This window comes from Papaver somniferum, chromosome 9 (genome assembly GCF_003573695.1).
Source record: "Papaver somniferum cultivar HN1 chromosome 9, ASM357369v1, whole genome shotgun sequence".
NCBI classification, from domain to species: Eukaryota; Viridiplantae; Streptophyta; class Magnoliopsida; order Ranunculales; family Papaveraceae; genus Papaver; species Papaver somniferum.
Window position 1 is genome coordinate 134,049,567 of NC_039366.1, and position 72,089 is coordinate 134,121,655.

A 72,089-nucleotide genomic window follows, 5' to 3' on the forward strand; every position below is an offset into this window, starting at 1 on the left:
AACCGGGCCCTAGATGGCCGGCAATGCCTCCCACGGCCCCACACGCCCTTGTTTTTATTATTTTAATATTTTTGCTTCCTTGAACTCATGAAACTCCTTCACTTCAGGGAAACTCCCTAAATTCATCAAAACTCTTTAAATCCATGATATTTTTCATAAAATCATCAAAATAATATAAAATTAAGGAAAAGGCATCGTGACACGAGCAAGCTATCTTGACCGACCAAGATTGGCTCTTTGGCTCACGGAAGCCAGTCCCATCAATTTTCACAGTTTTGACCTAATTTGCACAATTGCTCGTATTAGGTCCAAAACTCTTTGGCATATGGACACTACATGGTTGATCCACAGTCCCATATAGTCACTCCCTCCTTCGTCCCATGGTTAAAATTCTGACGAACCATGAATTGATCATCAATTGATCAAATTAGGGTTTCTGAATCCAAGGATCATCATTCCAGATTCCAACCTTAATAATTTTACGACGACCTCATGGTCATTAATTTTATTAATTATGCTCGGTTCAACGACCAATATTCTAATTAATATTTTTGGTACGCTGCCAATAATCCATCAGATGAGCAACACATGCTCAGACGATCAAATATTCAACAATTCATCACATGAGCAACACTTGTTCAGATGATAAATATTTGCTCAAACCAAGGAATATTGGTTCAACAATCAATATTCAACGATCCATCGAATGAGCAATACTTGTCACTTCATCATAAAAACTATACCTCTGTCTCATGACATGTTCAACTCATGAGTTTCAGAACATCATGTTCAACTCAGCAACTACATGGACAGATCGTCCCATCAAACCACGAAGTCATCAACTGACTAATATACCACGAGACGTAAATCGTGTCACTTTGGGGGATATCACTTAGGGTTTTGGTATGGAGGTCTACGGCACGTGTGTTCAAACACACGATGGAATGTGAGCAAGTCGTGCAATCAGTTGAAGGAATTCACGAGGTAGTGGGTAGAAAATCGACCAAGTATCCACACGTTGAGCAACTGGTTTCAAACACGATCTCCACTTCCCCACTCCTTGATTCCACCAACTGTCACACTTCATGGGGTCATGGTGTCTAAAATTCCAGCAATATAAATAAGTCTCTGAATCATGATTGAATCATCATCAACAGTATCATCAATCTCACGTCAAACTGACAACACGAGATCATCAACTCATCAATTGAGCAATTTCAATCATTCATAGCTTATGATATTCAGAATCACACACCCATAATCTTTGATTACCATTGATTCCACGCATTTATCAGCTTCCCTCCTACAGATCAACCCATCCTCTCTTGTGACCGAATTTACTCTGGAACGGTCATTGTCTTGATTTAGGCCGGAGTACTACAGATTGATCTCTCGAATCTAAAGCACCCCCTTTGCAGCAGTGCATCTGTGTGAGGTTTAACATTTCGCTCGGTTCGAGGAGTCTCCTCCGTACGGTCGTCTCCTCAATTCCTTAAAAACCCTCAAATAGTTTTTCCCCATCCACAGATTGGCGACCATAGTGGGAGATCATTCTCTCGTTTTCAATCTCACAATTCCACAAGATGGTTGGTCTTAGGGCTAATTCAACTAATTCAGATCAGAATATTTCAAACGGCAACATTCCTCATGTTACACCTGGCGGTATGGAAGGCAGAGGGATTCCGACTTTGGCAGAGTTGGCTCAAATCCTAGAGGTCCATACCAGGAACATGGACCCGATGAAGGAGACGATAAACCACATCCTCGACTTTCTCATCAGATTAACATCCGAGTTAGGCGGTATCTCCGCTCCAGAAGCCTCAACACCGGGGACTGAAGCGTCATCTGACCCTCAAATTAACAGCTTCACCACATACGAGAAGTCGGTGGAACAAGAGGTCACACATTTGATTGAAAATCTATGTGAACTCCTACACTTCTCCAGGGATCAGCGCACAGACACATTTTCAGCACTCAACCATATATCATCCAGCGTGCAAATAACGCCACCAACACCATCAGAAGTCTCACTAGTGCCTGGGCATTCGATCGACAACATCTCTTTTGGAGAAGAAGATCGCATGACGGATGAAGGACACAACCGAGCATTGTATGTCACTGGTTTCATCAAAGGCACCGAATTTAGAAGAGCTCTTGTCGACACCGGTGCTTCCACCAACATTGTCACTATGAAGACTCTTAGGATGGCCAGATTCCCACAAGGTAAAATCGTTCGTTGTCCCATCCTAATGACAGGATTTGAAGGAAGTCAAAGCCATACATATGGATATGCATACATAGATTTGAGGGTGGGGCCGATTCGATCGAAAGCAAATTTTCATGTGATCGAACAAGAACCTGACTACCACATAATACTGGGACGCCCATGGCTCCATGATACAAGGTGGTTCCTTCAACATACCATCAATGCATGAAGGCCCTGCTCGACAACAAGATCGTTCGCATTCCGACTTCATCATCTCCTTATGCTCCCGTCTATAATACTGAGTTCCTTGAATCTCAAAAAGGCGTGCCGTAACCTCCAAGCAGGATTCGCAGTACTCCACTTCCAAGGTGGAAGACTATCGAGAAGGCTGATAACGATCCGTCATCCTCAGCTGCTAAAATGATCAAGTCACCTACTACACCGACTAAACTCCATAATGATCAAGTCTCAACTCCAGGGTCAAACTTCACGACCGATCGAGACGTAGACGGGAGAGTCATTTATCGCCGACGGAAAGATTGACAATTAATAGGGGAAAACGATGAAAAGTATCCCCACCATGAAGAATCGTGTCAGAGTGAGCTATCACTTGAAGAAGAAGTCCAAGATGCCCCGCGACAACTACAGGACGGCACTGACTCTACCACTGACGATCTTGAAACAATCAACCTTGGGACTGAAGACGATCCAAGGCCAATCCTGATATATTCAGCACTATCACCAGAGGAGCGGACCGAGCTGATAAAATTGTTGAAAGAATATCAAGATGTCTTCGCCTGGACGTACGAAGAAATGCCGGTTCTGGATGACAAACTCGCCACCCATCACCTGCACATCGTCCCTGGTTCCAAAGCTGTCAAACAACCGCCCAGACAATTTAGACACGAAGTCGAGGAGCAAATCAAGGTCGAAATTCAGAAACTGTTGGCAGCAGGGTTCATCAAGCCTATTCTTCATCCAACGTGGCTATCAAATGTGGTACCTGTTAAGAAGAAACATGGTCAAATCAGATGTTGTGTCGACTTCAGGAACTTGAATAAATGTTGTCCAAAGGATGATTTTCCTCTACCCAACATTGACATGTTCGTCGATGCAACCAGTGGTCACGGTATGTTCTCATTCATGGACGGCTATAGTGGGTACAACCAGATCAAGATGTATGAACATGACGCCAACAAGACTGCGTTCCGTACTCCCATTGGGAATTTTCACTACACTGTGATGCCCTTTGGATTAAAGAATGCTGGTGCCACCTATCAACGAGCCATGATTTCCATATTCCACGACATGATGCACAAGCAAGTTGAAGACTATGTTGATGATGTGGTGGTAAAATCGAAGACTCGAGCATCTCATCTCGAAGTTCTAAGGCAGGTGTTTGAAAGATGCAGAGAATACAAATTAAAAATGAATCCTTTAAAGTGCGCATTCAGAGTTTTTTTCGGAAAATTCTTAGGATTCCTGGTCTCGGCTGAAGGGATCAAAGTCGACCCAGACAAGGCAAAAGTTATTACCACCATGCCTCCTCCATGTACTGTTAAGGAACTACAGAGCTTTATGGGCAAGGTAAATTATATTCGACGCTTCATTCCTGGATTAGCTCAACTCATTGCTTCGTTCACACCTCTGCTGAAAAAAGGAGCAAGCTTCACCTGGACAACTGTTCAACAAGAAGCTTTCCATAAAATACAACAGATATTATTGTCACCGTCCTTCATGAGGTCTCCAGTGCAGGGAAGACCTCTAATTCTTTACACATCCTCCAGTGACGTCGCCATCGGCGCACTCCTCGCTCAGGAAGACGACGAAGGCGTCGAACGACCGATTTACTACTTCGGCCGCACAATGAGAGATGCTCAACTCCGATATCCAAAGACCAAAAGGGCATGCCTGGCATTGGTACATGTAATCCAGAAGTTCAGACATTACTTACTATCTAACAGGGTCGTACTCATCTCCAAAGATGATCCCATAAAGTTCTTGCTATCAAAGCCAGCCTTGATAGGGAGACCAGTGAAGTGGATACTCCAGATGTCAGAATTTGACATAGCTTGCACGCCACCTAAAGCCATCAAAGGTCAAGCGGTCGCAGACTTGCTCGCTGCTTTTCCAGGGGAAGACACAACAACACTACATGAAGAAGTGCCCGGCGAATTCCCATACATCTTGGTCATCAAGGAAGAAACATGGCTTCTATACTTTGATGGATCTGCCACCCCTAGTAGTGACACCGGAGGAGCGGGCATAGTACTGGTGTCTCCATCTGGTGAAGTTTTCTCACATTCGTTCGAGTTAGATTTCCACTGCACCAACAACTCAGCAGATTATGAAGCCTTTCTATTAGGATTATCCTTGGCCAAGCAAGCAGGAGCAACACACCTTGAGATAAGGGGGGATTCAAAATTATTGGTCAACCAGATGAATGGAACGTATTCTCTCAAGGAAATCACACTTGCTCCATTCAGAACCGAAGCTCAGCGACTGTTGACCTATTTTGCTGACGCAACGATCGTCCATACTGGACGGACTAACAATAGGCATGCTGATTTCCTAGCAACTCTCGCCTCCAAGCTACAATTTGAAGGAGCAGAGAATACGATCACTGTACAGAGGTGTACCGTATCTTCAACTTGGCTCACTCAGATAGAAGACATTCCAGCAAACGATTGGCGAGCACCCCTCATTCATGAATTGAGCAGCTATGTTTCAGAAGGCCAAGTCAGCCTCAAAGAATTAAAGAACTACTTCTTGATCCATGGAGGACTATACTATCGAAACCCTGATGGATCTCTATCACGATGTCTTGGGAACAACGAAGCGGAAGAACAACTCAAGCGCATACATGAAGAAATCTGCGGGCAAACGTTAGTGGTAACACTTTACAGAAAGCTTCAAAGAATGGGATACTACTGGCCATCCATGGAAACTCAGTCAAGATCTTTACAAGGATCTTGTCCTGATTTCCAAACACCTCCTCATCACCTGGAGGTTTTGACAGTCCACCGCACTGGGGACTGGAAGGAGCCTTACATCAAATACCTCCAGGATAACGAACTACCACTGGAAAAGAAGCAAGTAGTCAAACTCATTCAGAAAGCTAAAAGATTCGTCTATCTCGATGGGATCTTATACCGCAAAAGCTTTGGTGGGAATTTACTGAGGTGCTTAGCCGAACATGAAATCCTTACAATCCTGAAGGAAGTACATGATGGAGAACATCAAGGAAAGAGGAAACTATTTTTCTTCAAATTCATGAGAAATATTATTGGCCAACCATGGAAGATGATGCATCCGCACATGTTCAGAGGTGTCACCAATGCCAAACCCATGGTAATCTCATCCACACTCCTTGTCTCCCGTTGAATTCTGTGAATAGTCCGTGGCCTTTCTACATCTGGGGATTAGATATCATTGGGAAGATCAATCCAGCATCTTCAAAACAACATGAATACATCATCACTGCGACAGAGTACTTCACCAAGTGGGTCGAAGCTATTCCTCTTCGAAGCACCACTAGAGTTACGATTGCCGCCTTCATTCAAGAGCACATAATATGCAGATTCGGAGTTCCTAAGCATATCATCACATTTTCCAATCAAGATGTTGAGAAGCTGCTCAATAAATATGGGGTCAAACAAATCTTCTCCACACCTTACTATCCACAAGGAAATGGTCAAGCAGAAAGTACCAACAAGACTTTGATCAGGATTATCAGTCGGACGATTCATGACAATCCTCGATCATGGCATGAGCAATTACCCATGGCTCTATGGGCTTACAGAACTGCACCAAGGAGCTCGATCGGTACTTCGCCATATTCCCTTGTCTATGGAGCCGACGCCATACTTCCAGCAGAAATCAAAGTTCCCTCATCCAGGATTGCAGCATCCAGTGGTGTACAACGGGATGAGGCTGAAATTTCCAGATCAAGGATCGCTGAGCTAGATATGCTTGAATCAAGGAGAACCAAGGTGGAAAAACATTTGGAAGCTTACAAACATAGGATCTCCAGAGCCTACAACAAAATGGTAAGACCCCGAACATTTCAAGTAGGAGATTTGGTATTAAAGACGGCAAAGCACATTCAACAAGACATGTACGCTCCTAAGTTCTCTCCTAAATGGGAAGGGCCGTATGTTGTTATCAAAGAAGTGTCTAGCGGATACTACAGAATTTTAGCAATCAATGGAGGAAAGGAAGGAAACATCATCAATGGAAAATGGCTCAAAGCTTATTATGCCTGATCCACGAAACAAACTACCTCTTCATCATTTCAAGCATTTTCAAAAATGTAATTTCATTCCTCCAAAGAGCACGCGAATGCTCCTTTGTTCATTAAACATTTCATAAATGAGCAAAATTCGTTCATACCATGATCAATTGTTTCACCTAACTAGAAACTCAGGTTTATTCAAAAAGCAACAACCACAAATGCTCACTCAGAGCAAACCATCCAGCAACGGATAATCCCTGTAAGAAGCCTCGTCAAGCTTCTTCTGAAAAATCTTAGTCTTTGCCTTCAAGTCTTCGACCGCTTTCTCAACCCTTGCTGACACCAGATCCAGTATCCTCTCCTCATCCAGTAAAGCGACATTCATGGAAATTGCATCGGCAGCCTCTGCCGCCTTATGAACCTTGATTATCTCAAGACGACGACGGATCCAGCTTACATTGAATCGCAATATCTCACAATTCGAGATCATTTCATCCCATTTGTGCAGTTCATGGTTTTTGACGTCTCACAAATGCATCTGATTCATTTCCTCGATGATCGGCAATAGCCCCGCTACCGTGGTTAAAAGAGTTGGAAGAAAACCTTTCCACACTCCTGTGGTAGCAATGTGACCATACCTCTTCCAAATCTTGGTGTACAGAGGCGCATGACATTTGGGAATCACGAATCCACCGACCACTTCATTGTCTGGGAAGATATTAATCAATGGAGCTTCGAATAAGAGTCCAGCGGTTGGGTATTCACGAACATGGACATTGTCTCCAGTCTCCACGGATCCTGCAGAATCTTCACATGCCTGGTTTCTGCTTTCCTCAACCTCAACCACGGTCACGGACTTTCCACTCTTTTTTCGTCTAGCATCGACGACGACACGGACATCCGCCTATGATGAAATGAAGGAGTGTTAATCACGGGACTCAGTACAATCTCAAGAGTCATAGGTTTACTTACAGACGATCCAGCTTCAGCACGAGCCGATCCATACCGGGCCGTAGCTCTAACAGTCCGCTTAGGCCTTGTATTATGAGGAGTAGCATTCTTCTTACAGTCCTACGACAAATCATTCTCTTGTGATCAACAATCTCGATCGAACATGGACAAGAAAGGAGAAGAAGAAGAAGCGTACAACTTACTGAGATAGACGTTGCTATTTCACGCTTCGACTGAAGATCATCTTGAGAAGAAATGCTATTGATCGACATGACGGCAAGGAGTTAGGATCAAAACTTCTCTGCACGATGAAACTGACTCAGGAATGGAAGAAATATTTGCGTGGATCATAGATTTGGAGTCTTGAAGATATATATATCAGGCGATAGTCATCACTCGCGAATAGTCAACTCAGTTACGAGTTTCACTGAAACCCTAGGCTTCAAATACTAAAGATGCAGAGGAAAATAACGCACTGGGGACTGAACATCACGGGTCAAAGGATAGGCCACGCGGCCTTGTACACGTCATGAATTCTCAGCCGTGTGTTATGTTACTTCTCATGAAAATCGACAAGTCATGATGAATTTGGATGTATGGACATTGGTCCATGTCATGGATTAGAATAAATCGACGTTAACAAAATGTTCATCATTCAGAAGAAAAGTCTAATTGAAGTAAAGTCATTTAAACATTCAAAAGAAAGATATCCACTATGAATACTAAAAGGGAATGCTCTAACGTCTAAAGAAGATGGAAGTAAAACTACTCGTCGGACTCATCCGAATTGTCAGATTCATCGGTACTATCCTTCTAGGAATCATCTTCTTCAGAGACACTGTCAGAATCATTGGTGAATTCCGGTGGACGGAAGATAACATCATCATCATCTGAATCCGAGTCATGTTCTGCTGCAGCTTCAGCTTCAATTTTCTTCATCATCCTCTGATGCTCTCTTTCATATCGATCAGGCTTGATGTAACGCTCGGATGGTTCCCATGTGATCTATTCTTCAGAAGCATCAACATCAGAATCAGAAGGCACTCCATCCAAGAATTGACGCTTCTCCTCAACCCTCTGTCTCTTACGCCGGGTGCGATCTTTCTCACGTTGACGGGCATCCTCCTTTTTGTCTTCAGCTCCTCTTTTCTTGAGTACAGCAAAAGAGACTCTTCGCTCACCCAAGGGAACATTAGGCTTCACCCCTTCATGGGTAACCCTATCCTTTGATTTCGCTACAGGAGCATCGGAATCCTCATCAGAAGAGCCAGAGGAAGAAGAGGAATACCAGTAATCGTAATTGCTATTATTGTTGGTCGACATTTTCTGGAACCGGAAGATAAAAGATTACTACTATGTAAACAAACCAACATCAACAAAAAAGGTAACTCTGAACTCTTACCTCTTTACAATTCTAGTAATGGTAGTAGTTATGCCGTAAGAGTTAACACCTCAAAATCATTCGTCTCTTCGAAAACTGCAAAAACGAACGAAACTTTATTTAATTTCCGAAACTGATTTTTCATGAAATCACGGACACAATTTTCATAATGTGATCATTCACACAACTCACCTATGAAGTTTATAGCAATAAAATATTTCATCATAAATATATCGTCTATCTTCGAAGGTTCCTCAAAACACACGCTTTGATTTTTCGAAAAAAAGCAGCAATTAATGCAACTTGTATACATGAACTCTCAAGGATTTTATTTAATGAAAACAAACTCATGAAAATAAAATATATCATCATATTTTGCACAATATATGTCACGGCTGCATATATATATATATATATATATATATATATATAAACTATTTTCCTTCGTATCGTCATTATTTGTCTTTAAAACGAAGGTTTATTTCAAAATACTGTGAAAGCTCACATCTCATACATATGATAAAGTTTTGTATTTACATGAAAGCTCATAAGAAAATTTTTATCACTGGACACAAGTTCATCATATGAATTTCCCTTCGAGTCGTCGTATTTTGCCTTTAAAACGAAGGATTATTTCGATTTCGTGAAAATTTACTCCTTTTATGATAAAACCGTGGTACACATGAAATATCATACACTAAGTTTTATCACTGGACCTAGGTTCATATACTAAAAAAAATCTCTCCTAAATCGGGGATTATAGTTAGTTTTCAAAACTAACGATCGAACGAACATACGTTTTCAAAAACGAGGGTTTTTTCATAAAACTCACACTAATATACACACATGTATATAACTTCATCATGATCAAAGCATGAAAAAACCATGATACTCATGGACATCATCAAAAAAAAAGGGCTTACCTGGTCGGTGGTCGGAATTGGCCGAACGGACGATCGGCGGCGGTCGGACGACGGCGAAGCTCCGACAATTTTTTTTCCTCCACTCGCTGCTGACGTGAAGGTGATGGAGAGGTGATGAAGGTGCTGGCCGTGTGTGTGAAGGAGAAATAAAAAAAAGAAAAGGATTAATTCCTTTTATACCAAATTTTATTTCCAAAACCTAATTTCACAAGGATTTCCTTATTGGGCCCGGCCCGCAAATCCTAAACGACCAAGGTTCCATCGTCCAAACCAGCGGTTCACACTAATTTATGCTCATCAAATGATGCTCTAATCATGGCACTGAAGCCTTTATCAAGTCATGGTTTTCTCATATTCTCGAAATTCGGTAATGTCCTAACTTACGACTAAGTTCAATTACTTGTATAATTTATGGCCGGAAAATCACCATTTAATGCTGACTGAGGAACATGGCTTTCCTCAGTAAGAAGGGGACTTAATGTAGATGGTGGATTTTCAACAAGAGTTAAATCTTAAACTCGTGATTATACGAGCCTCTGATCCAACAATCAGACGTGAGTATCGAGGAACGGGTCTCTCATGGATTCTCAACGGAGAGTACTTTCTCTCAGAGTACATGTAGATATGTAGTCTCACGACTGGACAACGGCATATATCATAAATACTGAACACTTTCAGTGATTATTTCTATATAGTATCACGAGATGGAAGGCTCCTAGACAGCTTTCTCTGCTAGTATAGAGCGATAACGTCTTCAGGAACAAACAACGAGTTTACCCTGACTATATAAAGGATATGACTTACCGAAAAGCTCATATCGGGATAATTAATGCTCCTAGACAGCTTGCTCTGCTAGTATAGAGCCACAAAGTTAACTTTTCCTAATTAAGATTAATTCTGTCATGACATTCACTATTGAATTCCCAGAATAATCTATTATTGCTCCTATTCCATGGTCGAATCCACGACTGGTCCCATGGAATGGCAATAACAATTGCTCCTATTCCGTGGTCGAATCCACGACTGGTCCCATGGAATGGCAATAAACAATTATTCTTATTCTATGATCGAATCCACGGCTTGATCTCATAGAATAGCAATAACTATATTATCTAATTACTCCGATTTCATGATCGAATCCACAACTGGTCTCATAAATGGTAATAGATAAAACTTAATTAATCCGATTTTATGGTCGAATCTACGATCCCATGGAATGGTAATGCTCACTTTATTATTTTGAATTCGTAGTCGAATCCTCAGCTGATCCTATGAATTAATAATAAACATCTTATTATTCAGTTTTGTGAATTATTCTCCACTGAATTCCACAATTAGTAATAAATAACCGGGCGTATGAGCTACCTCTAAGTAAGCCCCGTTTTATATGGTGAAAGTGTATTCAACGACAATGCACTAACAGTCACCGCACGAACGAGTATTTCAAAATACGACGAAACGATTAACCTATTGCAAAATAGAAAGAAAATAATAAATAATAAAAATATTGACCAAGGCGCCAAGGGATTGGACTCATTGACTGGCCGACCGTGCCATGACCAATCCCACGCCGGTTTTATATTTTATCATATTTTTATTATTTTCCTTCATCTGATGAAGTTCCTTTCATTTGAACAAATCTCCTTTGTCTCGAGGAAACTCCTCGACTTCATGGTGCTTTCATAAACCCATGAAAATAATATAAAGTTAAGGAAAAATAGTGTGGGGTGTGACCATTGGCCAACCGGCCATGCCTTGGTCCCAGCCGGCCCCACACCTCATGGTTCCTCATTATATTATTATTATTATTATTATTATTATTATTATTATTATTTCTCTGATTTCATGAAAAAACTCCTTGATTTCATGGTATTTTGCAAAAATTAGGAAATAAATAATATAAAATTATGAAAAACTTGTGGGACCGGGCCCTAGCCTGCCGGCCATGCCCTAACCGGTCCCACACGCCCTTTTATTTTATTATTATTTATTTTATCTTCCTTGAATTTATCGAATTCCTTGATTTCATGCTATTTCTCTCAAATTAGGAAACTTTCCCTCAAATCATGAAAAATACATTAAAAAATATATATAAAATTATGAAAACTTGTGGAACCGGGCCCTAGCCGGCCGGCAATGCCTCCCATAGCCCCAGACGCCCTTGTTTTTATTATTTTAATATTTTTGCTTCCTTGAACTCATGAAACTCCTTCACTTCAGGGAAACTCCCTAAATTCATCAAAACTCTTTAAATCCATGATATTTTTCATAAAATCATCAAAATATTATAAAATTAAGGAAAAGGCACCGCGGGACCGTGGCCACGAACGGCCGACCATGTCTTTACCACGGCGGTCCCACGCCTCCTCATTCCTTATTTTATAATTATTTTTCATCATCTCATGGTGTTTTCCTCAGTTTCGTCGAAACCCTAATTTTGGCATATTTTCTCGAATGGATGCTCAATTGCACGCCAGAAAATATCAAAATTCTCAAGACTGAGACACGGACGCCTTGGGGACACGAGCAAGCTATCTTGACCGACCAAGATTAGCTCTTTGGCTCACGGAAGCCAGTCACATCAATTTTCACAGTTTTGACCTAATTTGCACAATTGCTCGTATTAGGTCCAAAACTCTTCCGAACACTTTGGATTTTCATGAAGTGATCATCAGGCGGTCACGTGACTACCCAGGGCCGGTTTCATGACCCCATGGTCGGTCCCTCACTCCGTCATAATTAATTAGGTTTTATCACATAAGGCTCAGACGAGCATTTTCGAATAAATGATTAAACCAACATTTGATTATTCTTTCACCAACAAATCGTCAACTCTTCAGTAGTTCTTCGTATTTGCTCACGTTGGCATATGGACACTACATGGTTGATCCACGGTCCCATGTAGTCGCTCCCTCCTTCGTCCCATGGTTAAAATTCTGACGAACCATGAATTGATCATCAATTGATCAAATTAGGGTTTCTGAATCCAAGGATCATCATTCCAGATTCCAACCTTAATAATTTTACGACGACCTCATGGTCATTAATTTTATTAATTATGCTCGGTTCAACGACCAGTATTCTAATTAATATTTTTGGTACGCTGCCAATAATCCATCAGATGAGCAACACATGCTCAGACGATCAAATATTCAACAATTCATCACATGAGCAACACTTGCTCAGATGATAAATATTTGCTCAAACCAAGGAATATTGGTTAAACAATCAATATTCAACGATCCATCAAATGAGCAATACTTGTCACTTCATCATAAGAACTATACCTCTGTCTCATGACATGTTCAACTCATGAGTTTCAGAACATCATGTTCAACTCATCAACTACATGGACTCATCGTCCCATCAAACCACGAAGTCATCAACTGACTAATATACCACGAGACGCTAATCATGTCACTTTGGAGGATATCACTTATGGTTTTGGTCTGGTGGTCTACGGCACGTGTGTTCAAACACACGATGGAATGTGAGCAAGTCGTGCAATCAGTTGAAGGAATTCACGAGGTAGTGGGTGGAAAATCGACCAAGTCTCCACACGTTGAGCAACTGGTTTCAAACACGATCTCCACTTCCCCACTCCTTGATTCCATCAAATGTCACACTTCATGGGGTTATGGTGTCTAAAATTCCAACAATATAAATAAGTCTCTAAATCATGATTGAATCATCATCAACAGTATCATCAATCTCACGTCAAACTGACAACACGAGATCATCAACTCATCAATTGAGCAACTACTCTCAATTGAGCAATTTCAATCATTCAGAGCTTATCATATTCAGAATTCACACACCTACAATCTTTGATTACCATTGATTCCACGCATTTCTCAGCTTCCCTTCTACAGATCAACCCATCCTCTCATGTGACCGAATTTACTCTGGAACTGTTATTGTCTTGATTTAGGCCGAAGTACTACAGATTGATCTCTCGAATCTAAAGCACCCCCTTTGCAGCGGTGCATCTGTGTGAGGTTTAACATTTCGCTCGGTTCGAGTAGTCTCCTCCGTACGGTCGTCTCCTCAATTCCTTAAAAACCAACAAATCGTTTTTCCCCATCCACAACTCCATCTTAATCATTGAAACATTCTTGGAAGACGGGAAAAGCTGTCTCGCACAAACTATTAGCTTCAACGCGATTTTCAAGTGATCAATAGATCAATACGAAACATTCTGAGTCTATATCAAATGACTGTCTCACACAAATCATGTAAGATGTTACCAGGAGATTTCCACATGATCATCTTTTGACTTTCGTCAAGAATAAAGATGAACTTGGTTAAAGCAAAAGCTTACCAACACATATTTCGAGAAATATGTAAGCGAGTTAAACTCAGCTCGAAATGTCAAATGTGTATAACATAAAATCTATATAGCTATACGACTTTTGTCTCAATAGGAGATAGAAATAGAAATAGACTTATGAGTGATAGATGAGTTCAAGTCTCCACATACCTTTTGTTGATGAAGTTCCACAAACTCCCCTTAGTAGTTCTTCGTCTTCAATCGATGAACACCGTGAAATCTAATGCTCAACTACACATTCTATCCTAATCTGAGACATAGCTATAAGTAGACTAGAAATCAAGACTTATAGTGTTGGAAACTAAACTTGACAACTAGCTTGAGATAACAACGCTTGCGAGTTCGACCGAGAAGCGCTCTAACAGTTTCGACATATTTTTGCCAAATTTTTGACGTTGGTGTAAATTTCACCAGTAAAATGGTATGTCTTTGGTAGTGGTGTTGCTGGTTGATAGTTGTGTCAGTTGGTGGTGGTGTCTTTGATAGTGATAGCAGTGATGGTTGGTGGTAGTGTTTCTGGTCGGGGGTAGTGGGTTAGTGATGATATTGGTAGTTGCTATGGATTTTGTTGCTGGTGGTGCTGGTTGGTGGTGCTGATGGTGATGGTGGTGCTGGTTAGTGAAGGTGGGCTGGTAGAGATGATATTGGTGGTAGTGGTTGGCGATGGAGGTGTTAGTTGGCGATAATAATGGTGGTGGCGTCGATGATAGTTGTAGTGGTGGAGATTATGGTGTTGTTGGTGATGGTGGCGTTGGTTTCCAATGGTGTTGTTGGCTGGTGATTTTCCTAGTTGGTCGTGGTGGGTTGGTGTTGGCAATGTTGGCAGAGAATAGAATAGGAATTGAGAATGGGATCATATTTTTATGTTTCTTGGGTTGAATTAAGAAAAAAAGGTGGGGTGGGGGGGAGTTTTTGTGGTGGGGTTTTTATGTGCGAATATTATGTGTAATGTTTGATTGATATGATGGTTGAATATTTTTGTAAAGACGTACGAAAAGGATTGATAAGCGACCGATATGGATATGAACCTCCGTATTCAAAGAGCCAGAAGAAAATAAAATAGGCTTGCACCTGTTAAATTTAATTTAAAATAATAAATTTTACCTTGTATTATTGAATCAAACTATGTTCATATTTTATGCTTCGGTTTTAAACTTTCAAAGTTGTATAGTAATTAATTGCTAATCCAAATTAAAGTTGGTACTAAATATCTCAAGGTGTTACCGTAGAGGTATAAAATATGGATTTCCAGCACGTTTACGGTACAACGCATCATGCTTAAATTCGAGTACATCACAACATGTGATATGACATGGTTCAGGCACAACACATTAGCTTAGTACACTATGTTTTGCCAGATAATCATATGATTATGCAATCAACGCGGCACAACATGCAAAACAAATAAATTAAATGTGTTGCACAACACAGTACGACATGCGGAGAAAGTACGTCACAATTTACAGAAAATATTACACAATACGGTACAATACATCACATTTCATGTATATTTCAGAAGAAAAAAACCTCTATTTAATTCTATTATTGACATTTTTATTTTCGTAATGTTGATTTGTTTTTATAATAATACATACAATATAAAAAAGAAAAACCCTTCATATCCCCTGAAATCTCCATATTACATCCATCTAAGTTGTTTTACGTTATGATGTACCATATTACGATTATCAGTTCGATAAGTGCTCCCAGATGTTGTTGATTGAATACGATCATCAGTTCGATCAGTGCGCCACCTATCGGTTGGAGGATGATGTTGATATTCTTATCTCGAACTCCATCGTCCATATTCAGGGGATGTGACCGCATCAGACCCAGATGTTGTCTTGACTTCAGCAACCCCAGATGCGGCCCTGAACCTAGGTACATATCTTTCCAGTGTTGTATCAGTAGTCCCAGGTGCACCTGAAACGGAAGTCGGAGCAGCAGGAACAGGTGGTGCTCTATTCAACCGAGCCTCTCTCTCCTCCGCTTCGGCCTCTCTTTGCCTGTGCTTCTCGGCATTTAGTGTCCCTATAAATGGATGTAGACTTAGAAGGAAATAAACTTTTCTTCTTGCCATCCTTGTAGAAAGTATATGTGTTCTCAAAACAATTGTGAACAACACGCATATCATATTGCCATGGTCTTCCAAGAAGTAAATGTGTATCAGTCATGTTAATCATGTCACCCAAGACTGATTCTTCATACCCAGTGAAAGAAAATTCGACAAGACATTGGTGGGTAATTTTTTGAGAAAAAGACTTATTAACCCAACCAACTGAATAAGGATGAGGATGTGAGGTAATTGGTAATTCTAACTTCTAAACTGCATCAGCTGAAATATAATTATCCATGCTTCCACTATCCATTATGAAATCACAAGCCTTTCCGTTCATTAAACACCTTGTTCTGAAAATATTGTTCCTTTGTGAATAAGAAGGTTGAGAAAGGAACAAAGGTCGAGTCATTCCCAAATAATGTTCATTGTAAATCTCATGAACCTCTTGATAATCCTCATTATTCTCTGCATCGTCCTCAGATTTCTCGAAATCATATGAATCTCCATTAGTCAACCCATTATACTTATGCGCCTCTTCTTGACCATCATTAACTAACCCATGGAATTTTCGTCACTCAGAAGAGGTATGTCCATGTTGTTGACATTTTTTACACTTGTCTCCCTTAAATTTGACATAAGGGTTCTGGTCGGTTGTCAGTCGACGCAAAAATAATTTAATTTCTTTCACTGCACAATTAAATAATAGTATAGTTATAAGAACAGATTCGTTCCACAAGGATATACGGGTTGTTATTCGTAATTGAAAACTTAAATAACCTGGGGGGGATTTTTGATTTAGGTTTAAAATAATTAAACTAATAATAATACCAAAGAATGAATAAAGAGAATCAATAAGTTGAGAATACTGGTTAAGGGTTCATCATCAATCATAATACATGCATTTCGACTAATAACTGGTGTTGTCACTCAATCATTCATTATCAAGAGTCCTAAAGTACCCCGTCGAGAGCATACTCCGGTAAATTCCTTATATCATCATATACCATAACGATGAATATGTGAATACTAGTGAACAACCTAATGAAACGTACTATTAGGTTTAATCCTCCAAGAGCCTTAAGTTCTATGAATTAGACTAATCCATGCAATAGAAATACTACGAGTAAACTATTTAACATAGGTCAAGCTTATACTTGCAATCACACAAAGGTTTTGAATACAATTGGTAATCACAATATGCTACTTATGACAATGTTTATCAACAATTACGTTTCTCAAAACCTAATCTAGTTATAGAAATGCATTCAAGATCATTTAGTAGCAGCTCTTAAAAAAACAATCATGCAACCATACATCGTGATAATAAATGGTAGTACAAGATAATGATGATTTATTAAGATTTCAAGACCAATACATTAACTTAGTGACATGTTTATGATATCCGACAACATCCTTAACCAATATGAAGTGTTTAGCTACTCATGGATTTCTTAAAACCCATGAAAAATAATAAGAAGAAAAATAAAGCAAACCCTAGGTTCAATCGTGATGATCGAACGCCAAAATCGTCAAGCCCTAGCTCTTTTCTTCTCTTCCCAAAAGTATGATATAAGATCCTTCTCAAAGTCTCTCTTTAATAGGGTTCAAGTATAGAAACACCCGTGCATCCAATCCCGATCGAATTAGGTTCCAAACTCGCCAAACTTCCAAAATAGGCTCACGCCCAAAGTCGGTCTCGTGTAAATGCTGAACAGGTCCAGCCCATATAGTATTTGGCTTTTCAGTTCTCTGAAATCGACAGCCTTTTACTTCTATTACTTTCACGGACATTAACATATTATTATTTTCCCTGAGTTTGTCTACGGTAGAGTTTTCCAACCGTATCTTTGTCTGAGATTATGTACGGTTCATTTATTGATCGGAAAATTGACGTACCCTCTTAGGTAAAGAACAAAACGCTTGTAAACATAATTGAGGTTTACTTTATTTTTTTTTTCTCTCTTTTGTGTCTGTCTATCTTTCTTTCTTCTTGTTCTTCAATTTGGGAAGGAGGTAATCATTGTTTTCATTCAACTCGTATGATAGTAAGGTATGGGTTTGTTGTAATTTATGTCAATTCTACTTGAATAGTGTGAATTGACTTAGGGTTCTCAATATGGTTAAATTTGGGGTTTTGATACATATTTAATTAGGGGAAGTTATTGAGAATTATAGAGCTCTCATGATAATCAAAAAACCAAAGTTTGTAGAACAGAGAAGAAGATGATATTATTATACAAGATGATAAAACATGACAAGGAATATTCATACATATTTAATACTGTTTGTTTACAAGACAAAGTCAATGATTATTGACAGGACTAAGGTCAATAAATAAAGACTTGACTTATTATTCCTATTATACCCATCAAACTGATAATTGATACAAGAATCAGTTTAAAGAACCCAAAAAGAAAAACAAACTAAGAGATATAAAAGAAAAACATGTTCTGAAGAAGACATATAACATCTGAAACTAAGAAGTATTAGATACAAAATTCCCAGAGACAGCCAAAAAACACTATGTTGATGAAGTGCTGGCTGGACATAAAGCTAATGAAATAGTTGTTGTATCTTGACATAAAGCTGCAGAAGTTGTTGATGAAGTTGGAGAAAAAGAACCAAGTAACTGTTGTAGAAGAGAAGTAAATGTTGGAGCACACAATCCCTTAGTAAACAGATCTTCCAACTGATTTGAAGATGTTATATGTTGAACATTCAGAAATACACTAACCACCAGTTCTCTCACCACATGAAAATGGATTTTTATATGTTATGCCCTGGAGTGAGAAACTGGATTAGCGGTCAAGTAGATTGCACTTGTATTATCATAATAAAGTGTAATTGGTAGCTTTAAGCGAATATGAAGTTCAAATAATAATGAAGAGAACTATTCCAATTCAGCTGTAGCTACAGATAAACTTTTATATTTAGCTTCAGCAGTTGACCTTGACACAGTGGTTTGCTTTTTACTAGACCAAGAAACCAATGAATCCCCTAAAAAGATAGCATAACCACTAGTTGATCTAGCTGTTTCAGGGCAATTTCCCCAGTCAGAATCAGTATAAGCCCTTAACTCTTTAATATCACCTTTTTTAATAGTCAAACCATAACCAATAGTGCCCTTTAAATACCTAAGGATTCTTTTAACCAATAAGAGATGAACATCTGTTGGGACATGCATAAATTGACTCACATAATTGACAGTGAAACAAATATCAGGTCTAGTTAAGCACAAATATTGCGACTTCCCAACAATAGTTCTATAAGCTAACACATCTTATAATAAAGTTCCATCACTAATAGATACTCTATGTCCTTTAGCTACAGGTGTACTACAAGGACTACATTCTGTCATATGAGCTTGATGAAGTAATTATAGAGTGTACTTTTTCTGTGCCGGTAAAATTTTAGTTGATGTTCTATTTGCTTCAATACCCAAAAAATAATTGAGATCTCCTAACTGCTTCACTGCAAACTGAGAACTCAAAAACTGTACTAGACGATCAAGTAATATATTTGAAGTGAAAAAGCGGGGTCTAACAACACCATACAATATTTCGATTAGCAATCTGTATGGACTAACTCCGAAATACTTACTAGAGAATCAACTAGACAATCAGACTCAATCTAGACAAAAGTATCTCAATGAGTTAATATCTCTCTCTTGTTTTGATTTACTCAAGCTAATAGAAATCAGCGAGTTTATAATCAAACACAAGGAATAACTTGGACGGTATCAAAGACCAATGTTCAAGGATCAATCAATATCAATCAACAACCAAAGGTCGGATTTCCAATTGATTGATTCAAACGCACAACATGTATTATTTCAATTATATAAACAAATATAATGCGGAAATAGAAATAACACAGACACCAGAAATTTTGTTAAAGAGGAAACCCCAAATGCAGAAAAACCGCGGGACCTAGTCCAAATTGAATACACACTGTATTAAGCCGCTACATACACTAGCCTACTCCAAGCTATCTTCAGACTGTACTATAGTTAAACCCCAATCAGTATCCCACTGATCCAAGGTACAATTGTACTCCCTACGCCTCTGATCCCAGCAGGATACTGCGCACTTGATTCCCTTAGATGATCTCAACCGCAACTGAGAGTTGCTACGACCCAAAATCGTAGGCTTTAATAATAAAAAAATCTATCTCACACAGACAAGTCTATCAAAGGATCAATTTGTCTCCCACAGAAAAACCCTAAAAGTTTTTGTTCCGTCTTTTGACAATAATCAAGGTGAACAGAGGAACCAATTGATAATCCGGTCTTATATTCCCGAAGAATAGCCTAGATTAATCAATCACCTCACAACAATCTTAATCGTATGGTAGCGAAACAAGATGTTGCAAAATCACAAACAATGAGACGAAGGTGTTTGTGATTACTTTTTATATCTTGCCTATCGGAGAACTCTCACGATCTCTATCCAATCAATATGATTGTACTATTACGATACAAGATGCAAGATCAGATCACACAACTACGATAAAAGTAGTATGGGTCTGGCTTCACAATCCCAATGAAGTCTTTAAGTCGTTAACCTGATTTTAGAAGAAGAAAACCTAAGGTTAAAGGAGAAACGACTCTAGCACGCAAACTAGAATCACACGTAAGGTGTGGGGATTAGTTTTGCACAATACTAGATGTCTCCTTTATATAGCCTTTCAAATCAGGGTTTTCCCTTAGTTACAAAGCAATCAATATTCAGCGTTAGATGAAAACCTGATTTAGATTCAAGCTAATATTTCTCAACCGTTAGATCGAAAACTTAGCTTGTCATACACAAATGACTGTACGCTTCTAGGTTTATTAACCGCACCCAAACGTGTACATTGTTGGTTCAACAATAGTCTACCCAAAAAGGTTAACCATATGAGCGTTTCATACCAACCATGTTCTTCTTCACCATAACTAGTTCAATTGACTCAAATGAACTAGTTACGAGAGTTGTTCAATTGCAAGGAAATTTTATGTAACTACACAAGACACAATTGAAGCAAAGATGATTTTATTCACTCGAATCGGTTCATGAACTTTAATAGCCACGGTTTGCAAATGCATTCCTTAGTATTTTAAGATTAAGTTCAGAAATCATCTTTAGATATATAACCTTCTCAAGTTCGCAGACTAGGTTCGCGGACTTAAGACACCGGATAGAGTTTACAAACTCTAGCTGAAATTCTCGGGTTCGAGAACTATGCTGGTTCGCGGACTTGGCTCACGCAAGTATTTTGTCAACTCCAGCAGAAATTCTCGGATTTGAGAACTTCGGCAGTTCGCGGACTGAGTTCGCGGACTTGGCACTTGCCATTCTTCCAGTTATCTTGATCACCAAAGTTTGAAAACTTCGGTTCAAGGAATCCATTGGTTAGTAATCTAAACTCTCATTCCAATCATTGAAACATTCTTAGAGGACGTTATACAGTTTTTACACTATTTCTCGTCAAAGCAATTTTCAAAGTGATTGAAACATTCATGACTTTCATCACTAGGTAAAGATAAACTTGGTCGAAGCGAAAAGCTTACCAATACATATTTCGAGATATAGATAGGCGAGGTATACTCGGCTCGAAATACCAAATGTGTATGATCTAGTCTATATATATAGCATACAACTTTTGTCTCAAAGAGTAGGAGATAGAATAGATAGACTTTTGGGTGATAGATAAGTTCAAGTCTCCACATACCTTTTTGTCGAGAAGTTCCACTGGTTCCTTGAGTATATCTTCTACTTGTATGATGAATCGCCATGAAGTCCTTGAGCTCAACTACACTTACTATCCTAGTCCGATACTTAGCTATAAGAGACTAGAAATCAAGACTTATAGTTTTGATCACTAACATTGACAAACATTCTTGAGATAGCAACGCATGCGAGTTTGACCGAGCAGTGCTTTAACAATTTCCCCTTTGTCAATTTTTAGTGACAAAACTGTTAATACATATGGAATACAAAAAAGATAATGAAACTTTAGTAGATCCTATTCCACATGTCTAATCTTCAACATTCCTCGAAATCTTCGTCACTTCCAAGTACTCCAATGATCCCTAAAGGTTGTAAGTTTAGCACCATCGTTGTTGAAGATCCGTAGCTATAACAATGAGAAAGCATCGGTCTCGATCATTGTTATACAATGTCATAGTATTATTATACAGTGTCAAAGTCCAATTGTATCACAACTTCAACAATAATACTATGGTGATATGTATCATTCCCCCTTAGTCAATACTCCATCTCACATGAAAACCACTCCCCCTTACACAATGATCCGAAAATCATATGTATTTGTAGTGTGAACTATATATTAATTCTCCCCCTTTTTGTCAATAAAATTGGAAAAGGTACAAGAATGGGATCATAATGAAATTTTCGTAAGAGACATTTCATGACTGAGAGAAAGAAACACACATCATCTTATTTAGATGCAATCATATAGCCGAAGCTAACAGCATTCATCAAGGAGTTTAAAGATACAAGATAACCCCTCTAAAATTCCACAGTCGCACACCCCTTAAGATATGACCATTAAGCACAAGTTCAAAAGAACTCTCCCCCATTTGATGTCATTCCCGAAAGAACAACAACAAGCGACCTTAATTTCAAGAGAAACGAAGGATTTTTATTGGACACCAAAACCATGAGAATGATTTTTATATCCAAAACTCAATCAAATTATTCACAAGTAAACCCATGAATAATTTAATTGGAATATATAATGAGTGATCAATTTAATTGATTGTGCTCAACATAAGTAAACTTACGGAGCAACGACTAAGATAACCATACAAGAGAGTGATTGTCTTAATCGTTCATATACTCAACACAAGAGAACTTGTGGAGTAATAACTAAATAACCAAGAAGATGATTAATTTAGTTCTAAATGTTCAACATAACGTACCTCACGGAAAAACCAACAAATCTAATCAAGAATAATCAACTTGGTTGTATCGTGCTCAGCATAAGATACATTACGGAGCCTTACGGCAATACAAAAAGGATGGATCAATGAAGATCAATACCGTGGAATACATAAGGATTCATTCTTTTGTACAAGCATATATAATAGCAATAATCCTTGGATACAAAAGATTTTAACCTATCTTCCGTCAAAGATTGACAATATAGGCTTAACTTTTGTAAATGTCAAAAGTCTATTCATCCTTAAACCAATACATGAATACCGATCATGAACGACTTTACTTTTGACAAAATATGGGACAACATAGTTCACGGACGTAAACACCAAAATCCCATAACAAATTGCAATATAACAAATCATAAATATTGCAAAACATCATCTTCCAAATAGTTTTAGAATTTAAAACCAAAAAAACTAAAAACAAGAAGATAAAAACAATAGCTATGTGTAGTCACAATCATCGCTATTCAAAGCACTAGTTATTCTTCCAACTAAGCCAAAAAGAAGACATACTAGGCATAATCAAGATAAAATCCTATGATGCATTTCACTTACTTTGAAGATTCTTCTCGTATTCCATATATTCGCAAGCTCATCTTCGATTAGATCAATCCTAGATTCAAGATTATCCATCTTTGTTTCAAGTCTTTTGGAGGAAGCTTCGAGTTCGCTTTTCAGGCCACGTACTTGCTCCAACACGAGATTCATGGTTAAAGAGAGCTTATCAAATTGTGAGATAGAAAGAATTTCATCAGAGGATGAGATACTCTTGTCATAACACATTTCGTTATCAGAAGAATCAAACTGAATCTTCTTTGAAGGAAATAAAACAGTCCATACATTAATTTCTTTGCTAGAAAGGCTAGAGGAAGACATGATAGAGAAGATAAATGAAATGATCCTTCAGAGAAAGGAGAAACTTCATTTTAAAGGAATGAAGATGGAAAAATTCCAAAAACGACCTTTAACCAAACCCTAACAAAATTCGGTTATCTTCAGAAAAAGTATTTTAAAGAGTCAAAAGTCGTACATGAACAGTCAACGGTACTAGGGAAGAGTAAACTAGAAAATAACAAATACATTCCATTATAACCCTCTTCAAAATCATGATTCTTGCTTAAGAGGAACAGACGAGAGAATCATGAGAAACAAGATTACAGATTATTCCAATCCAATAGGACTGGGTTATTTCTCATGAAGAGGGGAATTGTTTGTTAAATCAAGTTTATGCTTACTCTTTAAAAAAGAGTTATGCACATCATTCTTTTCCCTTTTAATAACAGTTTTGAGGAACTTGAATGTAATTGCGCAAGTCCTGCACTGTTCTAGAAATCAATTTTTGAGAGAAAAAGGATTTCATAGAAGGTTTCTGCTTCCCTTTTTGCACATAACGTTTAGCAGAGAAGGACTGCATTTGACTATTTGTGCTAAGATGGTCCTGATTTTTACACAAAGAACCCAAAAATTTTGGTAGCATCTTGTGTCTTTCTGTATCACTCTTGTTTTCAAGATGACTAGGGAGTGATACAAAGTCAGGTGACATTTGCTGACACAGCTTATGAGATATGGACGGAATAATTCGGCATGTCGTATAAGGATCACGATTATGATTTTCAGCAAAGAGATTAAAATAACATTCATGGTTTTCATCCTCAGGATCATAATCAAGGGTATTCATCCATGCTTTAGTTATCTTATTCTCCTTAAAATCTGGACCATTGAGAGTATGAATACTTTTACAGCACAAGAGACTAGTTTCGCTAGTGCAGTTTTTCTGAACTCTCTTATCCCTCTTTTTGATTAATTGAACCTCTTTTTGAGACTTTCTTTTACTTCGTCTAAGAATTTTCTTAAGTTTTTGTATAAGCAGAAACAATGTAGAAATAAAGCAATTCTCATTTGTTTTATTAATCAGATGAGGGCGGTGAGATTTTCCATCAGTAGTAGTAATTTGATTACTACACATGTGATGTTTATCTTTAAGTTCGCGATCGAAAATTTTAAGCTTCCCAACAAGCGTGTTTCGCGAAAGAGTATTAAGGTTATTTCCCTCAACGATGGCATGTTTTTTAGATTCGTATTTAGATGGCAGTGATCGGAGAATCTTCATCACAATTTCCCTTTCAGGAATAGTCCTACCCAATGCACAAGATGCATTAATAATTGCAGACATTTTGTGATAAAATTCATCAAATGAATCTTCTTCTGCCATATGAAGGTTCTCCCATTCGGAATTAAGGTTTTGAAGCCTAGATTCCTTTTCGCTGGTGTTACCTTCAAATACAGTTTTTAAAGTATCCCAAGCATCTTTAGACGTGGAGCAATACGCCACATAGTGTCGAAGATCTGGGGTAATGGAAGGCATGATGGTATTCAAACCGTCGGAGTTTTACTTTGCAGCAAGAGACTCAGCAGCAGTATATGTACCAATGTTTTTAGGCATGATAACATCTCCAACTATAACGACGGGAACCTCATAGCCATTGACAGCATAAACCCATGATTGGAAATCACGCGATTGAAGAAAAGTACGCATAGCAATTTTCCACCATAGGTAGTTTGAGCCATCAAAGACTGGTGGTATGTTAACTGAGATAGCACAACTATCCATAGAGTCAGATCGCTACAAACACAGACTTGTAAGGTCTTGAACATGTTTGCTTGCTCTGATACCAATTGAAAAAGCGGGGGTCTAACAACACCACCCAATATTTCGATTAGCAATTTGTATGGACTAACTCCGAAACACTTACTAGAGAATCAACTAGACAGTCAGACTCAATCTAGACAAAAGTATATCAACGAGTGAATATCTCTCTCTTGTTTGGATTTACTCAAGCTAATAGAAATCAACGAGTCCTAATCAAACACAAGGAATAACTTGGACGGTACCAAAGACCATTGTCCAAGGATCAATCAATATCAATCAACAACCAAAGGTCGGATTTCCAATTGATTGATTCAAACGCACAACCTGTATTATTTCAATTATATAAACAAATGTAATGCGAAAATAAAAATAACACAGACACTAGAAATTTTGTTAACGAGGAAACCGCAAATGAAGAAAAACCACAGGACCTAGTCCAAATTGAATACACACTGTATTAAGCCGCTACAGAAACTAGCCTACTCCAAGCTAACTTCGGACTGGACTATAGTTGAACCCCAATCAGTCTCCCACTGATCCAAGGTACAGTTGTTCTCCCTATGCCTCTGATCCCAGCAGGATACTGCGCACTTGATTCTCTTAGCTGATCTCTGCCACAACTAAGAGTTGCTACGACCCAAAATCGCAGGCTTTAACAATAAACAAATTTGTTTCACACAGACAAGTCTATCAAAGGATCAATCTGTCTCCCACAGAAAAACGCTAAAAGTTTTTGTTCCGTCTTTTGATAATAATCAAGGTGAATAAGAACCAATTGATAATCCGGTCTTATATTCCCGAAGAACAGCCTAGATTAATCAATCACCTCACAACAATCTTAATCGTGTGGTAGCGAAAAAAGATGTTGCGGAATCACAAACAATGAGACGAAGGTGTTTGTGATTACTTTTTATATCTTGCCTATCGGAGAACTCTCACGATCTCTAGCCAATCAATATGATTGTACTATTACGATATAAGATGCAAGATCAGATCACACAACTATGATAAAAGTAGTACCGATCTGGCTTCACAATCCCAATGAAGTCTTTAAGTCGTTAACCTGGTTTTAGAAGAAGAAAACCTAAGGTTAAAGGATAAACGACTCTAGCACGCAAACTAGTATCACACGTAAGGTGTGGGGATTAGTTTTGCACAATACTAGATGTATCCTTTATATAACCTTTCAAATCAGGGTTTTGCCTTAGTTACAAAGCAATCAATATTCACCGTTAGATGAAAACTTGATTTAGATTCAAGTTAATATTTCTCAACCGTTAGATCGAAAACTTAGCTTGTCATACACAAATGATTGTACGCTTCTAGGTTTGTTAACCGCACCCAAACGTGTACATTGTTGGTTCAACAATAGTCTACCTAAAGAGGTTAACCATATGAGCGTTTCATACCAACCATGTTCTTCTTCACCATAACTAGTTCAATTGACTCAAATGAACTAGTTACGAGAGTTGTTCAATTGCAAGGAAATCTTATGTAACTACACAAGACACAATTGAAGCAAAGATGATTTGATTCACTCGAATCGGTTCATGAACTTTAATAGCCACGGTTTGCAAATGCATTCCTTAGTCTCTTAAGATTAAGTTCAGAAATCATCTTTAGATAATTAACCTTCTCAAGTTCGCAGACTAGGTTCACGGACTTAAGACACCGGATAGAGTTTACAAACTCCAGCAGAAATTCTCGGGTTCGAGAACTACGCTGGTTCGCGGACAGGGTCCGCGGACTGGGCTCACCCAAGTAGTTTGTCAACTCCAGCAGAAATTCTCGGGTTTGAGAACTTCAGCAGTTCGCGGACTTGGCACTTGCTATTCTTCCGGTTCTCTTGATCAACAAAGTTCGAAAACTTCGGTTCAAGGAATCCATTGGTTATGTAATCTAAACTCTCATTCCAATCATTGAAACATTCTTAGAGGACGTTATATAGTTGTTACACTATTTCTCGTCAAAGAAATTTTCAAAGTGATTGAAACATTCATGACTTTCATCACTGGGTAAAGATAAACTTGGTCGAAGCGAAAAGTTTACCAACACATATTTCGAGATATAGATAGGCGAGATATACTCGGATCGAAATACCAAATGCGTATGATCTAGTCTATATATATATCATACGACTTTTGTCTCAAAGAGTAGGAGATAGAATAGATAGACTTTTGAGTGATAAATAAGTTCAAGTCTCCACATACCTTTTTGTCGAGAAGTTCCACCGGTTCCTTGAGTAGATTTTCTACTTGTATGATGAATCTCCATGAAGTCCTTGAGCTCAACTACACTTACTATCCTAGTCCGAGACTTAGCTATAAGAGACTAGAAATCAAGACTTATAGTTTTGATCACTAACATTGATAAACATGCTTGAGATAGCAACGCATGCGAGTTTGACCGTGCAGTGCTCTAACATGAAGTACAAGTTAGCAGAATATCATCAACATATAGAAGTAATACCATCATTTGTGAACCAGCAACATAGACAAATAAAGAAAAATCTGAAACTGTTCTTACAAATCCATAAGAAAGCAATGCAGAACTAAATTTTTGAAACCATACTCTTGGTGCCTGCTTTAAACCATAGAGACTCTTTTTCAAATGACATACTTAATTTGGAAATTCTTTACTTACAAACCCTGGAGGTTGTTTCATATAAACATTCTCAGTCAAGTCCCCATGCAAGAATGCATTTGATACATCCAATTGCGTTATTGACCATCCTCTTGTAATAGCAATACATAACGCCACTCTAATTGTTGTTGATTTAACCATTGGACTAAAAATTTCACCATAATTAACTCCATCCTGTTGGTTATAACCCTGAGCTACTAATCTAGATTTACATCTATCAACAATACCATCAGATTTAAGTTTAACCCTATAAACCCATTTACAACCAAGTATATTCATATGAGACTCAGGATCCACCAAATCCCAAGTGTCATTACTCTTCAAAGCAACATTCTCTTCTTTCATAGAAACTTGCCATACTGGAATTTGAATTGCTTCCTTAAAGTTCTTTGGTTCAGTTAGAGTATTAAGTAAGGAAACAAAAGCCGAAGACAAAGGATATTTGACAGATGCATAGGAGATATGATCAGGAAAAGTTTTTGGTTTTAAAATGCCCTTATGAGATCTAGTAACAATTTTGGAGGCAGGAAATGGAACTGATGAAGTGGATGCTATAACAGGAAAGTCACATGACAAAGAAGGAGAAGAAGACTTTAATGTATTAATCAAAGGAGTAGAACCAGAATTTTCAGGAGAAAAATAGAACTCATTTTCAGAGAAAACAACATGTATGGATATATAAGTTCTTTTAGAAATAGGATTGTAACATTTGTAACCTTTATGTAAGATATTATACCCTATAAAAATATATTTAGCATATTTAGGTGACAATTTATCAACTCTTGAATGACCTAAGAAGGGATAGCACACACATCCAAAAACTCTTAACATAGAATAATATGGAATAGTATTGTATAAAACTTGAAAAGGAGATTTATTTTGAATTATAGGAGTGGGAGTTCTGTTTATAAGATATAAGTAGCTACCAAAAAAAAACATTATACAAGTATTGTTTAGGACAAGAAGCATTAAAAAGCAATGTATTGCTCATTTCAGTAATGTGTCTATGCTTTCTTTCAGCTAGACCATTTTATTCTGGAGTTTTTGGACATGAAATTCTTAATTGAATACCAGCATTATCTAGCAAACCCTTAAAACAACCTTTGACCAACTCACTTGCACCATCAGTTTGAAAAGCTATAATTTTTGTATGGAAGAAATTTTAAGTAAGATTCTTAAAGTGTTGAAAACATCGTAAAGCTTCACTTTTAAGTTGCATTGGATAAATCCAGTTGAATCTACTAAAATCATCAATAAAGAGAATGTAATATCTATGTCTTGTTAATGAGTCAACGGGAGAAGGACCCCATTCATCACAATGAATGAGTTCAAGAAGTGAAGAAGCATGAGAAGTTGATAATGCAAAAGAAAGTATCTTACTTTTTGCTAATTGACAAGAATTACAGATAGATGAAGAATCTGAAGACTTAACAATAGTATTTTATGAGTATGAAGCTGTTGAATTATCTTGGATGAAGGGTGACCTAATCTATCGTGTCACACTTTAGAAGGAGCAACAAGAGAAGAAAAAGCATATTGTAGCATAATTGAAGTAACAAGATAAATATTATTGACCATCTGTCCATGAGCTAAAAGAGCATGACTATGTAAATCTCTTATTTCATAACCTAGAGGATAAAATGTTATATAGCAAACATTATCCCTAGTAAACTTAGCAACTGAGAGCAAGTTATGTTTCATGGATGGCACATGTAGCACATTATCTAACTTGAAACTAATCTTTGGTGTATGAATAGTAGCATTACCAGTAACTGAAATAGGTAGAATCTTACCATTGCCTATCATAACATTGTCCTTGCCCTTGTAGGTAGAAGCATTCTGCAACAATGTTCTATCTCCTGTCATGCGAGTTGAAGCACCACTATTAGAAATACATATTGTATTTGAAGATGATGGATCATCATTAATTATTTCAGTAGTAGCATTTAGACTGGTATAAGCATGTTGAGATGGACCAGAAGAAAAAGCAGCATCATTTGAATATTGAGCTTGATTATCAGAAGTAGCAAAATTTGCTTGAGCTCTATATCCAAAATTATTTCCACTAGTTGAGTTTCCAGTTGGAGGTGGATGATATCTAAAAAAGCACCTTGTGCAGTATGACCATTCTTCTTACAAATTTGACAAAACATTTTTGAATAATCCACATATGGTCTTCTATCACCATTTGAAGTAGCCCCATTTGAAGAATTGGAGCTAGAACCATGCTGATATTGACTATTCTTATAACCACCACCATTGCCAGGCCTATTTGCACCACCATTCCTTTTATTTGCATTATAACCAGTAGAACCATTTCTTGCATATAATGCAGTAGAACTTTGCTCATCATAAATACTATGATGCTGATGTTACCTCTCAAGTAAAAACTGTTCATGAGAAAGCAATTTTTCCTTCAATTCTCCAAAAGTATAAGGTTGATCTATATTTTGTGAAGATTTCATTAAAACATCATAATCACTACTCAACCCATTCATGATAAACATCATTAAATATGCATCACTAACTCTTTCCCCAATTGTTGCCAGAGAATCAGCAATAGACTTAATCTTTTGAAGATAAACCACAATAGATTGATTAGCCTTATTAATTCCATGTAATTGAGTCCTAAGCATATTTTTCCTAGCAAGAAATTTTGTTCTAAAACTAGTATGAAGAAATCCCAAATTTTTTTAGCTGTTACAAGACCAAGAACAGGTAGATACAAATCGATCTAATTTTCTCCAAGATACCCATCTGGGTCAATAGTTTCAACACCATCCACGGTAATCTTATGTGGAGGTTCGGCTATATCACCATTCACATAACCATAAAGATCAGTAGAAACTAAAAGACCCTCAAATTGATCACGCCATAACAAATAATTGGAATCATCTAATTTCATGGAGATAAAATTTGTGATATTATTGAAAGGAAGAGAACTTGAATTACTAGTACCAACGGAAGCAGACATATCTTGAATTGGATCTGAAATACCAGTATTATTGTTGTTGTTATTGTTGATTATAGTACTTGTAGTATTGCTGACTAATCTTCCAGATCGAGTTGTTACCATAAACAAAAAACACAGATGAACCCTAAATTTTATTTATTGATAATTTGTTTAAATTGAGAAACCCAAATTGTTTCGTATGAATGAAGCTTGAAAAATTATTGAAAAAGATTATTAAAGCTTTGAAAGACAGGATCGTTACTAATCTGATACAATGAGAATTATAGAGCTCTCATGATAATCAAGAAATCAAAGTTTGTAGAACGAAGAAGAAGATGATATTATTATTCAAGATGATAAAACAAGACAAGGAATATTCAGACATATTTAATATTATCTGTTTACAGACAAAGTCAATGATTATTGACAGGACTAAGGTCAACAAATAAAGACTTGACTTACTATTCCTATTAGTTATAAATTGGGATTTGATGATACTTGGTTGACAAATTGAAATAGTGGTGATTGATGATTCAAATGGTGATTTTATTATGTTCTTATTTCTGATGGTGTTTTTGCTCATAAACTATTTGATGGAATTGCTCAAAGAGATCTCTATGTTGCATATTGTTTGAGTGGTGCCTAAAATTGTTGGTGGTGCAGGTTGGTGATTAAGACAAAAAATTTAAGAAATTGAAACGAAATTCACCTTTTTTTTATCGGCTGATATCTCGAATTAGCATTCATTTAGAGATAAAAATTCATCCATTTGATGTTGATTAGTAAAAGTCATCCCATGCTTCTATTCAATTTCTATCTTTTATATCCATAAATATATGCACAGTCGTCTCCTCCATATCCACATAACACTTTCATTGTGTTTTCCCCGACAAATATCATCCACGGAATCATATATATTAAGAAGAACCTTACGATTTGATTGAATGTTACCGGTAAACTTATGCCTCTTTCCCCGCTTAACATACAGATACTAATATCATGGAGATGCATTGAAGCGGTCAGGGTTTTTTAGACATTGTGCAGCCTAGTCAAATAGTCCAACTCGACCCAATTTTGTGACAACTATATACTTAACGATGGTTAACCGTTTTATTAAAAAAATGGGATGGAAAAGTGAAATTCGGTGTATTTTAGTAATTATGAAAAAATCGGGTGTATTTTTGTAACTACTAATCCCACGGGGTGTATTTTATCAAAATCCCCAAGATAATATCACCATAACCTCACCTGTAATCTCCTACGGTGGAGTATCCCACCATATATGCCTTCCAATATCAGCTCCTATAATATCTGGGTTTCAACTCGATTCCTCCCTGACTGTATACGAGAGAATATCTCTTCTAGTTCCCTGTTTTATCACTCGAACTTCTTCTCCCTTGAAAAAGCGGGGGTCTAACAACCACATCCAATATTTCGATTAGAAATATGTACGGACTAACTCCAATATACTATTAAGAGAATCAACTAGACAGTCATACTCAATATTAATAAAAGTATATCAAAGAGTTATATCTCTCTTTCTCGATTCAATACTTTACTCAAGCAAATAGAATAATTGAATACAAGAGAAATCACTTGAACGGTACCAAAGACCAATGTTCAAGGATCCATCAATTTCAATCAATCAACCAAAGGTTGGATTTCCCAATTGATCGATTTAATGCACAACCTGTGATATTTCAATTATATAACAAAATATAATGCGGAAAAGAAATAACACAGACACCGAAAGTTTTGTTAACAAGGAAACCGCAAATGCAGAAAAACCCCGGGACCTAGTCCAGATTGAACACACACTGTATTAAACCGCTACAGACACTAGCCTACTACAAACTAACTTCGGTCTGGATTGTAGTTGAACCCCAATCAATCTCACGCTGATCCAAGGTACAATTGCGCTTCTTACGTCTCTGATCCCAGTAGGATACTACGCACTTGATTCCCTTAGCTGATCTCACCCACAACTAAGAGTTGCTACGACCCAAAGTCGAATACTTTAATAAAAAATTCTGTATCACATAGAAAAGTCTACGGTAATAGATAAATCTGTCTCCCACAGAAATACCTACGAGTTTTTTGTTCCGTCTTTTGATAAATCAAGGTGAACAGGAACCAATTGATAAACCGGACTTATATTCCCAAAGAACGGCCTAGAATTATCAATCACCTCACAATAATCTTAATCGACTAGCGAAAGAAGATATTGCGGAATCACAAACGATGAGACAAAAATGTTTGTGACTTCTTTTATATCTTGCCTATCGGAGAAATCAATCTCAAGTCAATCCTTACGATTGTACTTAGTACAATAGAAATAGCAAGATCATATCACACAACTATAAGAAAAGTAATATCGGTCTGGCTTCACAATCCCAATAAAGTCTTCAAGTCGTTAACCTACAGGGTCTTCGTAGAAACCTAAGGTTAAAGGAGAATCGACTCTAGCTAATACAACTAGTATCATACATGAGGTGTGGGGATTAGGTTTCCTAATTGCTAGAGTTTTTCCTTATATAGTCTTTCAAATCAGGGTTTGCAATCAATGTTACCTTAGTAACAAAGCATTCAATATCCACCGTTAGATGAAAACCTGATTAAATTCAAGTTAATATCTTTCAACCGTTGATAGAAACTTAGCTTGTTACACACAGATGAAATGCATGTTTATATAGGTTTGTGTAACTGTACCCAAACATGTACATCTAGTTGGTTCAACAGTAGTTAACCAAATAGTTAGCCATATGAGCACTTTCATATCAACCATATTCTTCTTTACCACAACTAGTTCAAATGACTCAAATGAACTAGTTAGAGAGTTTTTCAATTGCTTAGATATTTATAATAGACACAATTGAAACAAAAACGATTTGATTCACTCGAATCGATTCATGAACTTTATAGCCACGGTTTGCAAACTTGCATTCCGTAGTTTATATAAGTTTGAGTTCACGAATAATCGTTTTTAGAAAATAACCAACTTAAGTTCGCGGAATGGTACCCGGAATAAGTTTGTTTTCAATTCACAAACACCAGCAGAAATTCTCGGGATGAGAACCTCCGACAAAACACGGACTTGTACGCGGACTCTAGTTCCGGTTTTCCTGGGCAGCAAAGTATGCATACTTTGGTTCAAGGAATAAGGACTTATACATGTATGAGTTATCACACAATGCTTATATCCAACAATGGTTATAAAATCTAAACTCTCATTTCAATCATTGAAACATTCTTAGAGGACGTTATATAGTTGTTGTTCACAAACCATTTTTCGTCAAAGCCATTTTCAAGTGATTGAAACTTATCATGACTTTCATCACTAGTAAAGATGAACCTGGCCAAAGCGAAAGCTTACCAACACATATTTCGAGAAATAGATAGGCGAGATAAACTCGACTCGAAATAGCAAATGCGTATAATCAAAGTCTATATAGCAAAACGACTTTTGTCTCAAGATAGGAGATAGAGTAGATAGACTTTTGAGTGATAGATAAGTTCAAGTCTCCACATACCTTTTAGTCGATGAAGTTCCACCAGTTCCTTGAGTAGTTCTTCGTCTTTCTATGATGATCGCCATGGAGTCTTGAGCTCAACTACACTTTTTATCCAATTCAGAGACTTAGCTAATAGTATAATAGAAATCAAGACTTATAGTTTTGATCACTAACATTGACAAACATGCTTGAGATAGCAACGCATGCGAGTTCGACCAAGCAGTGCTCTAACATCCCTGTCTCTCGGAATTGCTTCCATCATCCACAGCATCGTCATCATCTCCCATCACCAACAACAGACTAGACTCAGCTCTGTAACTGCCAATGGCAGCAAAACCATCTTCATTGTATCCTCCACCTTCCTATCTCCGATAATGGCATCCATCACCTTGAACCGTCGTACAATGTCTTCGTCAGCCAACTCATTCACCGGTCCATCACCAGCATCATCTCACTAACTTCCCAACTATATTCTCTCGAGAACCATCAAGATCATCACCGTTGTTATTTACTCAGTCTCTTTTCCATCTGAGTCTCTCTGAAATTTCTATACTCGAGTTATCATCCACATAAGCCAACTTCCATGCATCAACACCGAGATTATCTTAATAAACACTGTCAACAACTTCCAACAACAATCACTGCTCCATTGTTCATCTCGATCTTGAGTTTTCTCCATTACTTTGCACAACGACCAACTATTCTGGTTGCCATCTCCAGCTCGTCACCACAGCACCATCATCTCTCTGTTTATAGCTCATGGTAACCACATCATCACTCCATATAAACCATGTCTTCTCTCGAGCTGCAAACCAAACTCTATCTCATTCATCATGCCAAGCTCCGACAACTGAGCTACCTACTCTGTTCTCAGGTCCATACAGAAAGCACCCATAATAACCACAGAGTTATCGCCGATTCAGGGAAGAAGGTGATAATGCACGCCCCCAAGGAGAAAATCCTGATGTTTTTGGAATTTTTTTGAATTGTGGCAGCCCTGAGTAAGATCTCAGATGTCTTTAACATTTATGTGCTTTCATAAATTCAACAACTTTGTCTTGCTTCAATTGCCTGTCATTTCTTCATACGACGTTGGAATGACTCCATTCTTTCGCCATTGCCTTCATTATTTCGTTCTCTTCAAGATGATGCGAAGAAATCCCGGATTTGATCAAGTTCCATTTCCTTTTGGTTAAGATAGCCTCAAACACCTAACAACTCAAAAACAAACAAAATCAAAGCATAATGATATAAAAACTATCAAGAAAGCAAAGTATTTGAGTACCTAACTAGTGAAAATAATGTACCTATCAGGTTCTGAGGTTTGGATTGAGGTGGGAAAGTTGTTTGGCCTTTATTGGCAAAACGAGAATTAGAGTTGTTGCTTGGACAAGAAGTAAAAGTTTGTGGCTGTTGTACGGATTAAGTTTCAACAGGACTAGAAATTGGAGAGTTATTCTTTGGCATAGGTGACTAAGTATTAGAAAAATTGGGTGTTTGATGTAGTTTTCGAGAAGAATGATATGAAACGTCATCTTGAGAATAAGGACTTTCATTGTAATAATTGTTGAATAAAGTAGAGGTTCTGTAATTACCTTGAAAGCGATTACTCTGTCTAGATTGACCCTTTTGAGAACGAAAAATACGACGCTCTACCTTGATTGCTTGCTATATGGCTTCTACCATAGTGAAAACGTATTGAGGCATTCCTTCCTGAATCAATCTGTTCAATCCTTCAATAAATCCAGCCACGAGGTATTCTTCAGTTTCATTAAGTTGATTACGCGCAACCAAACTGTAGAACTCATATACATAATCTCGTACCAATCTTGCGCCTTGTTGGCAAGCTTGTAATTTCATAAATAATTGTTGTTTGTAATCTCTTGGTAGAAATTTATGCCTTAAGAGCCTCCTCATCCTTTCCCAAGTGGTGGTTTATCATACTTGACACGATCCTCACATAGTTTTTCCCACCAAGCAACAACACCTCCTTTGAGTTTGTAATCTATAAAGCTTAACCTTGGAATCATCTGGTACTTCCATAAACTAAAAAAAAAACATCAACTTCATAAAACCAAATAACAAATCTTCAATTTCGCGTTCCTTATTAGTTGGTTCTATCGATTTTGTGAGCTCTTCTTTAGTAACATAATCTCCCATTGAAATGAAACTTAAATCACTTTCTGATTATTTTGTTCTTTTTGTGTAGGGTTGCGGAAGCGAATAAAACACAAGGATCTAAGCGAAAAAAACTTATTGTGATGTTCCCTAATTTAATTGGTTCCTCTTGTGATTGCTTCCTCCTTAAGTGTATTTTCTTTTTTATCTTTTTGTTTGAAGCCAAAGAATTTTTACTAAAGAACAAGTGTACAAAAGTATTACAAGAAGAGTGTTGTCTTTTCTCTGTTTAGGTTGCGGAAGCGAAAAAAGCACAAGGATCAAAGAGAAAAAAGTTATTGTGATGTTACCTAATTTAATTGGTTCCTTTTATAATTGCTTCCTCCTTAAATGTATTTCCCTTTTTATTTTTTTTGTTTGAAGCCAAAGAATTTTTACTAAAGAACAAGTGTACAAAACTATTACAAGAAGAGTGTCTTTTTATTTATTTTTTTATCATCATCACATATGACATGTATAGCAATTTTAAAAAGTTAATAAAAATAATTTACCTCTTGAACTCATCTAAACAATCACCCATGGAATGTTATATGGCAGTCTAAATCTGTTCCCAAGAAACAACAGTCATTCCAAAAGGTCGGGGACTAACCAGAGGATCCCTTCTTTTCTGGACTCTAAGGGCAGTTCCTATGGCAATGAACAAAAAAAAAATGTTGAGCCACGTGGATGTTTTCCACTATGGAAAACTAGAGCAAACCGAACATATTTGGTTTTCTAGGACCCCACTAATATTTGTTTTTAATATAAACAGTTTTGTAGGATAAAGATAAAATATAATATTTAGGTGAGATAAAATAGGATGAAGTGAATAAAAAATTATTAAAGTAATTGTTGGGAATCAGGAATTGTAGTGGGCGTGTGAGGAATAGTTCGTAAAGGTAAAATTACCATGGATGAATATTACTTCTGTGCCGAGCAGAGGAATCCGTCTAAGGACGTCTGTTCCTCAGTTCAAGATGCATATGCCGAGCAGAGGATAGCCTCTGGCGGCGGAAGAAAATCCGCTAGCGATTGATGATGGCCCGCGCGTTTCTTGCTCAATCGCCAGCTGTTGTGCCACGATCGCCCGGCCTTCCATCGAGCACGCGTCTATTCTTCCATCCCACTCAACAAACTAACAAATTGGTTTGTTCATCCTTTTTCATGTTTGTTGAGTCCATAGTGGGATCAAAATGAACAAATCAAACACTGCTCTAACCTAAAAGATCCTTCCTAGAGGCTAGGCATACGAGACTTTGATGATTCCCATGCATAGATATTCATGATTTGTAGTCGTATCACTTGGTTTCTAGTGAAGTCTTGCAAGAATGGGCACATGATTCCCAGCTTTGTGTTATCTTTCTTTATAATTAGGGACCCCAAAAGCGACACATGGTGTTACTATAATTGTTTTGATTTGTGATGAAGTCATGTCATCATCGCCAACTCATCCCGAATTAATCAATCGTTTCCCAAAGGTTACCATCTCAAGAATCCAAAGTCCAACAGACGCATCCCTTATGGTACTAATATTTTCAAATGTTTTACCAAAGGTTACCGTCTCAAGAATCCTAACCTAACCCAAAGTCCAACAGACGCATCTAGAATACTATAAATATACAAGACAATGGATATTACCCTAACTTTCAATTAGCCTCGATACCATCTTCTCATAAAAATCTCTTCTCTGAAAAATCTCTTTCGAAAGATAATGGTCACCATAAATTGATACGTCTGAAAAATCTCATAACGATTGCCCTGCGATATAGAATAGGATTCTGAAAAAGAAGTGGCTCTTTTGAAGGAAAAGAATAACAGCATTGTTATCTTTTTTGACATAAAAGATCGCAAAAAAGATACTTAAAAATAGGATTTTTGTTATCGATCCTAAAATTGTTCAGTCTAATCAAGATGTTAGTGAATTTGACCCACTTACACAATAGTTTGGCATGGCAGGTTTGAAGATCATTCGATTTACCATTAATATTGATTTCTAAATTAACGTTTGTATAATATAGTGTTACACGATTTTTTTTTCCGGCAAAACTCGCAAAGAGTTTTTAAAAAGAAAAAGGATGGGGGACTAGGCAAAGACCTCAATAGACCTCATTTTTCTAATCTAAATACTTTTGTTTGTTTTTGTTTTATAGGAAAAGCGGAAATACATCGAGGAGAAAAAATAAGAATGGTCAAAAGTTACATAGAATAGTTGGTCTGGAAAAGTCATGCAAATAGCACAAGACATGAAGGAAGGAAGGGCCAATAAACAACAAAAACTAATTTAATTGTAAATCCTACGGTAGCAAAAGAGATTATCTTCAAGAGAAGATATATAAGTCGACTTTGTGCTGAAAGTACCAATTGAAGGCAAAACCCCGTGTGAGGATTAGAGTTTTAACATCCACACCAATCTCAAGTCAAATGGATTTGTGGACTTTTCTTCAATAACTCTGTTGTTTCTTTGTTATCGTAAAATCTATAGAATTGTTGGCCCCTAATACTCCGATGTACCAGCACCTTTGATGCCTTCGGAAATCCAGTTGGTTTGGTGTTCAGGAGAAACATGGATGGTGATGCTGCCAAGGGATATAGGATGGTAAAATTGCAGACAGTACCTGCTTCTCGAAAAGGTAAGAAACAAATACTCCCTTTGTTTGAAACACATCGAGCAAGTATGTATAACAAATAGTTAGATTTCATAGTCTTTTGTAGAAACTTAAATACGCATCCGTGGGTATACTTTATTTGTAGATCGCAACAGGAAAAAAATATAAAGAGTATGTATAACAAATAGTTAGATTTCATATATGAAAATTGTTTACTCGCGAGTAAAAACTAAATTATAAGATAACCGTGTAACTTTATATGGATTTATATGTGTTTTACGTCTAAGAATTTTCCATATGAGAACTGTCTTCAATTCACCGTCTATGGAGTTTGACCAGAATCATTGAAAAAAAAATATTCCACTGGAATAATTTAGTACAAATGATTTTGTTTTTCTGGAAGCATGATGTGTAAACGTTAAAATGCCCAGTGCATATAGCCTTGTGAACACCATCACGCTCATAAATTCATAATCAGGCCCATAAAAGGTTGGCCTTTGATATTGGTAGGATATACATTGGTGGACACGTGTGCACTACACTAAATTTCAGACGCTGCACAAAAACTGTCCTTCAACTTATGTTATCATCCGGTGCGTATGCACCGGGTTGGGGGCTTGTAAAAAGAAAAAGGGCACATGTTTATCATACAGCAAATGTTTCATTTAAATATAGTATGTTAGCTTACGTTGCATTGTAATATAATACGGGCTTTACAATCAAATCCATGCAAACAACGCTGGACAAGTCTTGACTGCTCCTATGAAAACGGGCGACCACATTATTTAAGAGAGAACCCATCCACAACTCGATTTCATATTATAAAAGTAAAGGAAAAACTGTCGGAAGACAAAAGGGTGCCAAAAAAAACTCAAGACAAGTTTGCATAGTTACAAATCTTAGTGTCCAACATACTACATTGAATACTACTAGAATGCTGTTTTCAATTGTTATTTCTTCTTCACTGGGCTTACTGCTGGGCACACTGAACCCTTTGAGCACCGCCAGCATGCATGTCATCATCTTCATCATATGCCTCCTGAGCTTGAGCTTGTTTCCTCCTCATTTCTTCCTCAATGTTCACATCATGAAGAGTGGTCTCCTCGCACTCATCAACTTCCATGTCTGTCAATTGCGATGATGTTCTCGGAGGGAGCACTCCTTCCAAGGCTTTGCACTGCTCAGCTGTCAAAGAGTCTGGAAAATCAACAGTAAAGTGGATATATAATTTACCCCTCATGAATGGTCTCTGATACATGGGCATCCCTTCATCATTTACTGCCTTGAATGAATCTGCACACCATCAGCACAAGTATAAGAAAATCCGCCTCCTAAATGATAAACTAGCTTAAACTTAATCAAAATACTACATGGCATAGACTGGCTTACCAGGCTTAACTACTTCCCCAGGGTTGGTCTTGATGAGGAGCTGCCTACCATCAAGATGGGTCAGTGCAAACTGAAATCCACAGAGGGCTTCAGTCAGGGACAATGTGTGCTCCACAAACAAATCATCACCCTTTCGCTTAAACTTGGGATGATCTTTCTGAGCCAAGACAAAAACTATATCCCCAGTGACAGTTTCTGGCTGCAACACGAAAGAAGACATAATCAGTAAATTTGTGAAGTCAAACACAAAAGCTAACACATCCCAATAAACAGTCTACTACGTACCGCTTCATCGGCCTCTCCAGGGAAGGTAATCTTCTGTCCATTCTGCATTCCCTTCTCAACATGCACTTCCAACACCTTCTTCTCCTGGGCAACCTTCTCACCTTTGCATTGAGGGCAGCGATCCTTATCGCTGATGGTCTCTCCAGTACCCTTACACTCATTACAAGGATGTTGCATCTGCTGGATCATAGAGGGACCTAGGTGCCTGATAGAAACTTTCATGCCAGAACCTTGGCAACCAGAACATTTCATTGAAGCACCAGATTTCGAACCCTTTCTGGAATACACAAGAGTAAAGAATAAGATTACAGCAGAAAGAAGCCAAGCAAAATATCCTTAAACTAGCAATGGAAAGCACCAGTCTAACAAAACTTAAGATACCCTTACCCAGTGCACTTGGAGCAGATGACATTGCGAGAGAGGGACAGTTTCTTTGATGTTCCACTGTAAAGATCCTCCAGAGACACCTTAAGAGAATGCATAACATCTTCTCCCCTCCTCTGCCTCCTTCCTCTGCTGCTGCCACCACCTAAGAGTAAACAAATTCCAAACAACATGAATACCTTCCACTTTCATAAATAAATCTAATAAAAACATTAAACCCATTAGAAAATGATATCTCCACCTACCTCCAAATGGGCTTCCTCCTCCAAAGAAAGATGAGAAGATGTCAAAGGGGTCGTGGCCACCACCACCTCCTCCCATTCCTTCCTTGAGCGCATCCTCACCATACTGATCATAAATTTCACGTTTCTCTGGATCACTCAAAACCTCATAAGCCTGGGCCAACTCCTTGAACTGCATTGAGAGAAATACTACAATGCTCAATATACACTGCTTTATGACTGCCCCAGAGAGCAAATTAAAACATACACAAATCAACAAACCAACCAGGGAAAACCCGGCATCCTAAATCATTCAAGCATCTACTAGCTATCTCAAAATTCAGTTGCCCAGCCCAAATAATAGTCTGAAATGAAGGGCATAGACACGACCAACACAATTGAGTAAACAAAACATACACAAGGTCTGACCTTTGCAACCTCTATACGTTCGATGTGGAAAACCAACAGAAATTCTTAATTATTTCTACAGTAATTAACAAAGTTACTGATTCCCTACTAGATCAGGAATAATCTAATAGAAAAAACGCAATACCTTTTCTGGATCTCCACCCTTATCAGGATGATTCTTAATGGCAGCCTTTCTGTAAGCCTTCTTCAAATCTTCAGGAGAAGCAGTCTTTGGTACTCCAAGTACCTCATAGTACTTTGTGTTATCACTTTTCTTGGGCGCTCTTCCAAACATCTTTAATCTAAATAACCAGCATCAACAACAAAAAGAAGAACCCATCAACAAAAATGAAAAATTTTAAGAAAAAAAAATTACGAATTTCAACAGATCTTAAATTTTTTCCCAAAATCAACAGATCCTCAGAAAATTAAAACATACCAAGAATTTCAAACACGCTGAATGTTCAGAATAATCGATCGATTTTATGATTGTGAGTGAAACCCTAATTCTTCTTCAGAAAGGAAGCCCTAGAATTTCACACGAAGGAGGGTGTTTCTCTCAATCTATTTAATAGTTATTTTTTTCCTTTCCTTGAACGTAGAAAACAAATACAAAGTGGGGAAGGGAGTAGGGCTTATATAGAGGACTTGGATTCAGTGGATGCTATACGTATACGGCTGAGATTACTTTCTATATACGGGTTTGGTTTTAACCCAACGGAAAAGAAGACTCTAGAATGTTTCCTAATTCTGTGAGGGAAAGAATCTTGACTCTTGGTCTTTTCCTCGACGGTTCTGATTAGTCTTCTGGAAATTTCTTGTTGTGAACACATAGTTTGGGAATAAAATGGGATTTCCTTTTAAACCATCAAGCTGCCAGCTTATCCGTTGTAGTCTAGGTGGTTAGGATACTCGGCTCTCACCCGAGAGACCCGGGTTCAAGTCCCGGCAACGGAAATACTTCTTTGCCTTTTGCCATATCTTAACCATGTTTGTGGAAACATTTATCTTCTTCTTTTGCCATGATAATTCGATATCTTAAAATTGTTTGAAGGGGTGTTTTTTCTGGATTTTTATTAAGTAAAGGAGATTGCAATAAAACGCAAGTTTTACGAAGTTCTTCGGTTGAAAAGAAATTTGAAGTGAACTCTATTAGTGGGGCTGCAAACCAAATGGTTTTGGAGTTGCACCGGATTATAGTGAATAAAATGTGGATAGGGAGGACCGAATCCTTGTAAAAGTTCAAAAATATCCCAAGTAAATTTTTCTTATTATCTTATTTCCCTTTGATTAACTACTTAATCTAATTAAAAACCAAAAGAAAAATTAAAAACAAAAAAAAATATCAAAATCAGTCAGTTTTTCTTCTCCTCTTCTTCGTTTCAGCGACAATTCATCGTCGATAAATAAAAAATTTGTCGATTAAACTCTTATTATAAACAATGTTGAGAAAGAAGACGAAAGACAACAGGAGAACGAAGTAATGTTTTACTCAACAAAAGACTACAAGAAATTAATAAAAAATAATAACTCTTGAAAATAAAGCTTAATTTAAGAGAAGATCTCATTCAGACACTTTCAAGATTGAAGAGATGGAGAAAGAAATATCTGCACTAAAACCACGATGTGCAGAAGTGAAAGATTCTTGTTTGGATTCCTCTACAATCCTAGTAAAGGACGTGAATCTTCAGAGTTCTCAACCCTCTGGTAAAAAGGATGATCCTAAATTCTCTAAAGCAGTCTCTGCAGCACTCAAGAAGGTCAAAACCGATCCTATTAAACCTCAAAAAACCTGCTTTTGTTGTGGTAAGAAAGGTCACATTCTGAAACAGTGCAACAAACAATATAAAGAAATTTGTTCAAGTATGGCAATGGTCAGAGCATAAGAGTTGTTGATACCCACATCAAATATTTATATTTTGGACTTACTTATTTTGTGTTAGCACCAAGTCAAAAAAAAAATACTTAAGTAATGGTGCGATAAGGAAAAATTTGATGATAATCATACCTACGGGCTCAATTGGTTAGATAACCTTTTGAATATGGGATACATCTTCTTGGAATAAGGCTCAACATTTAAAGATGTTAAATTATAACCCCTTAAGAAAAGAGTCTGGGATAGGGGATCATACAAACACTAAGAAGCCACCACACAATGTTTAACAAAACAATAAGGAAGTTAAGAAAAACAACAATCTCTTAACTGAAACTCAAGCTTTATTGCCCAAAAAATGTAGATATGTGTAGGGGAAATATAACCAGCTTAGATTGATGAACCAGAACAACCCCAATACATCGCGGAAGTTCATGAAATATTCGAGCATCGGGAGTCTTGGTGAGAATATCAGTTAATTGTTGTTCAGAAGGCACAAGTTCAATTTTGACAGCATCATTCTCAAGGAAATCTATGACGAAGTGATATCTTATGTCAATATGCTTTGTTCTCGAGTACTCAACTGGATACTCAGTAACTCGAATCACACTTCAGTTATAAAAAAAAATTAATTTATAGTTCCAATGTAAATTTCATAATCTGTAAGTATATGTTTCATCCATAATAGTTAAGTACAACACGAACCTGCTAAAATGTATTCAGCATCACAAGTTGATAAGGATTATGAGTTATGTTTCTTGTTATGCCAAGCGACAAGATTTAATCCCACATGGAAAAATCCTCCTAATGTACTTTTATATCCTCTACACATCCTTCCCAATCTGCATCTGAATAAATAATAAGTTTATTGTTAATATCAAAGTTGTAAGACATACTATATCCCATAGTAAAATTTATGTATCAGGCGATCCTTTTTACATCTGCAAGGTGAGACTCTTTTCGATCAACTTGAAATATTGCACAACAACCGACATTGTATGAGATATTAGGTCTTATAGTTGTTAGATATAACAGGGTACCAACATAAACCTATAGAGTTTCGGATTCACACTGACACCTTTTCATCTCTTTGTAGTTTTCCAGTATTAGGCATGAGAGTTTGTTATTATATGGAATTTCCAAGACCAAACCTTTTAAACAAGGTCTTTGCCATATTGTACTTGCGAGATGTATATTCCATCCTTATGTTGTTGAATTTATAGAACCAAGAAGAATATTAACTCACTTACCAAGAGAATTTTGAAATTCTTCAGTAAGTTTTTTTGATGTTGATCCATAGAGGATACCATCAACATAGATCTAAGCAATCAGGACATCCTTGCCAATCCATTTGGTAACCAGTGTTTTATCAGCTCCGCCTATATAGGAACCTTTTATAAGAGAGAAGTTGTTAGTTTTTCATACCATGCTCGTGGAGCTTTTTTTAATCCCTATAGTGTCTTATTGAGCTTAAAGAAATGATCGGGATTTTTTGGACTTTCAAAATCCTTTAGGTTGGGCAACATAGACCTCTTTCTTAATACATTCATTTAAGACTACAGATTTTACGTCTATTTGATATAGCTTAATCCTGAGAAAACAAGCATGAGCTAATAGAAAACTTATGGAACCAAGGGGTGCTACATGAACAAAGTTCTCATCAAAGGAAATCCCTTTAATTCTGAAAATATCCTTGAGCGATAAGTATTGCTTTATTCCGAACTAGTTTTGGGGTCGAATTCTAGCTTGTTTGCCTCTCTGACAAGCACCACAAACACCATCCACTTTGATATTGATTTTGGGTACACCTCTGATAAGTTATTTGTTAATGATCTTGCCAAGTAGATAATTAAATTGACCAGATCATTCATGCCAAAGGTGTGCAGATTCCACCTTAGTCAAGTTACACAATAAAGATTAAATTGAATATAAAGAAGATAACAGTTATGGTTATTTGGTTTTTGGTACTCACGTTTTGTCCAAATTTAGTGTTTGGTCTAACATTTGTCCAGCTTTGCGTTTGGTACCTGGACTTTACGTTGACTTTCATTGACTATGTTAGACCAAACAGACTTACTTGTTTTACGAATTTACCTTAGATATTATAAGCAATTACTAGTGATTCCATCATCTTCTCCACATTAAAAGTCGATCTCAAAATCATTCTCTTTAACATTAGAATTTGATCTGATTCCTAGAACTCAAAGACCACCATCTCCGATGATAATCACCCCCAAACTCTTCCATCCCGTTTTCCCAATTTAGACCCAACCATGTTTTTATTTAATTAGCAACGACATATCAACTGGTTTTTAGGTCCAAATTTTTGAACAAAATTAAAACAAACCCGAACCCAAACTTTACATATTCTAACTGAAATCGAAAGTACTCATTCAAACCACCACTATTCATACATAAAATTGGTTAAAGATACCATAATATTTTATTCCCACATAAATTAGGGAAACATTCATATCATCTTAATTAAAAAAAATCAATTCAGTTCAAATTATATAAAGATTACGTGTTTTTATGACTTCCTTGATCCAGAACTTCACCATTTTCGATCTCAAAAATAAAATTAGAAGGAACATTCGATTCACCACTATTCACCCATTTGATTTCAGATTCTTTTCGTCTTCAAACCTGTATCTTTCTTAGATTCAACAAGCTCTTAAAACCCACTGTCTCGTCACCAGCAAACAATGGCAGTAAACTCTTCTCAATCTCATCCATTATCTTCTTAGGGTAAAGAAAATTGAAATAACGACTGGTAAAGAGAAGAAAAAGCGAAAAGAATGAAAAACTGAATTTAGGTTAAGGTGAAAAAAACTAGTCATAAAACAAATTGGGTGTGTTGTGGGTACACATAACTACGTTTAAAAGAACTCTAGCAAACGGACGTTATGACTTGGCGAAGTCAACCCGGGTCAACGTGAATTCTAGGTACCAAACGCAAAGCTGGACAAATGTTAGACCAAACCCTAATATTGGATAAAACTTGAGTACCAAAAACCAAATAACCCTAACAATTATTTTTGCCACGAATGCCATGAAAAAAATATTTTTCCTGACTTATCCTCAGTATCACATCCTTTAGCATTGAAGAAAACTTTATCACCTTTATCACAAATTTGACTGACAGAAAGAAGATTAACAGACATACCTTTTACGTAAACAACATCATGAATTTTAGGTGCTCTAGGAAGTTTGATCGTTCCCTTTTAGTTAATAAAAGGGCAAATTAACAAACTGGCCAGCTTCCATCCATGTAATTAATAAACCGACCACAAAATTTAAATCTTTTAAAAAGTGGCCTTTCTGTTAGGGTTTCCATCCGGACCCACTAAGATGGTCAAAAGTGTTGATTTAGTCAAATTAGTATGCTCAAATTACTATCATATCCTATGCGAATCACTAAATTATAAAAAAGAGAGCTGCACTTAGACGGAACTCAGATAAGGGAGGTGGATCAATGGATCTAGAGTTGTTAAGTTCAGTTGACAATAACAAAGGAAAGATGAGCCAAGACAAATGGAGTATGTTTAATAATGAAGAGGAGGATTTGACCAAGCTAGTATTGATGGGTCTAGTTTGAATTGTGACACTGATGAATCGATGAAGGAAAATAATGACAAGATTACGAGAAGAAACTTCTGGCTAATAATTCAATGGCTAAAAGACGGCAGAGGGGAAGCTTAATAATGATAGGCTTTACATGCTTAGGTTCGTTTTTCCTAGGATTAGCAAGGTAATTTTTTCTTGCTACTATTTTTTTGTTGATTTTCATACAGTACCCATGACTGATTTCAATTTATTTATTTTTGTTGTTACTATTTTGGGGAAGAACATGTTACAATAAAGAAGAAGATGATGAACAGTTGATTTTGATTTTCTTTTTTTCTATGTTTTACATCTTTGGATTTAATCTGTGATTTGATTTTAATTGGGTCATGTTCGGGTGATTTCAGTTTGGGTTTAATGTTGTGAATTAATGAATCGAGTATTCTTTTGGGGATTAAAAAAATGCTAGGGTTTCTAATTCCTGAAACTCTACTAGGAAGATGACGAGCTTGGTGCGTAACGATAGAATTTTTCAAATTCCCATGTTTTGATTTATGGTAATTTTTTATGATTGATCAATGAACATCAAATAGTACTCAGTTTCATGAAGAGACGGAGAAGATGAGCACTGAGTCACCGAATTGACTCATTTTCCATTACACTAACTCTACCTGATGACTCATTTAAGGGATAAAATGACATTTACTACATGAGATAACTGCCACATACACAGTTAACTTCAGTTACCCGTTTTTAAAAAAAACGGATGGAAAATGTCAATGTCGGCCATTTTATAAAAAGATTTGAAATAACAGCCAATTTCTTAAATATATAACAAAAACATGGTCACTTTATTAAAAGCCCTTAATAAAACAACAACTTCGGTCTCCAAATGTTACAGGTCCTCCCTTCTTCTGCATTCATGAATCATGAGAGGTCATATGTAATGCGCCGACTATAACCATCATTGATAAACCACTGAAAGGGTGAAGTGGGCTTTAAAGCGAAGGCTCCCATACTGACATTATTTTTCCTTATGTTAGAATATCGTGTCAGATTATTTGTATTATAACATCAAAATAATTTTTTCATCCCTTTTGTGAAGAACTTTAGCAAACTTTAACTTTTGTCGGAAGAGCTTGTTAGAATACTGTTCGTTCGAACTCGCATTTTTTGTTATCTCAAAGTTGTTCTCAATATTAGATGCACAAAACTATATCTTGATTTCCATCCTACTAAAGTCAAGACTCGGACTAGGATTACAGGTTGGTAGTTGAGTATCAGACATCACTGAATAACCCTTGAAGATTGAAGATCAAATGAAGACATTTGGAGAACTTTATCAACAAGAGGTATGTGAAGACTGAAATATTCTATTTACTCAGATGAATTAGCATTATATCTATATGAAACTATGTCGTATGACTTTTAGTAGATTTAATATTGCAACTAAGAAAGTTCGAGCCAAGCTTGTCTTGTTAACCATTTAAAAATATAATTCAATCAATGGATGTTCATAGGTCCTTAGAAAATTTTAGCTCAAAATAAATTATTGTTCAAAAACTATGTTTGTGTTATATGGATCTGTTGGAAATTTCCCAAGCAATGATATTTTATATCTATGGCAAACGAGAATGTTCAGAATATCAAAAGAGAGTTTTCAAAACTAATGAAATTTGGACCAAGAGAAAGTACGCATACCATTTCGCATACCGTTGATATCTAAGGTCCTGAAATATATGTAGGTACATATACCTAAGATTGTACCATAGTGTTATGATTTCATGAACAGGTGTGGTACACGTACGTAGTACCCGAACCATGGTGATCTTAGCTCGTGAATAGCCTAGCGGTACACGTACCTAGTACGTAAACCATGATGATATGATTTTATGAATATCCTAATGGTACACGTATCTAGTACATGAATTATGTCTCCCTGAATTCACGAACTGGCTCATAGGTACGCGAACCGTTTCACATACCTGCCCAGTAAGAATTAAACAGATGCTCATAGAATGTTTTCACAAATATGTTTAACATTGCTACGAATCTTGTGAACACCTCTAAGAAATCTTTGACCTTATGTATGTACATCATGATTCAATTATAAAATGTTTAAATGAACACGATATTTTTTACAAGTTCAAAAGGCATATTTTCCAAGAACTTGCATTATACACGGTTCCGGTACTTTGGACCATAGTGTATATTCTTCTATGTAATTTAAAGACAAATTTGTCAAATGCTTCGATGAACTTTCAACAAGAATTTCATCTAAACAGAGAAAGTGTTTGCTTGAATCCCAAGTTATCTTAGCTTGAAGTCAAAGAAACCTTTAGTCTTGAAAGTCTATAAATAGAGAAACTCAATCAACTAGGAAATTAATCCCTAACACTTTTGTGTCCTAGTTGTTTTTTGGATTTGTCCTCTATGAACCTAGGATTCCTCTGAGAACCATAATTAGGTTTGCGACTTAAAGACTTCAATTATAGAATCTTGAAGCCAGGTCTGACTATCTTAACTTTGATAGTTCGTGTATATGATATTGTTCTTGTTTTTCTCTTGTTAGAGCATTGCTCGGTTGAACCCACAAGTTTTGTTATCTCAAGTTTGTTGTCAGTGTTAGGTGATCAAAAATATATCTTGATTTATAGTCTACTAAGTCAAGTTTCGGATAGGTTAGAATTGTAGTTGAGTATCAGAGATCTCCCTTGAAGACTGAAGATCGATGAAGACATTTGGAGAACTTCTGTATCAAGTATGTGAAGACTGAACCATTGTATTTTACTCACTATACCATCATTTTATCTATTGGGACTATGTCGTATGACTTATAGTAGATTTACAAAGAAGATGTTTCGAGGCAAGCCTATCTTGTGAAAAATCTCGAAATATGATTTAGCGATTAGATGTTCAAAGGTCCTTAACAATATTAGTTCTATGAATTAATTTGTGGATCAATTGAAAATTACCCATGCAAATAATTATATCACTTGGGAATGTTTCAAACATCTTAGGAAAGAAATATGAACTTACTGAAATTTCTACTCAGGGTAGGTTGGTGAACCAGTTCTCAAACCATAGATATCTGAGATACATAATATAGGAAGGTTGGCGAACCAGATAGCAAACCGCAAGTTCAATTGAGAACAGTTCACGATCCTGGTTGGGGAACCATGGTGAACTGATTTTATAAGTCGGATAAATAGGCTAGCAGTTGGAGAACCCGGTTCACGAACCATGGTAAATTGAGTCCGCGTTTAGTAAGGTTGGCGAACCTGGTTCACGAACCGTACCATCCTGACTCATGAACAAGCCTTATGGTTGGAAAACCGTTGTACCAACTGTCCTGATAATGTTTAGCAGATTCTTAAAGACTAATTATTTTAATATGTTTAGCATTGCTAGAACTCTCTTAAACACTTCTAAGACTTCATTGATTATTTAAATTACTTATTTGTTTGTATCATGATTAATTTCTTGGATGTTTAAATGAACATCAAATAGCTTTCAGTTATTTGAATAACTTAGCTTGACTTCTATTATTCAAACCGAACAGTCATTATACACGGTTTCGTAACCTAACCTATGTGTATAGTATTCTATTGTATTATGAAGACCTAAAGTGTTTGATGTGATTTTTAATTGAGTTGTAGTAAGATGATTCGTTCACTCAGATTTGTTGAGAATTTGTTTTAAGACTTAATAAAGAAAATAAGGAAAAATATATATACACAATTTGTCACAAGATGAAGAGACGCTGAGACGCGGGATTCCACTACTTTTCATATTGTTATGGTTCAGTCATTAACTCTAGACAGTATAGCTCAAACAAAAGAAGTTGTGACTCTAGTTCTTTGCCAAAAATAGGTTTCGTAAAATATTATTTGTAAGTTAAAATCATGACGCATCTAAAGTATTTAGAACTAAGCATGCGACATCTAACAAAATAACAAATAATTAATAGAAATCATAAAGCAATTAAATCTATGCAAAAAGTCAATAAAAGAATTAATTCGTTTACCACAATCATGAAAAGTTGCTTCCTCCGCTGTCCCAGTGATAGGGTCTAGCTCCGCATGGTGAAAACACACTCAAAGGAATTTTTCATTGCTCAAAAAGGTGTTTACAAGGAGAAAATGGAGAAATAATTCAAAATCGGGTTTGTAACAATTATATTTGTTACAAACCAGAGAAATATTGTTGCTCTAAGACTGTCTCCTGAACTAAGACCCTCGGCTGTGGGTCGTTATCGTTGTATCTTCTACGACTGTCACTATGTGTCGCAACCACTGTAGCAATTACGACTACTCCTTGTAGTCTTTTGTTCTTCGTATGTTCTTCAATGGCAGCAGCAGAGACAATCTCTGCAACTCCCGATTCTCTGTTGTATTCTCACCCCTCACTCTCCATCCTCTTGGTAAGACTCCCACAACATCTTTATATACCCACAGCTCTTCAAAATATCTCGAGTTAATGCCAAATTCTTTTTTTTTACTCCCTTTGCATATTACCGAGATTTCTTTCCCTGTTTAACTCATCTACGAGTATTCTTATGTAATAATTCACACTAACACGATGACTGCTTGTACTAGATTGAGTCCCACTCGTGTTTCCTCGTGTATTCTTCCCAAACATAACAGAAAAACTTAGAAAATCTCTATCGAAAATATTCTTTTCCTATTTAGTTCATTACACGTCTGCAGCATTCAACCACCATCCAAATAAGCTGAAGGCTTACCAAATATTTATCCCAACACACGCCAACTTCAGAAATACTCGGGAAAGGGTAGAAGATCTCAAAATTAACTCACTTCGGACACGTACCCTGTTTTCTTCTTACGGTGAATATAACCTTCCATTTTCGAATCAAAGTCCACTAGAAAGCCTGTTTACCATTAACAGGCCCAAACGAAACTAAATCCACGAGAAAAATGCATGAAATTATGTCCATAAATCATCCCAGTCAAATATGCAGGTGACCGGAATTTTCAAACCAATTTCCCGCCAATTTCAGACTTCAAACGTGGAAGATGAAGTGCCCTTTATCCAAAACTGGGGTCCACTTAGCAAATCTCGTCCGGGGTGCCCCGAGCAACTTTTCGAGCCAATTTTTCCTACAATATTTATTTCCAAAAAATACCTACAAACACACAAAATACCATAATAAGGACGAAAACGAGTACTAACAATACGAAACATTGAAGACAAATTAGACACAAAAATGTGTCTATCAGTGTTTTGCTTGATTCTCAAGTTATCTTAAATTGACTTTTAAGATAATTCTGGTCTTTGAAAACTATAAATAGAGCATCCTTGTCAACTGGGAAAATCAATCCCTGACACTTTGTGTCCTAGTTGATTCTAGAGTCGTCCTCTATTGACCTAGGTTTCCTCTCTGTAACGTTGTTAGGTCTACGACTAAAAGACTTCACTTTGGGGATTCGTGAAGCCAGGTCCGACTATCTTTACCTTGATAATTCATGAATATCTTGCTTTTATGTTATCGAGGTTTTTGTAATCTCTTTCAGGAAAGATAGATAGTAATCGCAAAGTTCTCTTCGTCTCAGACTTTGTGATTCCTCAAGATTGATATCTAAAGACTGAGCTTAGTTGATATTTCGAAGACTACTCTTGAAAGGTGGTTAAGAATCTAGGTTGTTCTTTCGGAGTCATAATTTCCGAATTTGTGAGGTTTTCAAGCTTTGTATATTGCAAATAGATTTCCACACCTTGATCCTTGATCTAAACGGAAATCAAATAGGCTTACATGTCAAAGGAAGATTGGTATCAAAAGTCCTCACTTCGGCTGAAGCAACTCTTAGACTGTAAAGGACGTCAGCTAAGGGAATCAAGTTCGTAGAACCTTGCAAGGTTCAAGAGATGTACGGAGTGCGACCTTAACTGAATCGCTTGGAGGGTGGATTCGGTCTTCACTACATTCCAGTCCAAAGTCTAATAGTAAGCTAGTGTTGTAGTGTCTTAATACAGTGTAGTGTTCAATCTGGACGAGGTCTCCGGGTTTTTTTGCTATTGCGTTTTACTCGTTAACAAAATTTCTGGTGTCTTGTGTTTTTCCTTTTCCGCATTATATTGTTTATTTTTATAATTGAATTTATACAGGTTAGTACATATTAAATCTAAGTAGATACGTCCGTTGAATTTTAATCGATTACGAGACTAATTTTTTTTGTATAATTCGTATCTTGAAAGATAGATAACAATTTTAATCGCTTGGTGGAACTCCGATTGAATTATCTTGGATACGACTAGATTGATTTGGATATTGATTTTTGAGATAGTCCAAGTACTTTGCTTAACAATTTTGCGGACCTTGTGTCTATATACATATTGATTGAGTAAAGGTTGAGATATTAACCTTATATACATATTGTCAAGGATCATTAAGTTGGTCTACTTTTTATTGTATTAGGTTTTGTCTATACATGTCGCCAAACTAAAAAGTTGGGTGTATTTCGTATCCCCTGTGTTTTTCATCTCTAACGTAATATTTTTTTTGCAATTGAACCTCCATATGTCGTTTTTGTTCATTTCCACGTTCCGCAAGTAATCGAACTAGCTAAGTGATATGGTACTGGGTAGGTATGTGTAAGGGTATACGTACCTATGAACCATTTCGTGTATTGAAGGATCTAGGGTACGCATACTGGGTCTGCATACCTTAAGTTGTTCGCGAACTCAAGCCCTTGGGGTACGCATACTGGGTATGCATACTTCCCCCTATATATGAATTCAGAACCTCAGGGAACGCATATTGGGTATGCATACCTACCTTGTTCCGGAATTCATTTGACTATGGTACGCGTACTGGGTATGCGTACTTATCATGTGTCCAGAATCTCAATATTTATCGAAACTCTCTTTCGTAACTTGAAACATTTCCGATCGCCATGGATAATATATCATTGATTTGGTAATTTCCAAATGATCCGTTTAAAACAGTAATAGTCCTTTAACAATAAATTGTTCTTAACTAAGATTGCTAAGGATCTATGAACATCCATTGCTTGAATCATATTTCGAGATGTTTAACAAGACAAGCTTCACTCGAGACTTCTTCTTTTCCATATGAAATCTACTAAAATCATTGGCACAGTCTTATATTGATAGAACAGTAATGTCGTAATCAGTAAATAAGATGGTTCAGTACGCACATGCCTCTTTGTCGACGAAGTTCTCCAAATATCTTCATTCGACTTTAATCCTAGTCCGAGACTCGGCTTTAGTATGCTAGAAATCAAGATATAGTTTTGTGCTACTAACATTGATGACAAGCTTGAGATAACAAAACTTGCGATTTCGACCGACCAGTACTCTAGCACAAACGGTTAGATAAAAAGAAAACTTTATTGATGGATTATAAAAAAAACTTTTTTTACTATCCAATCTCCAAGAGCCGAATAATACTGATCCAAAAATGGGTTAACCTCGCCAAATCTCTTAAAATTGATTGTTTTTTCTTTAGATGAGAGAAAATTTCTTGTAATCTAAGCGACCTTTCGAATTCTATATACGTGGTACTGTTTCTCGATAAAATCAAAACTTTTTAGTATTTTTCTTTAATTTTCTTCAATTTTGTGAAAAGTAAGGTTTTTCTTTTTCTTTTTTCTTTCTAAAATACTATGGTCACTTGGATACTAGCTAATACTAAATGCATTTATTGCACAAATTTGTGTTTAACTTGCTAAAAGAATAGAGAGGTATAATGTACAACTATTGTTAAACACCATCAACTCAATCAAAATTTGATGGTTGTTAATTATTTCAACCTAAAAACCTTCAAGGAAATGTATTCTATTTGAATTTGCATCTGTTTCATTAAATTCAATCGAATTAGATTGAAATGGATCATATTTTCATAAAAGTGATTTGATAATCAAATATTTTAGGTCTCCAATTATGTATAAACTCCATCAACTCAAATAAATTCCATCAATTTCACCTTCAGTTGCTTCAAAGCAAAACAAAATTGAAACAATGTGGCATAAAAAAACCGTAAGATAAAACAGAAATAGTAAGTAACAGATACAAGGAGTTGCTAAGTTGAACTTGATTTTGCATATTCTTTCAAATTTTTGGTCGAACACACTGCTACAACATAGTATGGATGCCAAGCATTTTGCACACTTCACATATGTTAAGCTTATATAGATATACGTCGTGATAAATCCTCTTCTTTTCTGATGAATATTTGATTATTTGTTTTTCTTTTCGCATGGTTGCAAATATTTTGTTGATTTCTTTCCCCTTTTTTGATTGAATCCCTAAAGTAGATGTAATGATCCTTTTTCTGTCAATTTTTAGGTCCTTTTAAGTTCTTCGAGATTTAATCTAATCGATATTCCTAATCTCGAATTATTTATTTGATTTCCCTTTCGACTATCTCAAAAAGTCTAATTAATTTTTCCTAAAGTTGTTTTAATCTTTTTTCCTTTTTCTGATTTTTAATCCTTCACATGCTTTATTAATTCTCTTTCTGTCAAATTACAATTGTTTTTTCTTTTACAAGATTCATCCATTTTTGCCTCTCAAACCTGATTGGTAGGTGCTAGGGTATTTGGCGCTGATCTTTGGCGGTGGTGGCAGGTTCTTGGTCTTTGGCAGACAGAAGATTTATTAATAACCCTTTTCTCTTCTGGTGCTTAACCATTCAAACAAGTTTCCCATTATTCAAAGATGAAGTTGAAGATTAATCAGGTTAATACTCTTATCGCCCAAGTAATAATCATTAATCAAAATGGAATCTATTATCAAGACCAGTCCAATTTCGGTCATATGCTTAGCCACAAGTTTAATCAAAAACCTTGCATGATAGACACTTGGTAATCACTTTCCTCTTCTGATCATGTATCCTATCAGAAATATAAACCCATTCTCTGGACACAAGAAATACTTCATAATGAAGTATAAACACTTGGCTACATACTTTTATATTCCTTGCTTCAATATTCTCTCTGCCTTAGTGGCTTTTAGCAGTTCAAATATTGTTAACCTTTCTGATCAGCTTTCAAAAAAAATGTTCAAAAAACAACTAAGCATTTGTCTATGGAAAAAAAGAAGAAAATTTGTTGAATTCTTTGCTCTTATAGGATGTATATGTAGAGGAGATATTGTGGTTACTAGAGGGGCTCTGAACTATGCTGTTAAATCCATCTAGGGATTGATCATGAAGTTTTTATTATCAACTCATAGGAGAAATGTCTTTAATTATTTTTATAGTTTAGAGCAGATAAATTTATCATAGAATCCTTAGGGAAGGCCCCACTCAGTTCAGGGACATCTTATGTTGCTGATGCCATGGGAATTTCATATGAATGTGCAACATGTAATATTTCAGTTTGAGGTTTTCTACATTAATAGAGATGATTTAGATAAAGACAACATCTCTTACAAGGTGGATTCTCAAGATGGCGAAGTGATTAATGTTTTTAATAGAGACAAAACTAGTATTTGAAAAAACGGGGGTCTAACAACCACACACAATATTTCTCTTAGCAATCTGTATGGACTAACTCCAATATACTTTCAAGAGAATCAACTAGACAGTCAGACTCAATCTTAAGAAAAGTATATCAAAGAGTTATATCTCAATTTCTCAATTCAATCTGCAATCAAACGAATGGGAATTTGCGAGCCCAATTGAATATAAGAAATATCTTGGACGGTATCAAAAACCAATATCCAAGTACCAATCAATTTAATCAACAAAAAAAGATTGGATTCACAATTGATTGAACTTATGCATAACCTGTGATATTTCAATTATATAAACAAATATAATGCAGAAAAGAAATAACACAGATACCAGAAGTTTTGTTAACGAGGAAACCGCAAATGCAGAAAACCCCCGGGACCTAGTCCAGATTTGAACACCACACTGTATTAAGCCGCTACAGATGCTAGCCTACTACAAGTTAACTTCGGACTGGAACGTAGTTGATCCCTAACCAATATCACACTGATTAAGGTACAATTGCTCTCCTTACGTCTCTGAATCCCAATAGGACTCTACGCACTTGATTCCCTTAGCTGATCTCACCCACAACTAAGAGTTGCTACGACCCAAAGTCGAAGACTTGATAAACCAATCTGTCTCACACAAAAAAGTCTATTGAATAGATAAATCTATCTCCACAGATAAACCTATGAGTTCTGTTTCGTCTTTTGACAAATCAAGGTGAACATGAACCAATTGATATACCAGACTTATATTCCCGAAGAACAGCCTAGAAATATCAATCACCTCACAATAATATTAATCGTATGGTAGCGAAACAAGATATTATGGAATCACAAACGATGAGACGAAGATATTTGTGACTACTTTTTATCTTACCTATCGGAGATTAATTTAATCTCGAGCAAATCTTAGAGAAGATAGTACTCAATCACGATAGAAAACAGCAAGATCAGAACATGCAACTACAGAGAAAATAATTGGGTCTGGCTTCACAATCCCAATGAAGTATTCAAGTCGTTAACCTACACGGTTTTGGAAAAACCTAAGGTTAAAGGAGAATCGAATCTAGTCGCAACTAGTATCACACATGAGATGTGGGGAATAGGTTTCCCAGTTGATAGAGTTCTCCCTTATATAGTCTTAAAATCAGGGTTTGCAATCAATGTTACCTTGGTAATAAAGCATTCAATATTCACCGTTAGATGAAAACCTGATTAAACTCAAGCTAATATCTTTCAACCGTTAGATCGAATTTAGCTTGTTACACACAATTGAAAAGTGACTTCATTTAGATATAAGTAACCGTACATAAACGTGTACACCTTTGTTGGCTCAATAATAGTTCACCGAAGTTAGCCATTGAACACTTTCATATCAACCTCATTCATCTTAACCATAACTAGTTCAAATGACTCAAATGAAACTAGTTCTAGAGTTGTTCAATTGTTTATATTCTCATAGAAGTATACAAGACATAATTGAAGCAAAATCGATTTTGATTTAGTTGAATCAATTCATGAACATTATAGCCACGGTTTGCAAAAGATTGCATTCCTTATTATATAAATGTATTAGTTGATGAACAAATCGATTTTAGAACTTAACTTACTCAAGTATGCATACGGGTACGCATACCTAAGTAGCGGGACTAAGTTTGGGTTCGCCAGTATGCGAACGGGTACGCATACCACTAAATATAAACCAAACTCAGCAGAAAATTCCGGAAGTTAAACTTACGCCAGTACGCATACCGGTATGCATATTATAGTTCACGGACTTTCATTAACCAACCAGTACGCATAAGGGTATGCATACTATGGTTCCCGGACTTGGATTACATATATGCAAGTACGCATATTGTGCTTATAATCCAATCATTGTTAAGTGTTCTAAACTCATATTTCAATCATTGAAACATTTAGAGCATTGCTCGGTCGAACTCCCTTGCGTTTCTATCTCAAGCATGTTTGTCAATGTTAGTGATCAAAACTATAAGTCTTGATTTCTAGTCTACTATATCTAAGTCTCGGACTAGGATAGTAAGTGTAGTTGATCTCAAGGACTCCATGGCGATCCGTCATACAAGATGAAGATCTACTCAAGGAACCGGTGGAACTTCTCGACAAAAAGGTATGTGGAGACTTGAACTTATCTGTCACTCAAAAGTCTATCTATTGTATCTCCTACTCTTTGAGACAAAAATTCGTATGCTATATATATAGACTATGATTATACACATTTGGTGTTTCGAGCCGAGTATACCTCGTCTATCTATATCTCGAAATATGTGTTGGTAAGCTTTTCGCTTCAACCAAGTTTATCTTTACCTAGTGACGAAAGTCATGATATGTTTCAATCACTTTGAAAATTGCTTTGACGAGAAATGGTGTAACAACTATATAACGTCCTCTAAGAATGTTTCAAGGATTGGAATGAGAGTTTAGATTATATAACCAATGGTGGACATAAGCATTGTTGTGGAAACACAGTTATGTATAAGTCTTATTCCTTGAACAAAAGTTTTCGAACTTTGTTGATCAAGAGAATCGGAAGAATGGCAAGTGCCAAGTCCGCGAACTCAGTCCGCGAACTGCCGAAGTTCTCAAACCCGAGAGTTTCTGCTGGAGTTGACAAATTACTTGCGTGAAGCTAAGTTCGCGAACTCAGTCCACGAACCGGCGAAGTTCTCATCCTGAAAATTTCTGCTGGAGTTTTAAACTCTGTCCGGTATCTTAAGTCCGTGAACCTAGTCTGCGAACTTGAGAAGGTTATATATCTAAAGATGATTTATGAACTTAAATCTAAAAAGACTAAGGAATGTTATTTGCAAACCGTGGCTATAAAAGTTCATGAACCGATTCGAGTGAATCAAATCATCTTTGCTTCAATTGTGTCTTGTGTAGTTACATAAGATTTCCTTGCAATTGAACAACTCTCTAACTAGTTCAATTGAGTCATTTGAACTAGTTATGGTGAAGAAGAACATGGTTGATATGAAATTCTCATATAGATAACCTTTTGGTTGACTATTGTTGAACCAACAATGTACACGTTTGGGTATGGTTAACAAACCTAGAAGCGTGCATTTAATTTGTGTATAACAAGCTAAGTTTTCGATCTAACAGTTGAGAAATATTAGCTTGAATCTAAATTAGGTTTTCATCTAACGATGGATATTGATTTCTTTGTTACCAAGGCAAAACCTGATTTGAAAGACTATATAAGGGGATATCTAGCAACTCTTCAAAACTAATCCCCACACCTTATGTGTGATACTAGTTTGCGTGCTAGAGTCGGTTCTCCTTTAACCTTTGGTTTTCTTCTTCTAAAACCAGGTTCAACGACTTAAAGACTTCATTGGGGTTGTGAAGCCAGACCGATACTACTTTTATCGTAGTTGTGTGATCTGATCTTGCATCTTCTATCGTACGAGTACAATCATATTGATTGGCTTGAGATTGATATCTCCGATAGGCAAGATATAAAAAGTAATCACAAACATCTTCGTCTCATCGTTTGTGATTCCGCAACATCTTGTTTCGCTACCATACGATTAAGATTGTTGTGAGGTGATTGATTAATCTAGGCTGTTCTTCGGGAACATAAGACCGGATTACCAATTGGTTCATGTTCACCTTGATTATTATCAAAAGACGGAACAAAACCTTTTAGGGTTTATCTGTGGGAGACAAATTGATCCTTTGATAGACTTGTCTGTGTGAGACATATTTGTTTATTGTCAAAGCCTGCGATTTTGGGTCATAGCAACTCTTAGTTGTGGGTGAGATCAGCTAAGGGAATCAAGTGCGCAGTATCCTGCTGGGATCAGAGGCGTAGGGAGTACAACTGTACCTTGGATCAGTGGGAGACTGATTGGGGTTCAACTATAGTCCAGTCCGAAGTTATCCTGGAGTAGGCTAGTGTCTGTAGCGGCTTAATACAGTGTGTATTCAATATGGACTAGGTCCCGGGGTTTTTCTGCATTTGCGGTTTCCTCGTTAACAAAATTTCTGGTGTCTGTGTTATTTCATTTTCCGCATTATATTGTTTTATCTTTATAATTGAATTAATACAGGTTGTGCGTCTAGATCATCAATCAGTATAATCCAACCTTTGGTTGTTGATTGTCATTGATTGATCATTGGATATTGGTCTTTGGTACCGTCCAAGTTATTCCTTGTGTTTGATTAAAGACTCGCTGATTTCTATTAGCTTGAGTAAATCAAAACAAGAGAGAGATATTAACTCCTTGAAATACTTTTACCTAGATTGAATCTGACTGTCTAGTTGATTCTCTAGAAAGTGTTTCGGAGTTAGTCCATACAGATTGCTAAGCGTAATATTGGGTGGTGTTGTTAGACCCTCGCTTTTTCATTTGGTATCAGAACAGGCGAACACCTTCAAGACCTTACAAGCCTGTGTTTGTGGAAATCTGAGTCTGAGGACAGAGTCTCTTACGCATACCAAAATGTCTCCTAAAGCTTTCAACTACGTCAAGTGTCTCGGAAATACCTCAAAGGATTATTCCTTAGTTTATTCTTCTGAATCCCGAGGTAGGAAGACTGTCTCATCTTGTATTGACCACTCTTCCTCCAATGAGACATTGGACACAATAGTAAAAGCTGAAAAGGAGCTCACCAGAATTTTAAAAAATTCTACTGAGTTTGTTGATTTTCAGAATCATGATCAACTCATCGATGAATTTGAAAAGTCTATTGATCGAGAACGTGTACTCTATAACATCATAGAGTCATTCTCTAATGATATTGAGAAACTTCTTCAAGAAAATAATCTATAGCGTGATAAGATATGTGATCTTGAAAAGATTATCAAAGAAGGATCAATTAGAGAAAAACGTTTGATCAAGACGCATTCATCTGATCTTGACAGATTTCGTGTTGAGAAAGAGAAGCTAGAAGCATCACTTTCACTAGCCCGTGAACAGTGTATGACCTTGGAAAAGGAAAACTCTGTCTTAAGGAAAAATTCTTATGTTCCAACTGTTCCTCTTGACATACAATACATGAAGAAATATCTTCCAAAATAAGATTGTGTCGAGAAAAGTTTATATAACTTACAATCTTCTCATAAGTCTGAAAAGTTAAAACAGATGCAAACTGTTGCGTCTTCTCCACGAACCTGTACCTTCTGTGGAAAAAGAAAGCACTATGCTATCCGTTGTTTTGCCAGGAAGAAACAAATTTCTAAACTTCACAATTTGCTTCTTTCCACTGTTAATGGAGTAAATAGTCAAACGACTACTGCAGTGAACCCCTTGCTCACAGGAAACCAGGCATCTTATAAAAATGATCTCTTCCTAGAAATCATTACAGGACTTTGGTGCATTCCGGTGGTATAAATTTTTGTGCTACTAATAAAAGCATGTCCTGTGCTTATAAGAACAAATCTGGTAAATCTAAGTCTAGAGTATGGAGACCCATTTTGGAAAATACCCTAGAACCAATCTCTAGAGGTCCTAGACTTTGTAATCAGAAAGGTTCTTCTCCTGTGCTTCTAGGAAGGGATGTGAAATATTTCCCTAAGTTTGGAAACTGCCAAGGAAAGACAAGAAATGCTGAGATCAGATGTCCTGGTGGAAATCACAACTATTCTCTCAGAACCCATGGTGAGACTATGTCTCCCTATGCTACCTAGTAGCAGAAAGTTCCGTTCTTGTATCTAACTTGAGAGATACAAGGATGATGTTTGAGAGATTCTCAAGTATTTAGATAATTTTCATCAGTTTGTATGTTGATATCTTATGTAAGTTTCTAGTATTTCTTTCTTTCATCACTGTGATCTTTTGGGGATGGAGACTTTTTGAAAGCAACACAGTGTGCAGTGTTCCTGGTTGGGTCCATTTATTTTGGCGATGGCTTTGTCCACGAGCGTCCATATCTCCTCAAGGAACTCTAGGGTTTCTATCTAGGGTGTACACGTGAACATATATATATATATATATATCTTATGTATGCGTTCATTAATTTTCAGAAAGGAACTCGATGAAAACTGTTCCCAAAGAAGAAGTTAACCCTATTGTAGAGGATGACCTCAAAGGAAGTGATTTTGGTCAAGAGTTTATTCTGAAGAAGATGCTTGAAAGGAAAGAGTATACCTCTTGGATTGGAGAATCTTTCAAGGATTTAATTATCGTTCAGAATGAAGTAAAGAACGAACTTGCTAACCTTCAACTACAGATAAACCATCTTATTGATGGACATGCAAAAATCCTGGTCGCTCACAATATCTTGATCAGGAATCAAAAGAAAGTTATTCTTGACTGCGCTAAGGCTCGACATTTTGCTCGCGTTGTTGATCGAAAAACTAACGTTCTAACTCATGAACATGGTGTCTCTACGGTCAACAAGATCAAGGATATCAGTGATTCCTATTTCGATGGACCATTCCAAAGGTATGAAATCATCAAGGAAAACTGAGGTTCTTTTTGTTGCCTAGTATGTCTTCTTTTTGGTTTAGTTGGAAGAATAACTAGTGCTTTGAATAGCGATGATTTTGACTACACATAGCTATTATTTTTCATCTTCATGTTTTTAGTTTTTTGGTTTAAATTCTAAAACTGTTTGGAGGATGATGTTTTGCAGTATTTAATATTTATGATTTATTATATTGCAACTTGTTATGGGATACTGGTGTTTACGTCCGTGAACTATGTTGTCCCATATCTTGTCAAAATCAAAGTCGTTCATGATCGATATTCGCTTATTGATTAAAGAATGAATGGACTTTTGACATATACAAAAGTTAATCCTATATTGTCAATCTTTGATGGAAGATAGGTTAAAATCTTTTGTGTTCAAGGATTATGTCTATTATTGTTATGCATATATTGATTGAAGATAGAATGAATCCTTGTGTATTCCACAGTATTGATCTTCTCTGATCCATATTTTATGTAATACTGTGAGGCTCCGTAATGTGTCTTATGTTGAGCACGATACAACCAAGTTGATTAATTTTTTGATTAGCTTTGTTGGTTGTTCCGTAAGGTACTTTATGTTGCGCATTTATAACTAAATTAATCATCTTGTTGGTTATTTAGTTACTATTCCATAAGTTTCTCTTGTGTTGAGTATATGAACGATTAAACCAATCACTCTCTTGTATGGTTAACTTAGTCGTTGCTCTGTAAGTTTACTTATATTGAGCACAATTAATTAAATTGATCACTCTTGTGTTAATTTGATTGTGTATTACGATTAAATTAATCATGGGTTTACTTATGATTGATTTGATTGATTTTTTGGATATAAAAATCATTCATATGGTTTTGGTGTCCAATGAAAATCCTTCTTTTCTCTTGAAATTAAGGTCGCTCGTTGTTGTTCTTTCGGGAATGACATCAAATGGGGGAGAGTTCTTTTGAACTTGTGCTTAATGGTCATATCTTGAGGGGTGTGCGGCTGTGGAATTTTAGAGGGGTTATCTTGTATCTTTAAACTCCTTGATGAATGCTGTTAGCTTCGGCTATATGATTGCATCTAAATAAGATGATGTGTGTTTCTTTCTCTCAGTCACGAAATGTCTCTTACGGAAATTTCATTATGATCCCGTTCTTGTACCTTTGCCAATTTTATTGACAAAAAAGGGGGAGAATTAATGTGTAGTTCACACTACAAATGCATATGGTTTTTGGATTATTGTGTAAGGGGGAGTGGTTTCCATGTGAGATGGAGTATTGACTAAGGGGGAGTGATACATATCACCATTTTAGGTTTGTATTCTGAATGTTATTGATTAATTGTTGGACGTTCTTACAAAAAAAGATAAAGAATTCAAGAATGATCTCTGTCTTAAACTTTCTCTCTCCTATTTACTTGTTTCTTACTCAAAAAAAATCTCTCTCCTATTTACAATTCGAACGACTATTTATAAGGAAATACATAGTGGATGACAGCTAATCTGTCCCTTATTTTCAGGTATGGTCTGCGACATTCTCGCAATCTTACAAATGTTAATTTCGCAAACTCTCTAATTTTCGCAGGATTATCATATCTTTCTCGTGATCTTAGCTGACGTCATTTATTTTACCATTTCTGAGATTGTTCTGCGACGCTGTTGTACTGTGTCACTGATAATTTCGCTCAAACATTGTCATTGCGAGATTCTGATCCTACAATCATATATGTAAAGTCTCCTTTGGTAGGGTATTAGTATGCATGAGTTTTTGTAATGAGTAATGAGTTGTTTTATTGGTTTGATAGATTAAACTCAGTTTCCCCATCCACCAGAATTTGGATTACCTTTCTCTTAGAGCTAAATGGATAGCCATGTCTATCATGATTATGTGGTTCCCCAAACCTATGACTCCTTACCAGGAGAGGTCATTTTGAATTTTTCCTCATCGGTTTTGATAATCAATCACTTGAAGAAGATAAAGATGTATCTAAGAACTACAAGGATGACAATGGTGATGAAGTTTACACTATCAAGGTAAATAAACTCTACTCTAATCTTTGGATTGATTTATCCCTAGGTTTTTAGGTAAAACAATGTTGTGCCGGAGACAACGTAAGGGTTTTAAAATTTCAATTCCTATCACTTGATTTTACAGTTTTTGCTTTTTGCTATTTTTATTTGATTATAGGGTTATTCTCAGTAATGGTTTTACAGACTTTCTATGCAAGAGATTAAAAATGGGCTTCGTGTACCCTTGGATCAGAGTGTTATCCATGTTGCAAGAGATTTACCAAGAGCAAAGCTTAGTGATTTCGCAGAAGATAGACTCGTTTACATTTAAAGCAGCAACGGGATGATAAAGAGGGGCATGGAAAGAATTCTAGTGAGGTATGTATTTTCTTGCCATGTTAACTTAAATTGACTTCATAAAAGGAATCCGCGTTAAATTAGTTTAATTTTTTTTTTAAAATTAGTAGAGTTTGTACGAAATCTTATAAGATTGAATCCTCCTGTTTTTGGATGCTTTGCAAGGTGGAACAAGCCTGTTAATAAATGGTTAATTTAACGTTTGCAAGTCTTAATTTTTGCTGCACTTGGTGATGGTTTGTTTCTTCCTAGAGTAGTTAGTTCTCCTCTACTAGGTGGGTAGTATATAAGATGGTTCATTGTTTCGTTACCTTTAAACCGTGAGTAGGAAAACCAAATATATAAGACCTTAACATCTCCGACACCATTAATTGTAGTTTATGGTCTACGATCATACCTTAAGATTTTACTCTATTTAGCAGTACTGTGCGATGTGATATTTTTGTCTGACACCTTTGTTTATTTTCTCCATTTTTGTAACCTCCATTTAATGTGTAGATTTCGACAAATTTTACTGCAAGTATTGTCGTTATAGTCTACAAATGATATTGGTTAGTGGAGTAAATTTTCGTCAAGATATTTGAATTTACTGGAATCAGTTGTGGACGTCCACGTATAAAACCAGTACATGATGCTGCTATATGCTCTCTTATCGCATCTGTGCATAGGTGCTAGGGTATTTGGCGCTCAAGGGAGATACTATAATCGAATGAACTAGATTTTAACTGTTTTATATTTTTCTTAATTATTTCCCGTGGAGTATTTTAAGTATTGAAAGTAAAAACACATCATTTACACGTAATTTTGTAGCTTTGAGTCTTCGATTGCCTCAACGATGGTTATCAGCTCATACAAGCCACGAGATGTTGTAACTTTGAGACTCTGGATAGGTGGGCATTGAAAGCATTAGCATACCGTGAACAAAGAGAGCTGGCAGGAATCGATCTACTCTGATATAGGTGGCCACCGAAAGTAGATATGAGACTCTGGATGGAAGAATTCAGTCAGAGTTAGATAAAACGATCTACTCTCTGATAAATGCGATTGCATTATGTGCTATTCAGGTATATCCACAATCATTGAGATTTTATCTATCACTGGATAGAAAGGGCATGCTATGATCTTCTTATCATAGAAAGGGCATCTTCTTTCAGCAAGGATGTGAAAGAAGTATTTATTTACATGAATTTTTCTGCCTGCCAAGTAGGACATTGAAGGGTTCTATTTGGAGGAACCAAACCTTGCTATGATCTTCTTATCATGGTCGAAAATGAATAAGGTACATTGTATGCTCTCTAAATATTGAATGCTTAGAACAAATCTGATTGGCATGAAACCGAATAAAATGTTACAGTTAAAATACTTCAGAAACCATAAATTGTGATCTACATTTGACATAAAGCCATCTCTCTCTGGTGCTTAATTGAAAATGTAAAAGCCATTAGCTTAAAATTATAATGAGAATTAAAATGATTATCTTTCTAAGCTAGCACGTGTTCCTAAACTTCTTTTTTGGTTTGTGTTTTAATCTCTAAGCTACACTAAGTTTATTTTTAGTGCATTTTTCTTTTACAGTTGAACGAATTTAGTGCCTAGCTGGAAGGATATGAAAGTCATTTAATCTTCATCTAGCTCTTCGCATTTTGGGGATAAATGTCAATGATGTTAAACGTGCTAAGGGAAAGCCCTGAAGAGACCTCTTGGATCACAAAAGTGTGCTGAGATTGCCCATGAGAAGGTCCTTACTGCAGATATAGTTGTATCCCCTTTTCTTTATCTCCCTTTGTTATCGTAGTGGTAGATGTAGTCAAACTTAAATATATACTTCTTTCGTTATTTTTTAATAGGCCAACTTTTATAAATAAATATTTCAAAAAAATAGGTCAGTTTTCTAATTGGGAAAGTCAAATGTTACTTTAATTTTTTGGGACCACTTTTTTTCAACTTCTTTTGATGACAAGTGTTATGTGGACCATTTCACTTATTTCTTTGGCTGACAAGTGCCATGAGGACCATTTCACTTCACTTCTTTTATTGACAAGTATATAGAAGACCACTTTCAATAATTAATTCTCTTAATTTTCTCAATTTTCTCAAAAAAAATGGCCTATTAAAAAATAACGAAGAAAGTACCAACAGAGTTGTTCTTGGTAACTTCACATTCTCTAAGCAATAACAATAAGGGAAGATGGCAATAACAATAAGGGCAAATGGAATTGTAGTGCACATTTGTTTATACTGCTTTAATTAACGGGTTCACTCACAGTTCACTCAAATCAAACTTGGTCCAGCCAAAGAGTATTACTTTGGAGCATCCACCATGGACGATCAAACCTATATATTTGGTCAAGAAGCGAGACACAGCGGGATAGATTATCGAGTAAAAGTTGGACCAAAACTAAATCCCATACTATATTTGATCTGGGACCAAGACCAAACCCAAATATAGTCAAGCGAACGTATAAAGTGATCCTGTGATGGGGCGAACGTATAAAGTGATTCTGTGATGGGACGAACGTATAAAGTGGTCCTTGTGATGGGACGGACATTATATGTGATCCTTGTGATGGTGCGGACATTATATGTAATCCTGACCAAATGGGGCGGACATTATATGTGATTCTTGTGATGGGGCGAACATTATATGTGATCTTGACCAAATTTACTCTTCCATCCTAGTGTAACACCACGGACTAAATTCAAATTTGGTCGTTTTTTCTTTTTTGTCTTTGGTCTTTGGTTTTGATCGCATCACGGAAGTTGCTCTTAGAATGATAACAAACATCTGGTGCAGACGGGCTTCATTCTGGGAGCATTCTGATAATAAGGAAAACGTGGTGAGACACAAGAAAAAGTCTAATACGTACCGGAAGCAATGTGATTATTTTGGATTACGGGGAACATTATGAATATTTTGACTTAAAATCGTCCTATCTCTGCAGCGGTGGTTGATGGCCCCAAACAAGGAACAAAATTCCTCATAGGAAGCTGTTGGAAAAAAATGGGTTTCACAAAGGATGAATGACACAGAGAAGAAAGTGTTGCACTCCAAAACTTTCAAGGCTTGTATAAATTTCTTTTAGACAAATATTTCTACCCTCCCAATAACAATTGGCGATTACAACAGGTATGCGAAATATTGCCTTCAGGATACAATGAAAGCCCTGCAACGAAAACTGAATTCAAGGTTTGTACCCCTTGATTCAATCAAGAACACACAAAGAGATTTCTGATTTCTGATGATGCTTTTTGAAATAGAGAAAACAGATTGATTTTTCTTATATGTTAAACGAAACTGGGAGAAGCTATTTATAAAGGGTTTTGCACCTGTTGGGAATAGGTTTTTATTCCCCAACAGGTTTCTATTCACGAAACGTCAGGTTCCTTCATCAACAGACATCAATGGTGTCTTTTGGATTCGAAATTTTCGAACAGGCTTTTATCGGCCAAATAAAACCTTCAGTTCAAAAAATTCTTCCGGGGGCGTTGCCCCCTTGAAACCCCCACCAGGGGCGGTCTCCCCTGGACCCCCACGACCTGACCTGTCAGGTCGACCATCGCCCCCCAGGACCCCCCTTTGGTTAGCGGCGTTGAAAATATTCCAACAGAAGCGAGTAACTATAAATTTTTTTAGAGCAAGGGATTCAAAAAGGTATGCATTGTGATTCCATATCTCTGCAACTGTTGTTGAGGACCCATTCAATTCGAGATGAACCGAGGAATGAAATTCCTCATAATAAATCAAAGACGGATAATAGAAGCAAGTAACTACAGACAACTTCTCCCGGTGCGTGGCACGGGAACGAACGTAGCACTAATCTAGCATGTGAGTTGTTTGATGAAACACCTAATAAAAATAATCTTTTCTTTTTAGTAAAAAAAATCCTAGGCATGCATTGGGACGGGGCGGGGCGAGGCGAAGCTAAATCACACCAGATTAAAAATATGTAAGAAAAAAAGATGCTCGGCCAGACCAAATAAAAAATTCTAAGCATGTATCGAGACGGGGCGAGGAGAAGCTGAGCTAAGTATGCATTGGGACGGGCGAGGCGAAACCGAGCCACACCATATCAAAAAACTAAGCATACATTGGAACGGGGTGCGGCGAAGCCAAGCTACACCAAATCAAAAATCCTAAGCATGTATCGGGACGGGGCGAGGCGAAGTCGAGCCACACCAAATCAGAAATCCTAAACATTTAGCTAGATGGGGCAAGGCAAATCTCACACGAAAATAGAAAACTTAACATGCCTTACGACAAGGAGAGGCGCCATACCAAATAAAAAAACCTAAGCCACAGGACGGATAAAACCCGCCAACACCAAATAAAAATGCCGACCGGCGAGGCAATGCCACATCATGCCAAAGTAAAATAATGGTTAAAAGTAAAACAATGATGGTTTTTTGGTCGGCTCGGTGCCTAGCACGGATCCAAAATCTAGTATCCATATATACCTGCAAAAAAGAAGAGTTACCACCAGGTTAAATCCAAATATAGCAATTGAAGCTAGAAAGACAAATTCCAGTTAAGCTTTCTGATTAGTGATCATAAGTCAACAATGCTGACATCCGACACCTTTGTTAACAATACTTTAAATCACCGACTAATGAAAACAAACTGCTAATGCCATTGACTGAATCCAACTGCCTGTCTAAATATGTTTCAGACCTTTTACTTCTAGGTTCTACTGAAATCATATTCAACACCCAAGATGAAAAACAAAAAAGAAAACAACACGATTAGCCCAAACATAGAAGATAGGGTGCTCTAATATTCATGACAATCATAGTAAACAAACTACGTAAAATATCTTTGAATATTTCAGGTCATAGCATTGAGAAAAAGGAATTCTAGTTTCTTTGTTGGTCCTGATTCTCCTGAATTACACAAGCTTAACAATTTTTTTATTTTTTTATTTTTTTTTTGCATAGAACAGAACAAGAAAAAGACTTGGAACCTTTTCGTTACCTTGTGTAATACCGGAGCAGAGTCGGATCATGGAGTTTTGATTGCGGACTGCAAGGAAGTTGAACACAAACAATTAAAGGAGTCCAAGAAGAAAAGCCATATAGAACAATCCTGTTAAAGGGACGGCATGATCCATAAAAGGGGCGGCAATCTAATAAGACAAAAAGAGTCATTACATGGTAATTCATGCCACCCCTTATCAAAAAACAATATTGAAATGACCAATTAAACCTTATTATTAATAAACAAGATTAGTGTTGATAATCAAAATTAGTATTGATAATTAATTTTCATTTATAATAACTTTAAAATCGGATTTTTAGAGTTGAAAAAAAAAGTTGTGAGGGGAAGAAAAAGAAACTTTTGTGATATTTGTGAAATCCTAGATTTTGATTCACTCAACCAAAATGAATGATTCCAGTGACAAATTTGAAATGGGTGAATCTCTAAATTAGTTCCCATTAGCTTTTTGTCGCTCAAAATTATCTAAAGTACATAAAAAAATCGAAACTTTTAAAATTTCAGAAGAACTTACGGTTGGAATTTAGCTCGTTACCAACCATAACTGGTTCAATTTGGGGAAAACCCAATCGTAATACCAGTTACGGTTGGTAGAATGACAACACATAGCAACCGTAACAAATTACGGTTGGTAACTAATGAATCGAGATCAACCGTAACTTACCTACGGTTGGTAAGGCTATTGGAGTTACAAGTCGTAACTCAAATACGGTTGATAACAGTGTTGCAATTACAAACCGTGAAAAGAAATTGAAACATCCAGAACAACTTACGGTTCGTAACTTAAGTAACGAGACCAACCGTAAGTAACTTACGGTTGCAAAAAAAATTCGTAACTGAACATTTTATCTCAAAATCAAGAACTTACGGTTGGTATTTGAGTTAAATGAACCGTAACATCAACCAAATCTACAGTTACGGTTCCAATTAGAGTTATTACCAACCGTAACTCACATGCAACACAGAAATTTCAATTTTGATCCAAAACCCTAATTTTTGATACAAAACTAACTTAAATCAAACACAATAAACTAAATCCTAATTGTGTCTTTTCGAAATATAGTTTTCAATCAACGATTATCAAATCGCTGATTAATCGAGGACGATGAAAATTTCAATTTTAATGGAGGAGGAAAAGAGAAGAGAAGATGAAAAAATC

At 36.7% G+C, this 72,089-nt stretch overlaps 1 protein-coding gene and 1 non-coding gene across 2 annotated transcripts; one reads left to right on the forward strand and one right to left on the reverse strand.

The window, feature by feature from the left end:
• Nucleotides 1-40,329: 40,329 nt before the first annotated feature.
• LOC113309317 (dnaJ protein homolog) lies at nt 40,330-42,852 on the reverse strand. The gene is made up of 7 exons (XM_026557742.1): nt 42,675-42,852; nt 42,381-42,537; nt 41,852-42,020; nt 41,610-41,751; nt 41,223-41,499; nt 40,938-41,136; nt 40,330-40,841 (listed from the first exon to the last, which is right to left on the reverse strand). Exons 2-7 carry the CDS (start codon nt 42,528-42,530, stop codon nt 40,519-40,521), a joined length of 1,260 nt encoding a protein of 419 aa, XP_026413527.1. The 5' UTR covers nt 42,531-42,537; nt 42,675-42,852; the 3' UTR covers nt 40,330-40,518.
• Nucleotides 42,853-43,119: 267 nt separating this feature from the next.
• TRNAE-CUC lies at nt 43,120-43,192 on the forward strand. Its single transcript has one exon. It is a non-coding gene; the product is annotated as a tRNA-Glu (tRNA).
• The last annotated feature ends 28,897 nt before the right edge of the window (nt 43,193-72,089 follow it).

What these genes read in the sequence shown, in the direction of transcription:
- LOC113309317 (XM_026557742.1), bottom strand. Translation starts at nt 42,530, where the DNA reads ATGTTTGGAAGAGCGCCCAAGAAAAGTGATAACACAAAGTACTATGAG. An exon ending in AGGGTGGAGATCCAGAAAAG is followed by an intron (nt 42,021 to 42,380) that starts GTATTGCGTTTT and finishes CTCTCAATGCAG; the next exon opens with TTCAAGGAGTTGGCCCAGGC. An exon ending in ATCTGCTCCAAGTGCACTGG is followed by an intron (nt 41,500 to 41,609) that starts GTAAGGGTATCT and finishes TGTGTATTCCAG; the next exon opens with AAAGGGTTCGAAATCTGGTG.